The 72,089-nt window shown below is 39.5% G+C and overlaps 1 protein-coding gene across 1 annotated transcript; it reads right to left on the reverse strand.

Annotated features, from left to right (window-relative positions):
- Window positions 1-4,091: 4,091 nt before the first annotated feature.
- Window positions 4,092-48,126, reverse strand: SNX30 (sorting nexin family member 30). Its single transcript, XM_075208502.1, has 9 exons — window positions 47,402-48,126; window positions 25,969-26,157; window positions 24,380-24,490; window positions 22,485-22,643; window positions 20,160-20,355; window positions 18,033-18,232; window positions 14,735-14,821; window positions 13,117-13,269; window positions 4,092-4,959 (listed from the first exon to the last, which is right to left on the reverse strand). The coding sequence occupies exons 1-9, from the start codon at window positions 47,582-47,584 to the stop codon at window positions 4,900-4,902; spliced, it is 1,338 nt and encodes a 445-aa protein (XP_075064603.1). The 5' UTR covers window positions 47,585-48,126; the 3' UTR covers window positions 4,092-4,899.
- Between the last annotated feature and the right edge of the window lie 23,963 nt (window positions 48,127-72,089).

A 72,089-nucleotide genomic window follows, 5' to 3' on the forward strand; every position in this document is an offset into this window, starting at 1 on the left:
TTGTGCTACGTATGAACTTCTGGAACAACTGTTCCAGGGTGCATAATGCTGTGCATGATTTAAGCAAGTAGTTCATCTAGAAGCCCAGATTTTGCATCCAAAGAAGCAACTGGAAACACTGAGGCACATTGACAACATGAAGAGGCGTTTGAGGCTTGCTGAGCAGGCACAGATTGGCACCAGTGTAGAAGGGGTGATAGAGAGTGGAACCTTGATGTAGGTAACAAGGTTATTATTAGAAGACTGTGTAGAGAGAAGAGTGATCGGGAGATTGGTCCTGATCCCATACAACCAAAGTCAAATTGACTGCTATTGGGCATGTCAGTTCAGAAAGTGCTTTGTTGCACCAATATACTTCCACTAGCAACCGATCGAATGACTTAGGATGGGAAAAGGAGTGTAGTAAAGAGCAAACAGGTGCTGGCAATAGAGAATTTAATTATTAGGATGACAGATAGGGTAATCTTTTGCCAGGACTGTGAATGTCAAGAAAGATTGAGGTCTCCCAGTTCCCTGGATTCGGCATAATGTAATAAATTATCTGGTGGGGCTAGGACCTACCATCTACAGGTAGATGGAAGGTTCTCAAAAATCAATTTTAGAGACTTTGGCTACCCACTTAAAACAAGGACCTCCAAGCTAGTATTTTCTGAAATACTATCTGTGCCACCTGCTACACCTGAAAGATAGCAGGAGCTTAGAGAGATAAACTGGCTGAGAAGTCAGTGTTGGATGAAGTTACTTGGAGAAACGGGGGGAGGCGGAGTTATCTGTCAGTGAGGGCATGTAGCTCAATGGGGATGGGGCAGCTGGGCTGGAAAAGAAAGTGATTAGCAATTCTGCTAGAGATTTTAAACTGGGGCAGTGGGGGGATGCAGAAATAAGCAGTGTGCAAGATGGTGGAAACAGGAAACAGGACTTATTCAAGTGAAAAATGGGAGAAATGGCAAGAGGGGTTAGAAAAGATGTGGTGTATAAAGTGAAAGCAGAAATATCAAATGGTTGATAACAAATGCTAGGAGTCTTCCAAACAAAATAGGTGAACTAGAATGAATTGTTAAAATAGAATTATGATATGGTGGGTATAACGGAGACTGCACTGGATGAATTTCATAACTGGCTATTGGATTTGGAAGACTATAATATGTTTAGGAAGGGGAGGTGTTTTTTTTTACATTATACATAAAGACCCATCCAGTTGAAGATTATGACAATATATAGTTCTGATGGGTATTATATATGCTGAAAAATATCAGTATAGCACAGACTGAGTTTTATTATGGCCACCTAGCTTTATTGTACTGAAATCCAATTCTCTAGGAATGTCGCAGTTATCAGCTTGCTCCCCAGGGTTTTGGTCATTTGACAGGGCTGCCCACAGGCTATGGCATTATTTGTTATAGCAATCAAACCCTTAGTAGGTGCCATGTAGATGGCTTCTGTATTGACGTTACTATGAAAAAAACTTTGCTCCGTCTTTCTGTTATCATGCTCTTTCCTATATTGCCATCTACGACTGTTTGAATTATATGCTAAATGAGATAAATCAGTTATATCCAGTGCAGAAGACGACTGGCTATAAATTAAGGTGCTCATATTCTTCTTCTGAAGAATATGAGCACCTTAATTTATAGCCAATTCTCCTTGGATTTCAAACCAAAATTGGACAATGGTCCCATCTTCTTCGAACATTACTTGGCAAGGTTAATCGAATTGTTTTACCCAAACCTTATATTTTTAATTTCTCCTCTATATGGAACCCAGATATGTACTTCAGCATACCAAGTCATTAACTGTATATGTTCTAACATGGAAATAAACCACCCAGTCTAATGTTTTGGCCCTCCTTAAATCTTATATTTTTCAGCATTGCAACTTCCCCACCTTATGGTTGGCTTACAGTAAATTCAAATCATGCCCTGATTGATTTGGAAGTTGCTATAGTCCCTAGGAGAGTAAACCTAAAAGAATAATTGCTTTTACCTCCTCCCAACTCTAAGGGCTGTGGGTCCAAGTAGTCTTCTGCCAATGTCTAGGATAAGGCTAGTTAAATTAGCATGTGTACTTCTGTTAGTCTCCTACACCCCCTTAACAGAATTATCCTCTGTACCTGATGCAGCATGGTAGTGCAGTTATAACAGAAAAACACTTGCTAATGTCAAAGGGGACTTTACTTACTTAAGCAATTGTGGTGGAAAACAGATTTCACAGAGTTGCAGGTATTTTTTTTAATACCTGCAATTATATCATGCATTATAACTCAATCACTAGCTTGCATATTTTGTACTATGCTCTTTGCTTTGACAGTCCATTGCAATACTTTGGTGTAAGTAACAAAGTAAGGTTAAGCACTCTATTTAATTCAGCGACACCAGATAGTTATTAGAATCGCTGCAAATGTCTGGGTTTGGTGTGTGTGTCCCTGCTAGTGTGCAGTGGTTTAGGGAAAAATACACCAAACTCAGATAATTGAATATTTTCTAACAATTATCTGGTGTCCCTAATTTAAAAATAGCGCTGAACTGGCTGCACCAACAGAAGACATTTTCAGGTAAAAACACTTATGCATTCTAGTAAATGTTGTCAATACGGTCAGTAATATTCCCTCTTTAATCAGGGTCCTGGATGACATCACCCAGAGACAAGGCTAAGTGATATAATTTCCTGAAGCATTATCACACAACAGAGTTGGGCGAGACAGAATGGTGTTTGCATAGAAGTGAAAACTTCATAGATATAATTAATTTACATTCTACAAATGTAAATGTTTTACATATACATGTACTGACAGGTGTCCCTACAAACATTTTCACTTGTGCAAATACTAGCAATATCAAAGATCAGCAGAGGGATACCTGAGAGTTCCTGTGTCAGGAAAAAGAGCTCGCTATCTACTTGTCATTCTGCACTTGTACTGCTTAGCCAAGCTGCCTATCACCATATGTCAAAAACGGCACTCCAGTATTTTAGATACTTAATATAGTATTCACGTTTACGAATTCAACCTCATGTAAACTAGAAAATAAATGGTAAGACAGTTCAATGCAGAACATTACATAGAAATTGATAGCAGAAAAAAAATCTACATGTCCATTTGTTTATGTGTATTTATTTTATTTTTGGTGTGAGGGTGAGGGCAGTGTTTTGTTTTTAAAAAAAATTCTTTAAGACTCAACAGCAGCAATGTTTGGCACATGCCTTCCGAAAAGCTGTTCCATTAATCAATCACCCTTTTTCTAAAAAGTTCTTCTTTGTTATCATTGTCTTCTTCACTACAATGTCACTGTATTTAAGACTACCAGACAACCTTCCTGAACTCTTAGTGCTTTTGATACATTTGAATATTTCCATCAAATTACCTCTGTCCCTTCTCTCCTCTAAGCTGTATATTTTAAGCGCTTCAAGTTTTCCTGACAAGTTCTGTTGTGCAGCTCATGTACCATTTAGTAGTTTTTCTCTAATTCTTTTCTATTTTTACTAATGTCTTTTTGGAGATCGGGCCTCCAGAACCATACACAGTTGTATAGGAGGAGTTAATAATAGCTGAGTACTAAGTATCTTACTGGCCTTTCCCCACTCCTTGATTACACTGCTAGGTGACATTCATATAATTTGCTCTGTAGTTGTTGACAATAAATCACCATTCATTCTTTCAGATTTTAGCATCCAACAAGAAATATTACTAATATATTACACAAAACAGGGCCCATGAACAATACACCATTAACTACAGCACTGTCCCCTGCCCTTTACCCAAAGCTTTATCCATTACACTACTTTTCAGTCCAATCCAGGGATTTTTCGCTTCTGAAATTAAATTATGGGATTCCGGCTAAAATGTCTAAAATCTAAATAAGGTATATCCACTAGATTTGACATGACCTTCCAGCATAAGTTCAATGTTGCCTTCGATCTCTAAACAGTCAGTAATTCTTGATTGCAATAATTTTCCTTTTGTGTAGTTGTAGAGAAGTTTTCTATGGCAGACGGTATGTAACAATGCTGCAGGCTTATTTCTGTCCTGGGTTGATTATGAATATGCTACTAAATGCTGAAGGCTATTCAAAGCTTATGACAGTAACACATACAAATCACTTTCAAAAGGTTTTTATTATTTAAAAAATTCAAACATTTATTTAAATTTTCTTTTGCACAGACATTCAAAAACAAACAAAAAAATAAGGGTCTGTTTCAGTTGTTCCCTTTGTACACTTCAGATAAGGCCCCAGTGTAAACAAATTTCCCACTCTAACCTGGCTCCATGTGCAGAGATAACAACAAGTTGCGGTTTTTAATTTTCTCAGGGGGGATAACATTGAAGAGGAACTACTTCATGCCAACAATACAATACAGTTCATGCAAACTTTAGGATCCTTCTCTGAGGAAGAAAAGAAGAAGAAAAAAAGTTTGGACAGTACACAAAACTCTTAGTATTGTCAGTCTTCCTTTGCAAGGTACTTAGAAAAAGAGGAAGTAAACTTTATAGTAACAAAGTTTCTCTGGAAATACACTCGGTGGAAAAATCAGTGGAAAGCTGCATTGTGGGGAGATTTTAATTGCACTCAGCAAGTTAGTTGTTGAAGTCTTTTACGCTTAGTGTTATGAAAGTGAAAAGATCCTTCAGAATGGAGGGCTGAATGCACTTTTCTCAACAAGATGTGTTCAGGCCTCTTCTCACTTCAGTTAAAACAGCTGTCCTTTTTGTAATCGTCTATGAGAGCAGTCAACATAGACAATAATGTTAGAAATGAATCAAGGAGGGATGTGGGAATGATGAAGAGTAAAAGTTTGGTATTTTTGCTTTGTAACATAAATGTAAGTGAAGGTCCTTCAGCCACACAGCATTGTGAATTGTGCAGTGTGATATTTAGTAAATTCAAACATAGTGCAAGCCAATCTTCACTTAGGTTCTGGTTTGTCTTGCAGCAGCGGTATAATGGACTCCCACGCTGTAAGGCACTATCGAGGAAAAATAAAGGATAAAAAAAGTTTAACATAAACAAGACTGCCCAGATAACACTCAAAAGAGATGCAGGTTTTATTCACAAGCCTTCTAACCAGACAGATGTATCAATCTAAACTTACATACCTATCTTTATAATCTCTCTAAATAATGTGACATTGCTGTTGTATACCCTTCAAAAGTGTGACTCAATATCGGTTTCATTGCCAAACTATACGAGACCAGCAACATGTCTTTAATGCATCTTATTTCTAGCAGTCATGCACTGATTAATTTGTAAATCTCTGCGGCCAATAGCAACATGATGACAGGGGCACTAAGTGTGGCCAACATAGAAACTTGCTGCTGCCTACTGAGAATGGGGTCCCCTTTTGCGGGAGGAGTTGTTAGAGTTTACAATTTTCGACTCAAAAGAAGTCAAAATGAAAGCTTGGGCACTATGTAAGATTTAAATGTATAATTTCAAGTTATAATTCTATTATTATAACATTTTAAGTTCTGTAAAATGTTAAGGAATTGAGCTATCAAGTTTCCACACAACCTTAACTGGCCCACCACAAAGGTTTTTCCTGAGGACACCATCCATTAAATCACATGACAAATGACATCATTAATGATATCATTAATGAGATAGAACATTTCAAATTACATAATGAGGACATAACATCCCCTATGATATCACATATCATATAAAACACGCGCAAAGATTATGACAAAAAAAATGCAAGCATAAAAAAAAAAAAACTTGCAATGCAATTCTGCACATTATTCAGAAGGAGCCTCTTGCAATGACACTTTGCTGTGATGTTTGGGTTGAAATCTCCTCTCAATTTTGTGCACCCAAATGAGTGCAGCTTTATCTACTGTAATAACCAGTAGTGTGCACAGCTGCACATCTCGCGAGGCTCCTATGTGACTTCATACTAAATTGAATTCCCCACTACATGTCCCTGCGACCAGGGCCGTCTTTCCCATTGGGCACAATGGGCAGGTTCCCGGGGGCCCTGCAGCCCAGAGGGGACCATCGAAGGCAGCAAAAAAAACCCAAAAAAAAAACCTGAAGAAAATACCTACCTTGCGATCAGCTGGCGATCCGGCTCCCTCCATGGTCTCCTCCTCCGTCATGCTCGCAGTGCATGTCGGGCGTGACGTCATCACGCCCGCCCGACATCCATTGCGGAGCGCGACGGAGGAGGAGACCATGGAGGGAGCCGGATCGCCAGCTGATCGCAAGGAAAGTATTTTCTTCTTTTTTTTCAGTTTTTGGTTTTTTTTGCTGCCTCCGACGGGCCCCCCTGGGCTGCATGGCCCATATATATAATCTTTTTTTTTTTGTATATATAGAGGCCCTGGTGCACTGCTGTGCCCGGGTGCCCAAGATGTTCTTAAGAGGGCCCTGCCTGCGACCATTCTAAAATAGGGCATAAGACCAATGTAGGTGCGATAAGGTTTTCTTAAAAGCTGATTTGCACCTACTATGCGTAATACAACTCCTTTGCAACTCTATGATGATGCATAACTAAGCAGCTTTGTTGTTTAGCATGTGGTGTATTATTTACTAAAACGGCTAAAAGTGTCACATTTTGCATAAACAAAAGCAACCAGACATTTGCCTTTATTGATTATAGTGTACTGGCTGTATGTACACTGTAATTTCCTTAATATTTTATTAGCGTGACCTGTTCGAACAAGATCATTGCTGTGTGCAATCTTTACAGCCCAATGCTCTGTGTTTTTTAGCTTTGTACAGTACATGTGCTTTCAACAGTTTTTTTTTAAATTAATTTCTTGCTTTTACTGCACACTTAAAATATAGAAAAAATTTCACACTTAACATAATCAGTTCCTTTATTAAAAAGACATAGAATCACTTGGACTACTGGCAATCAAACCAGCGTTGTCTTTTACAGATGCTTTAAGTACACTGTGTGCAATGGATGACTTTTGTGCAACACTGGGTCACCAATTATTATACCAGCCACACCCAAGGTTAGTCCGAGTGGCATTTGTTACTTTTAGAGGAGAAAATAACGCAACTTGAGCAGCACATCTGTACGTGATTTGGGAGACGGAGCCTGCCAACCTAGTGTTCTAGGACGTCTGTGCTGTTCATCTGATAGTTTTGGCACAATGAATTAAAATAATGTTAGTCAGTAGCTCAGCAACTCAGGGTTTCTGAGGCACAGTTTGCTGATCTTCCTTCTTCAATTTAAACTGTTGAATCACAGCATGGAGTCATTGATTTCACTCCTCTACATCAGTCTGCATTTTGTATGATGTATTGCACTTGCCCCTCCAGGTGGTCTGACCAGGTACTTAGACTAGTTTATCAGAGAGGCCGCTCCTCCAAAAGATGAACTGTAACAGACTGCTTACTTCTTTTGTGGTTTGAGTGGCTGGTATGAATGTTTCTGGAGTGAAGCAACGCCACCTACCTGCATGGTAGGGTTTATTCAAATTATCTGTTAGTGTGGGATGAAAACACTAATTCTATGTTATCTTTCCAAACCAATAAGATGAATGCTCACAAAATTCCTACACTAGAACAAAATCACAGATAGTTTCCTAAGAGAACAGTGAGCATTCTCCTGGCAGTACATGGGATGCTTCAATCCATCAATATTCATTGTCTTCCTCCAGCATTTTTTTTTATATATATATGCATTTATTTCTGTGTAAACTCCACCTAGTGGCCAGCCTAGTGCCAGCTTAACTGAACAACTCAGGCCTCCGTAGTTAGTACTCAATGCACCCTGGGTAGATGATAGGAGGGCTCCATCTTAGATCTCACATGGTCAGTTATACCACTTTCACATTGCCTCCCCGGCAATATCCCAGGTATATGAACCCAGGATATTGCCAGGGAACAGAGCCTCTACCCCGGGTCTGCAAAAAAAATAATAATAATAAAAAAAAAAAATGAATAAAAAATGTCTACTTACCAGTAGACAGGTAGTATTTTCTCCCCTCTGATTTCCGGCAGCTGTAAAATCAGATGTTCAGACATGTGTATAGAAACAAATGACATCACTTCTAATGGCTAGCTGAAAATTATGCTTTCTCTTTCATCCAGTCTGGGGGACACTGCTTACCATGGGTTGTGGAGGGGAGCACGGCAGTTGGCACCTAGCTAGTTAATCTTTAGCACTGCTGACAGACCCCTCCCCTCTACAATCCCCCCGCCCATAGAGCGCCGGTTATCGGAGATTACAAATGCCAGTGGCCATCTTGGATCCGCGGAGGAGACGAGGAGAAGAAGGGGGCCATACCAAGATCCCCCCTCATACATAGGAGGGGGCATCGGGGTGCTAACCGCTGCGGAGACCTCAACTCTTGAGGTCTCCACTACTCTGCCACATACCATTTTTATTTTAAATCAAAGAAACGGAGCAAGCTGCAGAGACAGCATTATCAGAGGGGGGGAGCTAAGACATAGAGCTCCCCCGCCTTCCAGTGAGAAGTGGTTTAGCCCGGCCTTCTGGCGCCAATGAGAAGCCCGGGAAAGGACACAGATCAGAGGGAGCAGGCACCAGGACACCGCTGTTGGACTTCTCCCCTGTTTGGCGTATGGGCTAAGTATCTGACTTATTTAAACACATATTACTGTATTGCTGTGTACAAAGTGGGCTAGTAGGGGTTATATTGTAGTTCTCCTACTTGCCTAAATATTATATTGTGTTTAAAAAAATTACAAGTACAACTTTTATGACAAGATTAGTTGATTACTTGTTTTTTCCCACTATTCTCTTCACATTCTCTCTCTCTCTCTACTCAGCTAAATTTAACAATTTAAGTCTGTGTGTTTGGTGTGCCTTCCTTTATAAAAATGACAGATAAGGGAAAGGGCCCTATGGCAAAATATTTCACATGTTCAAGATGTAATGTAAAATTACCTTGTGGGCAGAAGAATCCCAGCTGAAATCTATATTTGTGGCTGCGGGTTCTTCTTTTAGACCCACATTTGCTTCAGCTTGGGTTGCTAGAGCCATGGAAGCATGGGCAGACCAACTGGCAGAGGCCTTACAGGACTCTGATTTACTTCCCCTGGCTTTGCATTTGAAAGAAGCAGAGGGGTACCTTTATGAGGCGGCCCAGAACACAGCGTCTGTGTCCTCCTCTATTCAGGCTGCATCTATTTCAGCAAGAAGAACGTTATGGCTGAAATCCTGGGAAGGAGATGCGGAATCAAAAAAGTCAGTTGAAACCATTCCTTTTTCAGCAGCAGGTTTGTTTTGCCCGGAACTGGATACTATGATTTCCCAGGCAACAGGGGGCAAAAGCACTTCTTTGCGGTATTCTCAAGTAGGGGCCGGACTCCTTGGGTAAGCTCCTTTCGTCAGCCCTTTAGGGGGATCTCCTCATCTAGAGGACAATCATTTAGAGGTAGACAACCAAATGCTCGAGGCTCCTCTGTCAGGGGTATATCCTCGTTTGCAGCTAGGCGCCAGGCCTCCAAGACACAGGAGAAGCCTGCGTCCTGACGACCACTCTACTCTGCCGGAAGTGGCGCCAGTGGGGGGACGTCTGTCTCTGTTTCGGGAACAATGGGCAGCGTCATCCCAAAACCCTTGGATTCGGGGCATTATATCAAGGGGGTACATGATAGACCTGCTGGGTTCTGTACCACATCGTTTCTTTGTAACCCCGCTACCCCGAGATCCAACAAGAAGACAGGCAATACAGGCTTGTGTCGCCTCTCTTCTTTCGCAAAGAGTCATCTGCATCCCAGACAACCAGAAGGGAAAGGGGTTTTATTCAAATCATGTCGGTCATGGTGGCGCGTCTTCACTTAAAGGGAGTTCAGGTCGTTCCTTATTTGGACAAACTACTCATCAAATCCTCCTCAGAGATTTGCTTACGTCAGCACTTATCCCTCACCTTGGCAGTCCTCGAGAGCCATGGATGGCTGATAAACTTAAAGAAATCCCAGATGGTTCCATGTCAACGCATGGTCTTCCTGGGGCTTATCCTGCCTACGGAGAAGATCAGTTCAATCCGGGCTATAACAACTCAGGTCTTGTCCTCTCCCAATCCCTCAATTCATTTGTGCATGCGGCTGCTTGGGAAGATGGTGGCCTCCTTCGAAACGATCCCCTTCGGCCGGGCTCATTCTCGATGCTTCCAGTGGGATCTGTTACGGAAATGGTCAGGATCCCACATACACTTGGATCTCCAGAGGATTTTGCTGTCTCCGGGGGCGAGAGAATCGCTCCAGTGGTGGCTGAATCAGGATCACATGTTGGTGGGCAGGTCTTTCGCTCCATGGTCATGGATCATAGCCACGACAGATGTCAGCCTGAGAGGTTGGGGGGCGGTAATCCTGCACCTCCGGCTCCAGGGACTTTGGTCGGTTCAGGAATCAGCCTTATCAATAAACGTGTTGGAGTTGAAGGCAATTCTTTTAGCCCTTCGGGGGGCCCAGTCCCTCCTCCAGGGCCACCCTGTCAGAGTTCAGTCCGACAATGCCACGGCTGTGGCATATGTCAACAGGCAGGGAGGAACCAGGAGTGTAGCTGCAATGGAAATTGCAGCTCAGATTTTTGTTTGGGCAGAACAATATGTTCCAGCAATATCGGCAGTATTCATTCCAGGAATAAAGAATTGGGATGCCGACTATCTAAGTCGAAATCAAATGATGCCGGGGGAGTGGTCACTCCATCCGGAAGTATTTCAGTCTCTAGTTCAGAGGTGGGGTCTTCCGGATATAGATCTCATGGCCTCCAGACACAACAGAAAAGTTCACAGGTATTGCGCAAGGGCAAGAGACCCCTTAGCGGTGGCAGTGGACGTAATGACGATGTCATGGGAGTTCAGGTTGGGATAGCTGTTTCCTCCGATTCCCATGCTTCCTCACGTGCTCAGGCGAGTAAGGCAAGGCGGTCTGCCGGTAATTCTAATAGCTCCCTCATGGCCACGCCGAGTGTGGTACATGGACATAATCTCTATGGCGGAAGGACAAGGATTTTGTCTTCCGTCACGAGACGACCTTCTTCTTCAAGGTCCCTTCAGTCACCAGAATTTACCTCAGCTCAGTTTAACGGCATGGCTGTTGAAGCCAGCCTCTGGAGGGCTAGGGGTTTTTCCTCCAGTGTAGTGATCACTATGATGCGAGCTAGAAAGCCAGTTTCAGCTCGCATCTATCACCGGATTTGGCGAGCCTATATCAGATGGTGCGAAAATAGGACATGTCACACGTCTTCCTTTCGTCTCTCTGGCTTATTGGCTTTCCTTCAGGATGGGCTGGAAGCAGGGCTTCGTTTAGGTTCCCTAAAAGTTCAGGTATCGGCACTTTCAGTCTTTTTTCACCTTCAGGGAGTCTTACATATTCAGCCTCCCTATGTTCCGCCTACAGCACCATGGGATCTTAACCTGGTACTGGATATGCTTAAAGGACCTCCTTTTGAGCCTTTACTTGTGGCAGATTTTAGGTGTTTGACCTGGAAGGTCGTCTTTCTTTTGGCAATTGCATCGGCATAGGGTGTCGGAATTGGGAGCTCTGTCTTGCCGGGAACCATATCTGTTTTTTCACGAGGACAGAGCGGTTTTGAGAACACTCCCCTCTTTTGTTCCAAAAGTGGTGTCCTCCTTTCATTTGAAACAGGAAATTTTAGTTCCGGTTTTTTCATCTACTTCTCTGTCTGATCTGCAGTCTATGGAAAAGTTAGATGTGGTTAGGGCTCTCCGTATTTATGTCAAAAGAACATCTCAAATTAGACGAACAGATTCCCTGTTTGTTCTCTATGATTCTAACAAAAGAGGCTGGCCAGCCTCTTAACAGTCCATTGCAAGATGGATTATGGCAACTATTAAGCAGGCTTACATAAGAGCTAACCTTCCTGTACCTGAGAGACTTACGGCCCATTCCACCAGATCGGTAGGGGCGTCATGGGCAGCAAGAAATGGGGCTTCTGCTGACCAGCTTTGCAGGGCAGCCACCTGGTCTTCTGTCCACACATTTACCATCTATCAGAGCGGTCCCACCCTTGGGGGGCTGCTTTAGAACACCCCCATGGTAAGCAGTGTCCCCCAGACTGGATGAAAGAGAAAAGAGGATTTATATACTTTATTAAATCCGTTTCTCTGATTCCGTCTGGGGGACACTGCGATCCCTCCCTTCTGCCTTTTCTCTGTATGCTCTTGGTTGATTGACCTATTTCCTTGGGGCTTTTTAAATTAACTGAGGAGGAAGAGGCGGGGGGATTGTAGAGGGGAGGGGTCTGTCAGCAGTGCTAAAGATTAACTAGCTAGGTGCCAACTCCCGTGCTCCCCTCCACAACCCATGGTAAGCAGTGTCCCCCAGACGGAATCAGAGAAACGGATTTAACGTAAGTATATAAATCCTCTTTTTAAAGCGGTAATAGGCGGACCATACGCCTGTATAATGTAATCCAGGTATAGGGTGCGCTTACTGCCTCTTTAAAAGCATCATTTTCAGCTGCCCATTAGAAGTGATGTCATTTGTTTCTATACACACGTCTGAACGTCTGATTTTACAGCTGCCGGACATCAGAGGGCAGAAAATACTAACTGTCTACTGGTAAGTAGACATTTTTTATTATTTTCTTTTTCTTTTTAACTCTTTCGGTGAGACCCGGGTTTTTCAACCAGAGTCTTATCATTCAGACTGGAGGCTACCCGGGTCGGACCCGGAAATACCTCTCCAAAAAACCTGTTCACACTCAGCCTCAACCCAAGTCGTTAGGGCTCGACCAGGGAAAAAAAAATGGGATTTAGAGGCATTGTGAACGAGGTATAAAAGGTGCAGGATGTTTTTCACTTCAGCATCGCTTCAGGTTATGCAGTTATGTCATGTTTTTATGTTTGCATTCCATAACATCTGTTTATATTGAAATTGCATTCCATTTGTTTGTTACAGTTTTATCACTTGAAGTCACTTTTTACTATAATAAACTCCATTCCCCAGATCTTCACATTTAGATTGAATAATTAAAAGTAGTTGTGGTTATGCTGTCTGATTATATTCAGACCAAAGGTAAGTTTATACTGAGAACAGAACACTCATAAATATTTATATCTGCCAAGACAACTGATAACTTCATGCAGGTATGTAAAGGTGAATTTAGAAAAAAAATACCCTGTATGTAACACATGGTTATATATAGGTCTTTTAATCAGATATATTTCTCTTTTACCTTCTCATAGTACTGGATGTTTTTGTCAGCCATTCCCATAAGCAGTTGGCGGAAATCTTGTGTCTTGTTATTCTGCCACCTTTCCATGTCTGCCTTCAAATCTGCATTGAAGCATTCTACTTTGTCTTGGCACTTCTCTACCTCTGTTGGCACCTGAGAGATTGAAAAGGTGATGAATGAATGTAAAAAACTAACAGGAGCTTTACATAGGAAATGCTCAAATCCAGACCTTTTTATAAAGACCAACATTTTATAATTATTTTAGCTTTGTGTGTTTCCAATAGGCTTAACTAGAAATCCAGCCAGGATACAGCAATCATCCAGCCGGGACACGCACATGCCAATCATCCAGCCGGGACACGCACATGCCAATCATCCAGCCAGGAAAACAAGCACCAGCATGCCCAAACGGTTAATGGCAGCCTGGGATTGCTGTGACCTCTAGTGCACCAAGCCAAAATGGTGTGTTTACTATAAAATATTTTATTACCCCACACCCAATGCCCAGGGTTGTGCTAAGAGCCCTATTGCTTTCAGTATGGGGCTGGATATACCTAGGGGAGGGATTATATTTTTGCAGACCAATCTCCATAGGGAATCCAGCCCCATGCTGACCATCGTGGGGCTGGTTGTCATTATGACACGTTGCAGGTTATCCTGGTATAATGTCACCAGCCCTGACTGGCAAAACCTAGTGTTGGTGCTAGCTTTTTGTCCCCAGATTTTGTTATTTTTTATTTATGTACTTTTGTCTGTATTGTGCCAGCAACATTAGGGTTTGTGTACTCGGGGAGGGGGGTGCACGCTGCATTTCTCTTTTTCTTTAGTATTAACTATTTTGCGCGACGTTGACATTGTTGTTTTAATATTGACATTGTCACAATCAACATAACATTTTAACCATGTCAAGATACTGAATAAGTTGACATACTGTCGACAGATTCAGCATTGCCAGATCGCACCAAGTCCATCAGGACACACACGCAGTGATCATTTAGCCAGGAGACACACACACGTGATGGTCATTCAGCCTGGACACACAGACACACAGTGAGCATTCAGCCTGGACACACATATGCGGTGATCATCCAGCCTGTCTCCTCTGTATACATATAAAGAGGAGTCCCTCGGTAACAATGTGTCACTCAGCATACCACAACAGAGCTTAATAGTGCAATCTACACTCTACTATTTTACAGGATGAGAGGAGAGCCTACGTTGAATCAATTCAGCAAACCGTGCCCTCTATGCACAATGAGATCACTCTACTGCCAAACTACAATTCATGGCTACTAAATTGTATCTGAGGGGTATCAAGAAATATTTTCACATACCAATCGTTTCATTATTAGCACAGAACTCTGCAACACTAGAAATACGCAGTCTTTATTTATTGGTTTTGAAACACCATTCGTTCAATTACACCTATTCAATGATTTTATTTGCAGTTGTAACAATGATGCAGTATTTGACTTTAAACAAAAGTTATCAATATGTTTACAAGGTCACATATTTCTAAATCTAATGTAAATGAAAACAGGAGGAAATCAAATTGAAACAATGAAATATATAACCCACTGTGTTATTGAGACTTCAGAAGTGAAATACAAAAACTCACTCCAGTTTTCTCTTCTCTTTTCAAAGCTGCAGCTTCCAGTTTGACTTCATATTCTGCGTGTACTTGATCCCTTTTTTTCAGGACACTCTAGAAATATATGTATAGAGTTATTAGTAATTTACTTGGGGCTGACAGTTCTACTTAAGTGGATGTTATAAGAGCAGCAACAAATGTATTGACACCCTAGTCATAAAAGTAAAATGGATGAGCTAGCAAAAATATTTAAAACAGAAGTATAAGGAATACTTTTTTTTAAAAAAAATAAAAATAAAAAAAATGAACACCCCAATAGGTAGCATTAATTCAGGAAAAATATGATTTATTTTTTTTTAAACAAAAAGGTGTAAAATCTATTTATGAATACAGACAGTGGCTACCTGGCAGACCTCCCACTTTCACGCAGGGACATGTATCTCTTAGACAAACTGATATCTTCATTAAGAATAGGCCAAGAGAAATAAAATTTACTGACATACACTCCTAGAAAAATTACGTTATACAGCTTCATTACCATACTGTATACTGAAGTGCAAAAGCAAGCATTTTGAATCTGTGAAGTCAGGGACATATTATTTTATCTTTGTGGAATTATTATACTAATGATTTATTTTCTATAGAGCTCTCATTCATCAAAATAGAAAAGGAAATGTGTGCACTGCAGAATGCTAAAATATGAAATGTCTTTCAAAATGTGCACCTCATTTAGAAAAAAGTCACATGGGTGCTTTTTGTGCCCATATGTTTTGCGCTTGGAACCTGGTGATTAACACATTTCATGCACATAGCACTCAGTGTAAACACTGACATCCTGTTACACGAATGTGGACAAATAACTATATGAATGCTGCTCTTTGCATTCATAGAACGTATCTGTGAAGTGTGCCAAGAGATTAGCACTTACACTCACTTTCTGTGCAAGCAAATAGTGTGGAAACAGTTCCGCGGTGAAAACATACAGGCGCTTAAAGCATCTATGTGTCCTTAGCTTTAGGCTGTTTGCAGGGGATGGAGTGAAAAAGATATCTCTGAAGAGGGCAACGCACAATATATTTGGGGTAAGAATTAGATTTAAAGTGAAAATATACTCTATTTCTAGGTCCGAATTATTTTTGCTTTAGTTTTTGAGTTCTAATTGAAGCATTGGCTTTAGATCTTATAAAATAGTATGCATTATTAAATATAATTAATTTGATTCTTTGCTTTCATAAATGAGTGCAATATGTTGCTTGCACACCAGTGTAAAATTAAATATCAGCCATAGCTCCTCCAGGTAACTGATCATGCAGAATGTTCCAATACATGACTCTCTATCCTAAAAATAATATATGTGTGAAACATCTCTCAGACACTTTGTTTTATGGAGCATAAATAGTTCTAGCAATCAGACAACTGGTGCCCTAATACACACTCAATTGCCACTTTATTAGATACCCTTTCTAGTGGTAAGCAGGACCCCCCCTTCATAACAACCTGAATTTCTTTGTGGTGTGGATACAACAAGGTGCTGTAAACATTCCTTAGAGATTTTGGTCCATGTTGACATGATAGTATCACGTAGTTGCTGCAGATTTTTAAATTCATGCTTTAAATCACCTGTTCCACCATATCTCAAACGTGCCCTATTGGATTGAGATCCGGTGACAGTGAATGCCATTGGAGTACTGAACTCCATGTCATGTTTGTGGAACCAGTATGAGAGGACATGGTGCGTTATCCTGCTGCAAGTAGTCATTAGAAAGTTGGTAGACTGTGCCCATAAAGAAATGCACATGGTTAGGAACAATACTCAGGTAGTCTGTGGAATTGAAACAATGCTCAACTGCTTCTAAGGGGCTTAATGAGTGGGAAGAAAACATTCTCTATACCATTAGACCACCACCACCCTGTACTGTTGACAGAAGGTAAATGCCAAATTCTGACCCTACTATATGCATGTCATATCAGAACTCAAAATTTGTCAGACCAGGAGACATTTTTCCAATCTTACGTTGTCCAACTTTGGTGTGCATGTGCCCACTGTAGCTTCAGTTTCCTGTCCTGACAGGAGTGAAACCCAGTGTGGTATTCTGCTGCTGCAACCCATCCACTTCAAGGTTCAACGTGCTGTGTATTTAGAGATGCTCTTCTGCATGCCACGGTTATAACGCATGGTTATTTAAACTAAATTGTCAGCTTTAACCAATCTGGCCACTCTCATCTGTCCTCTCTCATTAACAAGGCATTTCTGCCCACAGAACTGCTGTTCACCGTTTCTGAGATTTCAATTCTCCCAGTCAGGTACTAACAATCATTTCACGGTCAAAGTCACTTAGATCACATTTGTTCCCCATTCTGGTGTTTGGCCTGAACAACACTAAGGGCTAGATTTACTAAGCTGCGGGTTTGAAAAATTGGGGATGTTGCCTATAGCAACCAATCAGATTCTAGCTTTCATTTATTTAGTATCTTCCACAAAATGACAGCTAGAATCTGATTGGTTGCTATAGGCAACATCCCCCCTTTTTTAAACCCGCAGCTTAGTAAATCTAGCCCTAAACCTCTTGATCATATCTACATGCTTTTAAGCTTTGAGTTGATGCCATATGACTGGCTGATTAGATATTTAATTAAGTGGCACCAAGTGTATATATCAATATAAAGCAGCACACCAGACTTTTTGTTTCACTCCTTTTCATTTTGTTAGTGGAGCAGATGGAATGCGATTTCCAGGCTGTATGCAACAAATGTCATTTCTAAGAAGCAGGTGGTGTACTGTGCATTTATATTGTATTTATTTATAAATGATAGATAGACGGAGAGACAGATAGATAAAGGATTATAAATTTAACCCTTAAAGAAAAAGACACTTCACAAAAGTGGCGTTTACCTTTAAGTTCCTCTATTTATGAAGCTGCATCAGATTTATCTGAGAATTTTCAGTAGTTCTAGAACACATTAATAAAATGCAGAATGGACACAAAGAGTATCTGCTGTTTCTGATAAAGTCAGTTTGGCGATTGCAAGGTAGGGGTGGGAGGCAGATTTACTAAAACTAAAAAGTCGAGATGTTGCCTATAGAAACAAATCAGAATCTGGCTATAATTTATCCAGTACATTATAAACAAGGACAGCTAGAATCGGATTGGTTGTTATGGGTAACATCTCCGCTATAACCTTTTTAGGAGTTTTAGTAAATCTATCCCAGGGTCTTTGTTCTTTTCTAGGTCATATAATGTGAGGAAGGCACCACCCAAGAAGGACTTTATCTCAGATGTTACAGATTTTCCTTAAAAGTGCATATATGCTCAATTCAAGTCACCTTCATTGATTCAGAGTACAGGATATATTCTCTTAGTACTGGCAGGAAGTCCTCTGTCATGTCTTCTGTCAGCTCCTCTAGTGCTGTGCTGCAGTTTCCAATGCAGGCAGAAACTCCTTCCAGGGGCTCACGTAGCTCTCCTTCTAGAGCACTCCAGGTGGAATAGACCGGCCCGTACTCTCGAAGTTCCACCAGGTATTCTAATATAGAATATGCAGTTTTTTTTAGACAATGAGCACTGCCATCATTGTTCCAAGCATAGGATGTACTATTCTCATGCATGTATTTAAACGCTAAAGAGCATCTTTAACCTATATGGGACAGTATAGAACTTCAAATGTAAGGCCTATGGCATTTTACTTGCTGGGATCAATGGTAAAATATAATACGGCTTCAAGCCATTTTATGCCTATGCCTTACCATACATGGTAAAGGATGGTGAACCATACTATTTAGCTTTCTTAAATGACAACTCAGTTGCTCATTTCTATGCAATAGCATCACATGCCAAAATCCACTTACTTTGATCAATATAGTGTTATGTTCACAATGTAAACTACACAGTATTTTCTTTACTAGCACCACCTTAACAACTTAACTTTAAACTATAAATATGAGGTTGGCTATGGCTTATCACAGCAGAATATACATTATTGAATAGACACAACTATACAGACTTTTGTCAGCAAAAGCAAATATTAAATAGTAACCTAATTGTTTGGCTACAATACACAAGTGTTAAAAAAAAAATACCTCTGACATGGAACTGAGGAAAGATGACATAATATACAACATTTGGGTTAAGCTCTATGTTAATAGAGATTGCAATAAACAAAAAAACTAGATATTTGTCTACACTTAAAGGTATTCTAATTCCTTTTTTTGTCATGTAATCCTCCTTCAAACTACAGTAGCCCCAGTATTTTTGGATATATTCTTAAAACACACTTAGGATTACATTCATTAGTTCCAACGCGTTTTTGGCCTTCATTTTTACCAAAAATCAATAGTAGTAGTAGAGTGGCATATGAACATCCTAGGTGCAGGAGATAAATCAATAGTAGTAGTAGAGTGGCATATGAACATCCTAGGTGCAGGAGATAAATCAATAGTAGTAGTAGAGTGGCATATGAACATCCTAGGTGCAGGAGATAAATCAATAGTAGTAGTAGAGTGGCATATAAACATCCTAGGTGCAGGAGATAAATCAATAGTAGTAGTAGAGTGGCATATAAACATCCTAGGTGCAGGAGATAAATCAAGCACATGATGTAGTGCAACTAGGCGAAACGCCATTGACGGCAAAGCCCAAGTGATTCCGTAACATACCACAAAATTAATTTATAAACGAGCTTACCCTACAGAAGCGAGAGCCCCTGAGTTTCAACAAGACTCAGTTACACTCGAGTACAGTGGTGGACAACAGGCAGCCCTTCAAGTTTTCACTTACCTCCTGCTTTATTTGCAGATTTGTATGTTATAGCCTGTAAAACTACTTTTAAATGGCTTCTGATATGTTATTACAGATAAGTATCTCTTTCTTTGATTACATGTATTATTTTAACTTATTACTGAGATTAAGGGTAACGTGTGGCCCTTTTGAAGGTTAGAGGGCCACAACATGCGCACCCCAGAAGTGTATTGGGTTGCCCATCACTGTCAATTGCCAAACTTTTACAGCAAGTTTTATCTAACATGAGCTTAGGAAGAAATGACATCTAATCATAAATTTAAAAAAAAAGTCATTATCTTAAACAAAAATAAAAAACAAGACAAAGTAAAAACACAAACACAAAACTATATTATGATCAACACAATAAGACCAAACCTCCCATAAAGTACTCATATGTGTTAGCAATATACATGTTACAATACGCAGTATACATTTAAGGGCATATTTGTAGGATGCATTAATCACATGAAAACAACATTTGTTGTTGTTCTTTCTTCTCCGTTAACATTACATACATTTTTGTCAATAAAATAAAATTATACTTATTTTGAAAATGAATTGGTTAAATAAATGTGGTCACAAAAGGATTACCAATTATTGTTTAATCAGGAAAAACATTTCAATGCAGTTCATGAACATGGCATTAATAGCTCTATAAAGCACACAGAACATACCTACTTCCTCTTTGATAATGCGTTGTGCTATCCTGTCAATCGTTCCAAGTTTCAGTGCAAATGTGTCCAAGTATTCTCCAATTGCTGAAAATTCCACTGGGCGATTTCTCAATTTGTAACCACTTGTCACATATCGTACAGACTCTCCCATTTTGGACAGCAGAGTAATACCTTGCTTTTTGTGGCTGTACAGATCCTGTCAAATGCACAAATAAAACCAGGTTAATTTACAGATTTACGGTCAAGTGTTAAAAAATACAAATACATCTATTTGTGCTCCTGACAAGTTATTTGAGCCGAGGCTTTAAATTCAGTGACCTGTAACTGGAAAAGTAAAGTAGTTATGTTTAGGTTTCTAGTTAATCAAATGCTTCACAGCTTCCATAGGATTATGAAATCATTTATTATGCAACAAAAGCAGAACACAGAAGGTCCTATTTAGACTTAAGTGTAAAATGCATAATTTAAGTGTGAGCAAAGATGCAACTTGCATTTCCATGTCTGCATTTTAACTTGAACACATCTTTAGATATGTGCAAACTTAGATCTAGTATAGATACGCCTATCATCATCATCAACTTCAAAACTTGCACCTGGTTTTTGTAGGTACAGAATTTATATCCTGTGGACAACGTATTTTAAGATCCATTTAATTGAAAATAAGACACATATGAAAGGGGTGCTGTCCTGATTACGGCATAAAAAAATTATTAATGTGGTCATCATCCCTCCCAAAGACAAGGGGAAGTAAACAAGGAGTATATGTTGGAGCATAATGTATGTTAGTGGATGCTTCAGAATTTTTTTTTGTCACCTAGCTGGAGTGTTTAAGCAGTGTTTATATGGTCTACGGCCCAGCCAGAGCTGCTAAAAGACTGGGACATATCTTTGACTAGAATGTACTGTTCAGAGTCATTCAATGTGCTTTATGTATTCATATAGGAAACACAATACATGAAAGCACTACCTTCCATCAATGTTTGAGATAACCTTTGCATGAACTTTAACCAGTGGAACTAGTCAACTGACATGTGTCAGTGATAGATACCAGACCCATAAAAAAGTTATGCATTGTATATCCCAATGTGTGGCAAAATCATACAGGGATTATTGGAAATCTCTGCTATGATCTAGAAAAACATTATACATTTTAAAGAAAGTTTTAATAGTAGTGCTTTTGAAAAAAATGCAATAATACCATTATAAAACAAATTGGCAAACAAAAAACATTTCTTTCAGTGAGGTCACAAAGGAAATGGAGGGGGTGGGCAAAGAAGTCTATTTAAAAGTAAATTATTTCAGAAATTGACAATTATTGTGGCTCACTCTTTCTATTGAGGATTTGTCCATACCTTCTAGCCTTTCCCAGACGGCAGAATTATGCCGGTGTACTATAATGGTTTCTATTTTTATTCTTGTTTTATTTTAAGAAAACCGTTTTGCATATATATTTTCTGTATGTGACTTTGTTATAACCCTTTTTAATTCTATAATATTTGTGAAATTTTGTCCATTATGTTATGCCATCTTTGTGTTCTTAAAAAATGTAAGTGTCAGATAGGCTTGACTGCAATAATGCTACATTTTGACGGGACATTGTTTGGTATAGAGTATGTCTAATGAAAATAGGGCGCAATTTCAGGTTAGGATCAGTCAGGGTGTATCTGAAGACTTCCTAAGAGTGTCAGACCTTGAACGAAACCTTAGAAACAGGGCCGTGCGTTTAAAAGTGAATGTGAGATATTGTTTTGGGGGATTTTAGACAGAACAGGTGGCTTTGTTTAGATTAACCCTTTAACGCCGAATGTTCTGGTGGGTCAAGCCGAGAAAGATACCTTTAACTTGTGTCTGTTTGCCCTTTACTGTACTGCACTTGCACATTAATGTCCCTGACCTACAAGTAGTGCACCTCTAAACATGTATGCAGGTTGTGCACATGTGTAATGCGCTACCTTTGCAACAAGATGCATCTTTACATCGCGCAAACGCACTTTTGTGACATTCTAGATCAGGCCCACAATGTTTTGTTATACAAATATCACTTCATTTATCAGGAATATGGAATCAAAACCCAAAAGATAATGCAAATCCCCATGTTCTTTTCTTGAATTGCCCAAGTTTGGTATAAGTGATGATGCCTGCAAGACCTCACCATGGAACATAGCTTATTCACTTCTTTTTAAGTAAAGAGTGTTTTTACCATAAACAAAGTAACAACATCCCACACATACCACCACCACCATTTAGCCATAAGAGGTGCTGCACTGAAGCTCGTCCAATATGCTTAACAGCTATTTTATATACTTTTATTTTGAGAATACTAACCTTGGCAGTGAGAAAGACTTTGAAGTGCTCATTGAAGGAGAGAACTGGATGATCTGCAATCCTTTTGAGAAACTTGTCCAAAGCCCTTCTCCTGGTCTCTACAAACTCTTCTGAAAAACGATCAACTACACCCTTTACCACAAATTTCTCTGGGAGAGGCTGAAATAAAAACAGAAGAGCATAGTTGTGTGGAACAATAGACAGACATATGATGTTCCCGGTGGTAATCGTTATTACAATGTGGATTACCCCAACTAATATGTTGACAAAATAATTCCGACATAAATAAAATATAGACTTAATATTACAAAGACAAAGAAGATCTCCAACCTGGCTGACATTAAATCAGAATACAGAAAATCACTTGCATTTCCACGTCTGTGGAAGAAACTTCACAGTGACGTCACTTAATACAGCAACATAGGCATTTCTGGATTTAAAGTGGCAACGCCAGGACCTATTCTACAATGTCTTCTAAGGGATAGGGTTAGGCGCTGTCACCTGCTATTGCCGCTTTAAATACTAATGTCACTGTATTACCTTACGTCATTGTGAACTGACAGGATTTTCTGTATTTGGATCTAATGACAGCCACGACGGAGATCTTCTGTATCTTTGTAATAGTAAATCTATATTTTATTTATGTCGGAATCATAGTATTCTGAATTATTTTGCCAATATATTAGTTGTCAGAGTTATCAGCATCATAATAGCGTACAGCACCCGATGTTCCATAGTAATGAACAAACACTGGAATATATCTTTTATATCAAGACAACAAGCACTTTAACATAATATTACTAAGAATATAGTGTACAACTGTTGTTAAGTCCCAAAAGCAAAGTAACTATATTGAGAGAAATAAAGACAACATATGCATTGTCTGGATTAAAAGAAATGTCTACCTTTGTGGACTATATATAAGTCAAGTAGACCAAAGCCGTAATGTTTGTCTAACAAAGAACCCCAGATTAGCTTCTAAAAGTGTACATAATCCTTGCTTTATATTAAAATCGATTTTCTGTCCTGTTAACCCGTGCATGATACTCATGCATTCTATTCAAATCAAGCTACTTAAGGTGTTAAAAAGGTTCTTGTCATGCATTTGGGCCATAGCCCAGGCCTCCTCAGGGGGAAGAGCGTTACTTCCCGACGCAAGCGCCCTTTTTTAACGTGGTTTTATTCACATGTCACCACCTCATCATTCTTCTCCATCACCTCATCCTTCATTTTCATCGCCACATCTATCCAGATGTCTATCCAGACACAGGGATCTCTCTCAGCGGTCCTGAGTATCACACTCCTCTCACTCTGTCACCCCCGGCAACCATCAACCAATCCCCACTGTCACCCCCGGCAACCACCAACCACTCCCCACTGTCACCCCCGGCAACCACCAACCACTCCCAACTGTCACTTCTCCTTCAAGAAATATATATATATTTTTTTTAAATCTTTATAAACACTTTTAACAATTAACAAATTAAATTAACAAATTAAAAACATCTTAGTATACCAAATTTCAGCCCTTTCTGAATTTTTTTTTACACACACACTAAGAAGTTAGTAGGTCACTTTCTAATGACATCCCCAATAATTGTTTATATAGTGTGCAGAGAGGTCTTGACATTTACTGCTTACATTTATATCTTCATCTCGGAATCAAATAATGTTTTCAGATCTGTCCTAACACAGGTCCCAATTCAATACACAGGTGATTGAGTTGATTAAACACCATTACATTCATAAATCTAATGTTACACCTACAACTGGGCCTATATTCACACTCACAGTGGCCAATACAGACTTTATTAGTACTAGTAGTAAATGCATACTCAGATCTCCAAGGTTACTACTTCTGTATCTCATGCGAACACCAGTAATATAGTACCTACGGGAATGAAGTGAGTAGGCTGGGTGTCTTCAAGTTTAATCCTCAACCAATCAAAGTCCTGGTACCTTCGACGTATGGAATACTCAGGGAGTTCAAATTCTGCACGTGTTGTCTGGAAAATGAAAAAGGAAAAGTGTAAAAATGTATTAAAGCACCAAAAACTAATCCTTATTTCTCGGATTACAAAAAAAAATAATTTGTAACTTCCAATGAAAGAAAATCAAGAAAACTGTATAACATAATAAATCAAACAAATAGGGTTAAAAACAGTATAAATCACAATGTGAAAACCAATTTACTCATTGTTTTTAATTTACATTTTCTGCACCACTTAGTGGTAATGGAGTTTCAGAATCTCAGAAAGTACTGACTATCTTAACCGGAATTAATCTTGTGTTAGAGCTGTGGTACATTAGCAACAGTGCACTGTGATCTTCCGCATGCTCAGTAAAAATCTGTCAGCTCTTCTAAAGTTCTTTTGTAACAGCTGGCTCACAGTGTGCCTGTCTACATGCATCTCATTGTTTTCAAACAGTTTGAGAAAGACACAGCAACACTTTCCACCTATCAAGCAGACCGTGTGATAAATCATAAGGACTGACAGATTATAATGCATTGTCAATAGTGTAGCCCAGCCCTTACGTATGAGTTTCTGATTCATTTTTAGATGGAAAAACTGGTATAGCTAGCATGATCGCCAGGTACAGTATATAGTGCTTTCTGCTCTTTTACTTCCCTCAACTGTTTCTCACAAACCTAGCCTAAAGGTTCCTACACACAGGTGGTTTTTCTGCGTATATTCATTGGAAAGGCTAACAAAGCACAATACAAATTGAACATATTCATAGTTTTTGATGATCTTTACTGCACTTTCTGATGTCATGGAGATCAAACCAAAAACATTGTTGGGATGTTTTTAGCTGTCGAACACCTTTACTGAAGATAATATGCATGTCTCATTGTCGAACATCTGGATCAGTGTCTATCTGCCTATACAGGTAGATGCCCAAACTGAGAAGCCTATATTTGTTATATCTACTCAGATGCCACATAAAGTCTGGACTATGCCTCTTTATATAACAATCTCAGCACAGCAGTTTACATTTTAGTTGTTATTTAACTATGCAGCCACAGAAGCTGTATATACAATAATCAAATTATGGTTACATAATAATTTATTAGATTTCTTTTTCCTTTCACAATATCCAAGTCAATGCAAATTCTATTTCTTTTCTGTTACCTGTCAAGGTTTATTCCACACAACACTTTTCTCTTTTTGAGTTCCAGACATAACACACCTCAAGAAAATTCCGAGGTTAATAGCTTAACAATGAAATACATTCATTCCTATACTGTTTTTTTTAGAAGTCAGTCAGAGTTCTGGTACACCTAACTCCTTTGTGCCTTCTAATATCCGTATATACACAGTACAGATACATTTAACCCTATATATTTAATGTAGTATACCTATCTGAAGGGAAAAAGAGAGGGGTCAAAAACACATTTTGGATGCATTTACAGACACGTATACTTCTATATCCACTAAAAAATCCACAAAAGGCACATCAGTTCTTTCATTCAGTAGTTTACCTTGGTCATAACACGGTAAGTTATGTAGGTTTCCATAGTGCACACATGTTTCTTTGGGTCATCAACAGTAACAAAGAGGTCCCTTGTCTCCCCATCCATATCATCATCCAGCTGAAGCCTGTTCAGAAGGGAGGATGAAGATGCTGGACTTGAAGTATCTGCAGGGGTACCATTTGGCAAACTAAGGTCCTACAGCAGCAATAAAAATAATATGCAATATAAGATACAGTACAAACTAAGTAACACAAATAACAATTAATGTTTCACATAGTGTTAAAAAAAACACTACACCAATGAGGTGCTTTGAAAAAATCAATAACAACATTTTTAAAGTACAAGAGTTTCCTCTGTGTTATTGATGGGATAACTGGTCTGCTCACAAGAGAAAGTTATAATCGCCTAGCAATACGAGGGTTTTACTTCTCACATTGCATGTAAGTATCAAAAAATATATGAAACACTTCAGTAAAAAATATTAATCATATTGCAAGTAAATCATGTCCTATTATACTTCTACATACTATTTCCAGGATCGTATTTACAAATGCTGGCCAGGCCCAGTTTTACACCATACCTTAAGATGGTCACTTAATGAAGAAGCATTTGACTTTGACAAATGGGGAATTGTTGAAGCAAGATTGTGAGGAGCTACAGTGATGAAGATTGCACAATTAGGGGGTAGGAAGAATTGCAGTCTCCAATATATTATGCCTTCCAGCTAGTTTAACCCTTTGGGGATTCCAGGAGCCTTTTCACGATATTTAATCCCAGTTCCCCCTCTGCTAAGTGTATTATCAAGGTCATTAAGCCTAGAGAATATTTATAGTGAATGGGCTGATAATGTGCTATCAGCTAACCTATCTAATCATCCGAGACTGGATTCACACTGGCATTAGTGCAATTCAACTAGGTCATTATTTAGGAGAGGGAGTGTTTTAATATTGGAGGCTAGTATTCTTATTTAAGTTACAAACCTAAAGTACCTCACTGACAGAAACACATAGTATATGTTTATACCAGTTCCACTAATAAGCACTAAAATTACATTTTTCTCTTTCCAGTCTGGTTAATACATGATAAAGTGTTTCATCAAAAGTTAACTCACATCACTATAAGTACATACAGATCAGAAGTAAGATTAGGTTCTTGGAAATTTCTGTTTACAACAATTTTATTTGTGGCATTTCAACATGTCTGCCATATCAAACTCATTTGAAAGCTACAAACACTACAGGAAAATATTACATTATTTAGACTTAGAATAAGGTTTTGTGGATCATCATGAATTAACATTCACATTTGCAGTAAACCCTTTTTCTTGGATTTGACCAGAAAATAAAAAAAGCAAAATAATAAACAATTGCAATCACTCATTAGGCTTAACTAAATGCTAATTGTGGATTCTCAGTTCAGAACTTTGAGGTGGATATTTTACAAGTGATTCAAAAAAACATTCAATTTAGAACCTATATGTACCCTACATAAAAAAAGGAATTATTTCAATTGATATGCTCAGCAATTTCCCTAAATTATTCAAAATCAATCTACATTGCTACAGAAACCTACGTGTATTAATATCAGTGGCTCCTGCTATATTCTTTATCTGCCAAACAATACATTTGACATTTCCCTTTTTCCTAGTGTTTCTGATGTCACAGACTGAATGCAGAGAATTCACACAACCTATAGGACAGGTAAGTGATTGGATGGGGAGGTCTTCTACCCAGCCAGAGCTGAGAATTTTTTTCGGTACTGCAACATCGCAGATTTCTCCTCACACCCCTAGGGGGGAGGGGCAGGGCAAAGAGAAATCCACAATGTTGCGGTACCGCAGAGTGATTTTGCGACCGTTCCGGAGGCACTCAATGCATAAGTTCCCCCATAGAATTTCCCACCTAGGAACGGACTGGCATAGGCCTCACTGGGAGTTTAAAGGATGTTCTCAGTTTTCTATAGTGCCCACTAGAAAGCTCTCTGTATTAAATGGTTGTCACTAGGATGCACTGGAATGCTCTCCGCATTGGACGGCGAACACCACGGCACTCCCAATTCTATGGCGGACACCACGTTACACTGCGCGTTCTATGGCGTGCACTACGATGTTCACTATTTTGTATAGCGGTCACTAGGACACCCCCCGTTTTGTTTGGCTGTCACTTGGATGGTATGGTGGACACTATGGTCCTCTCTGAATTGTGCATAAGACCCTAGAATGCTTGCTGCATTGTATATTGGTCATTAGGATCATGTTGTGGGTACAAGTAGGGAGATTCAATGCAAATTTATTTATTTATTTATTTTACACTGCTAGGGAAAATGTAAGTTGATTCCACCTACCAATTTCCCAATTTTTTTCCAGGGCTGCTATATGTTCACAGCTATCACCTATCTCTCTAATTGATAAGCCAGGTGAGCTAAATGTAACAATTAAGATGTCTTCCTCACTGACTTCATCCCACTACAGAACACTGTAAAACAAAACAAAGATCTGATGCAAATGGTACAGCTTATTTAATACATTTAATAAACAGACACACCTACCCTGAGTCACAAGGGAGAAAGAAAAGCTGCATATAAATATTATCTTTATAGAGATATAGGGCCTGAGTCATTAAGGTGAGCAAAGCAAAAAAACAAGGAGTAAGTTTGTTCCTGGACAAACCATGTTTCAATAAAAAGGGTGCAAATTAGTTTTTTATTTCACACAAAGAAAATACTGGCTGCTTTTTCATGTAGCACACAAATACTTGATAGCTTTATGTTTACACTGAAAGTTAAACTTGATCTAGGACATGCCCTACCCAAACTATAAATCTGTCACCACATTTTAAATTTACCTCCCCCTCCAATGCAACATGGTTTTGCCAAGGTGCAAAGTTACTCCTTTTTATGCTTTACTTTCCTTAATAACTCAGGCCTATAGTTTGTGAATTGATAAATTGTCAGAAGATGATGAATTGATTTTACTACATAAATGCTTATGATGTATCACAATAATGAATAAGTAGAATTCTATTTTTAAAATAAATATTATATAAGTAAAACACTAATAGTTATGTCTTAACTACTTGACAGGACTCATGCAGGCAAGTGTCATTTAGACACGTCAGTCCTGCATCCCTGTTCACATTTATATGTATGCGGGACTGTGTTGGCCCCTTTTCCATCTGGCTCATGTTCAAGTCATAGCTAGATACTTAAAGACCCAGTAACCTACAAAATTGTAAATCATAAGGTAAGAAAAAAATCCTGGCTAGAAAAAGACCTGCGTCTACTAGATACATTTCAGGCTGGTAATGTCAAATCTAAGGGCAGCAACAATAATTAATATTGCAACATATTTAGAAATGAACAGCACATTTCCAGGCTCTGTAAAAAATCATCAAAACCCTTTGGGCTAGGTTTGCTTGTACACCCATTTTAATGGTATTTGAGCTGTTGTAGGTGAGATGCCAGATCTTCCAAAAATAGACTAAACACCCACTTATTTAAATATAACCTTTGTCAATTATTCAGTCCATTAAACAGGAGAAACATAAAAATATGTGTTAATTGTTAAGAATAATTAATGTATCAATGTTAGGGAGTGGAATCCACTATTAAAAGTGTTCCACTTTAAATACAATTTATAACAAATTACCTCTAGTCTGCATAATATTACTTTGATGGGGGTACCTAGCTTTAGACCCTCACCCTTTTCTGAATTTAGCATGGTCCCCACACTCATAGCAGCGTCTTGTTGTAATTACCTTACAAGCAGATTATTTAAAGTAGAAAACCACTTCAATTAAATGGGACAGATTGTGAAGCCTCCCTTAGGTTAGAGGAGAACCATTACAATTTCCAGCTCTATCTAGCTATTGTGTCATACATTTGGCAAAAAAACACCCATTTATATCACCTTAGTAAACCTCTATTCTCAAACTCAGGGAAAATAAATGTACATCATTGGTTAGACATTTTCAAACTCTGTGAAAGTCAGTAATGTTATGCTTAGGATGCAGACTGAATTGACCATTAAAAAACATTGCTACAGCCAAGAAATTATGGTCATTTTATGTATGTTCTACTATGTTTATTTTTAACTTTCATTTGAGAAAACAAATAGGTAGATATTTACAAATGTTTTATCAGACAATAAGGAGTATAAAAAAATAATAAAAAATTGAACCACTGACTTACTCTGTCTTTTACACATAATTGTAAGACTAACTACCTAGTTTAGCAAGACACAAGAAACACATTATTATTTGACAACATTTAAAATCTCTGATAGTTTACTTTTCTCATTGTGTGAGTAAAGAGAAATCGAGTACATTTTGAAGTGTAAAAAGACTATTAACCATCATCAGTGCCGCTTGGTTCTCTCCACAGCCTGGTGTAAGATTTAAAAAGGTACAAAAAAATATCAAACAATTCTGTGTTTACAGTATGTAGACTGGTCTTTCATTCAGAGACTCAACCTGATTTTACCAGGTCATGAATGACCCTGAAGTACTTTTATTTTACCAAAACCACGTCTGTATATCAAAGGAAAGGAAAGCTGTGAATATGTTCCTGGGTAAGTACACTGAAGTTTCTGGATGCTAGTTTCTCAATCATTCATAACCCATTTAAAATATCAAATAGAAGGAAAGAGATACCAGGACCACGAGTGAGGCAAAAGGAACCACATGGGAGAGCAGACCCAGGGAAAAAGCTAACCAGATGCCCGGGACAGATCCTGCAGTAAGACGCATTGGGTCCGATTCATTAACGTAAATCCCGATACGCAACATAGTTTGCGTAAAATTGCTATGCGCATGCTCAGAGAAGGATTATATGCCAGTGAACACAGGTGCATTCAATTCCTCTTCGAACGCAACCTTACAACAGCCTATGATTTGAAGGGCGGAACAGGGGAGAGAAGGGACGTATGCAAGTAGGCAATAATTGGTAAGGGCATACCAAGGCTGAGAGAGAGCCCACACATCCATCTGATTCTAGTTCTGAGCGTCTCTGAGGTAAGTTATTTTCATCTGTACCACTTGCACCAGCTACAGGGCAGGTGTAAGTGCAGATTGATAGCAGGGCCGGTGCTAGGGTCCTCGGCGCCCTAGGCACAATTTCAAAATCCCCCCCCCCCCCCAGCACACTGGGTGTAAATGTTCCCCTCCCCTCTCTTTCCTTGCCTTAAAGGCGACTCCATAAAGATGCTCCTCGCTGCTGGGTCCCGTCCCTCACTGACACTGTCGGGCCGTGATGATGATGTCACGCCCGACAGTCAGTAAGGGGAGTGGGAGTGGAGGAGAGGAGTCGGAGGGACGGTCCGCTCAATCAGCTGTTGGAGGGGAGGGCGGCGGTCGCCATCCATGGCCCCTTGCTCCTTCCCCCTCCCTGTGGATTCATCTGAAGCTGTGCGGCAGCCGCAGAAGGTATGCTCAGCAGTCGCCGCACAGTATTAAAGTACAACAGTAATTAAGTACCATACTTCTGTGGCGACCACCAGAGCCCTAATGGGAGTGCCGGGCCTGATTGATAGTGATAACGGTCGAGTATGTATGCTAGAACATGTGTTTGCAATTAAAAGTAACAGTAAAAATGCATATTATGTACAGCAGACATTAAGGGCCAGAATCAATTGACCGCGATGTTCATAAGCACATTGCGGATATGCATTTTTACCAACATTACGGTAAAAAGTAACGCAGATTTTTGCTCGCACCTCTATGGGACACAAGCAGAAATCAGCATTACTTCAGTAAAAGAAAAAGGTGTCTCGCAGCCGTTCCGGATGCACCTTGCATATATATTTAGGGAATTGAATCTGCCCTTAATAACATCCTGATAAATGTATTTCAATAAAAAAAAAAAATCCCCCCAAAATTTATTTTTATGAATGATTATATTATTAACCTGTGTTAATGTATTTTCATCTGTGCGTTCTGATGGGACTTTATATTACACATACACATTATGTATCCTGCAGTGTTTTGTGTCTGTCTGCATAAGATAAGTGCCATATAGGCAGAGCGTACTTATACCCGTATTCTACTAGAAACGTTTCTACAGATTCGCTTGTACTTGAAAATGGACGAACTTGAATGCAATTTCCGTCCAATTTTTAAAAAAATGCAAATTGCATTAATTTTGCGCTTCTTAATGAATCAGGCCCAGTGTATCTGAAAAGGATTTCTTATCTATCACATATAAATATGCTATATTAATCATAGAAAGTGATTTATACTTATACTTGTGTTGGGCATTTCAAACCTCCTCTGTAATCTACAGCTAAAAATATTATACAAATGAACAATCTGACATCTCCGCTACATAGAGAGGTGAGCAAGTTTGAAGGTAAAATGCATAGCAAATAGTTTTAATAATTATGTAAGGATTTAGCAAAAAAAGGAGTTAATATGCTTTTTGGCCACTTAAACCAACAAGTCACAATCTAACCCACTAAGTGGCTGACAATGCAGCAGAACAAAACTCTGTACTGTTAGGTTTCTTTGTATCATAGGGAAACATGGACCTACATTGTCTTAAACAAGCTGTGCAAACCCAGTCACACAACATACAATATATTTTCACTGACTTCAGTATAAGCATCAACGGACAGCTGTGTAATAGGAAATGGCTGTTGACAAATTGATGCATGTAATCATAGCAAAAAAACTGTGGACGTTTTCTAATGTAAACTGTTGCAATGGACCTTGAAGTTACCACAACCAAACAAACTTTCTGGTCCTGTACCGAAGCAAACAGACACACGTTAAAAGTGTTAATAAAATTTCCATCTAAAATGACGTGCCATGGAAATTTAGAAAAGGCATGGAATAATTTTCTTACCGTGCATGCTATGTTTCTGATGCCAATCAGACTTGTAATTAGTAGAGAGCAAAGGATTTGTGGCACATTTATTTTTAGATATACTGCTCTCATGTGGGTGACATATTGTTTAGTTCCCAGCAGCTTTTATTTTTGCATACAGAGAGAAAATGCATGAAATATACTAAAGGCAGTCATTTCTCACAATCCCTACAAGTAATAACATAATTACACAGGAGAGCTGCACTGCTGCTCTAGGATTTATAAAGCGATATACGAAAAAAATAGTAGTATCAGTATTCATGATCATATTACAGTGTTGCAAATTATTGGAAAGGTGTAGTAATGAATTCAGACAGGGATAGCGGAATTGTATACACACTCAACTTAGGCCCAGTAGAAAAAATTACCTGAGGAGATTAAGGCTAATTCAGTTATTTTATTATTTTTATATTGGTGTCCAGTTACCTTTTATATAAGGAAAAAAGTAGATACCCTATCCTTTAAGGTGCAACACTGCTCTATTAACTTAGTGTGAATGCAGAGATTATTTTTGTTTCAGCCTAGCCAGCAGTGTCAGAACATAGAAACATAGAATTTGACAGTACATAAGAACCACTTGGCCCAACTAGTCTGCCCATTTTTAGCCTATGCTAATCTCCAAACCTATAAATACTGCTTTTTTTTTTTTTTTTTTCTTTTTTTTTTAAGGATAGCCTTAGGTCTATTGAAAACATGTTTAAAGTGCTCTGTCTGCTGTATTAGCTTCTACCACCTTTGATGGGAGGCTATTCTACTTATCCACTACCCTTTCTGTAAAAAACTTTTTCCTCAAATTGCCTCTGAACCTACTTCCTTCCAGTTTCAGTGCATGTCCCCGTGTTCTAGTACTTCTCTTCCTTTGCAGAATGTTTCCCTCATAGATCTGGTCAAAACACTTGATATATTTGAAATATTCAATCATGCCCCTCCTTTCCCTTCTCTGCTCCAAACTATATATATTAAGATATTTTAGTATTTCTGGGTAAGTTTTGTGATGTAGGCCATGCACCATTTTAGTTGCCCTTCTTTGTACAGTATTATCTAATGTATTTATGTCCTTCTGGAGATATGGTCTCCAGTAATGAACACAGTATTCTAGATGAGGCTGTACCAATGACCTATACAGTGGCATTATTACTTCTTTCTGCTACTGATTATTCTCTATGCAACCAAGCATGTGTCTTGCCTTTCTCATTGCATTGTTACATTGCTTAGCTGCCTTTAAGTCACCTGAAATAGTGACTCCTAGAACCCTTTCCGCCTCAGTAGTTTCCATTAAAGTGCTGTGAATACTATATATAGCCTTTTACTAACCAAGTGCAAGAGTTTGCATTAAACTGTAGATATCACACTTTAGACCAATAATTCTGTTAATGGTGTTACCAGCACCCCCTTTAAGCTCTTTTAGTATCCTTGAATGTTTCCGACCTGGCCCCATTGATTTATCCCCTTGCAATTTTAAGAGTTCCGCTAGGACCTTCTCCTTTGTAAATATACTTGTATATACCTCATTATTATGAATATACATGCAACTGAACTCTGGTCCTTCCACTCTCTTTCGGTAATGAATACTGATAACTATGAAGATTATTTGCTTTTTCTTTGTCTCCCTCAACAAGACTCTCACACTCTGTCCGATTGATACTCGTGGCTTTGTTAAACATAAGCAATTGATGGAACCTTAAAAAGGAGTATTTTGCCTCCTCCACCATGGGACATAAGGGTCAGGCCTCATCACAAAGTGAAGGCTGGCAGCAATGGGGCCTGTAGAAATAAAGGATAATCAGAGGCTCCCAGATACTAGTGTTCTCCCTAGAAAATATTGCCAGCCAGGTGGCATTAAGTAGTAGCCGGGTGGGAGCAGTTATGATACGTTGGTCAGACTAGTGGTCAGTGGTCTAACACACACTGCTGGCTGTAGTGCTCACATAGTGCCTGTTATAATAGGAGAAACAATGGTTTATTCTATCATAATACAACTCTGTAAAAACAGCCAGGTGGAGCTCCCGGAAAATAGGTGCTGGGGAGAACACTGCATATTTAAAGCAGCATTATTTGCCATAAGATGTTAGGTCAGGTGAATGGGTCTACAATTTTGGAGTGATGGAATGATTGAGTGGCAGTAGTTGACAGAAACTGTTTACTAAATTTACTAAATAAAATACGAACTTGTAAGTAGTAATAAAGAAATTGTGCAATTACACTTTAAATTAATAATCACAAAACTGGTTAATGAAGCAATAAAATTAAAAATATTTATGTAAACCAAAACTGCACAATTGTTATATGTTCACCTTAAATTAAAGCCCATTTCAGATACAATGGTGCTAGAAATTTTGCAAACTCTTTCTGTATAAATATGACCTTAAGGGGCATATTCAATTGTCCGGATTCCCCGCCGCGTTAAAACTACTACCATTATTACGGTAATAGTTAGCTGGATTTCAGCTCGCGGCTCAGGGAGCTGCGAGCTGAAATCCAGCGAGAAAACTACCGTAAAGACGGTTTTTCGGCAAGATTTTTGGCGTTTCCGCCGACAATTGAATATGCCCCTAAGTGTGTTAAGATCTTAAAAATTGATACTAAGGGGAGCTATATCTATTACCATTAATACGGTAATTTTAACCCTGATTTCTGCTCGCGGCAAAAAGTCGGCATGTAAATTACCGTATTAACGGTAAATCTGTGCACAATTACCGTAACATCGGTAATAGAGAGCAGGCTGCGTTACTGTAAAAAGTAACGCGCCCAATAGAATTACCCCCATAGAATCCAATAAATCATATAACACACAAATTATATACTTTTTCATGCATGTATTGATCAAAATGATCCAACATTCTTTGTCACAAAAAGCATTTGAATCTATGTAACCCCACTGAGCAGCAATGACTTTAATCAACTTCAAAAGGTAACTGTTGTGTCAGTCGCACACTTGGAGTTGGAGGAATTTTGGCCCATTCTTCCTTACAGAACTGCTTCAACTCAATAATGTTGGGGGCTTTCTTACACGAACACCCCAAATCATGTCCTGTGCAACAATTTGTTTGCATTAAAAGGTCTGAGCTTTGAATAGCCATTCCAAAGAGCAAAAATGATTCTGTTTCAACCACTTTTGTTTTAGACTTCTGTGTGTTTAGGGTTGTTGTCTTGATGCAAGACCCACCTTCAGTTCACGGTTGGAAACCCTGACATTCATTCATAGCTCCATCAGTGATGGCAAGCAGTCCTCAACCTGATACATTGACATTACAATGGGGTTCTTTGTGATCTCCCGGATGTTTATATGCCTGGAATGAGTATGTGTGTTGAAGACCAGTCTTTGGTAGTGTAGACTCAGGTTTATGTTTTTTAAATAGGGGAGGGCACCCAATATCACACCTGGTTGTCATCCCATTGTTTGACACTCGTTACTCTAACTATTCTCTAATTAAACTGATGATCCTAGAGCAGTGTTCCCCAAACCTGGTCCACAGGGACCCCTAGGTACATGTTTTCCATATCTCTTTGTTGGAGCACAGGTGTAGTCATTACTGACTGATACATTCTGAAAGATCCACAGGTAGTATAATTATTTCACTTGTCACCTGGAAAACTGCACTGTTACTGGTCCCTGAGGACTGCATTTGGGAAACACCGTCCTAGAGGTTCACACACTTTTTTCAACAAAAATTTAAGGTTCAAGTATTTTATTCAATGAATAAATGAAAAAGTACATCCTTTTGTGTGTTATTTGATTTATTGGGTTCTGTTTTTATGACTTAGATGTAAGACAGATTTAAGGTTACATTTATGCAGAAATTCAGAAAAATCTAAAGGGTTCAAAAACTTTCTAACACCAGTGTAAATGGGGCAATGAGACACTTGTCACCCCAAGCTAACATTCACACCACATGCTATTAAGTGAGCAGGACTGAAATAGCACAGTGAAGCAGGTTTCCTTTACACTTAAGGTTCTCAAAAAAAGTGCTACATCTGTATCTTTGCTAATGCAATTTAGCTGCATTAAAACACTTACAATTATGTAACTATCTGCCAGCCAAACAATTGTTAAACCACAACAGGGTTTCTACTTTCAGCAGAATTCATATTCAATTCCCATTCAATTATATTATAACATACTATTTACAGACAGGCTATGAACATCAATAGACAAAATGATAGAGAAATAGAAATGGGGAATGATAAAAGTAACTATAAACAATCTATTTTTAGAAGAGGGGAATTTGTCAGTGTTAAGTCAGCTAAAAAGTGAACTTGTGTCTGGGAGACTTGTCATGTGATTGAAACTTTTCTTGCAAGGATGCACCTTGGAAAAAGGGAAGTTGAATAGATGAATATTTTTAGCAGACTGCACAAGATTATACGTTATCAGAACAGAAGGCTGTCAACGCCTGACCATGTAACAGATAAATGAAAAAATATAGGCTAGCACTCTGTGCAAAATGTGAAATTAAAGAATTGCACCAATGAACTGTAAAAAAAAGCAAAAAAAAAAAAAACACCTAATAAAAACCAAAAACTTTTCTTAAACAAATACCGACTTCAATGTCTAACCACTATTAACTGTTTTTTTGTAACTTCGCTCTAAACACACACACACACGCTCGCTAATCATTAATAAAATTATAAGGTACTTTAGAAATTCAACACCTCTCATAGAAGTATGAGCCGTGCTGGGAAAGTGGTATCTCACATAGGATCATGCTCATATTCCACAGGTCTTACATAAATAAATACAAAGAGGAGAGTTACAACTGCAAAAGAAGTTAATTACATTCCCCAATTTGTTTTGTATGCAGTCAATGATTTCCTTTTCCTCTCTTACACAATTTGTTTAAACTCATGTAATTGAGTCATGGTTTAATGCATTCACATGTGAGCTTTTCTGATGTAATTTTTTACTTGTAAATACACTGAAATGTAGTTTAAGACCAACAGGATTATTTGTTCATATGCATTTAAAGTGTTCCTAAACAATTATTGGTAGGATTTTTTTCACTATTAAAGTGGGTGTCAATTAAGATTTTAATTGTAACAGTTGTATTTATTGGTACCAACAAAATGTTTATTTTCTACCTTAGTGACATTTTTTTTTGTCTGTATTAAGCTACTCAATATTTAGCTTATTTGAGCCAGATGACAACTGATCTGAGCTGTCCATAAAGGAGTGGTTCCCGAAACTAGACTTTTACATGTCCATGGATTATTTGATTTTGTCCTCAGCAGACAAGTTTTGTGAATACTGTGCCGTCTGGGGTGGTTGGCTTGAATTCAAACATTCTTCATTATATGGCCATTGGAATGCTTGAGGTTCTACTCACCCACACCTCACCTGATTACCATCTGGTTAGAACTGCACATATGATAACCCTTCAGGGATCATGCCCCGGCTCTCCCCCCCCCCCCCCCCCTCACCTCCCTGACCATCCATCCCCTCTTCTCCTTCCCCCATACCTATCCCTCTACTCAGCCTAAGAATTGATTGAGCTAGGTCAGGGGTAGGACACCTGCGGCTCTCCAGGTGTTGTGAAACTACAAATCCCAGCATGCCTTGCCACCTATCTGCTGCTTATATACTGGCAAAGCATGCTGGGACTTGTAGTTTCACAACACCTGGAGAGCCGCAGGTTGCCTACCCCTGAGCTAGGTCTTTGGCGACCTACAGATAACCACTCCATGACCTGCGTTTACAGTTAAATTGCTTTGAGTTGTATCATGGTAGTATGTTATTGTTGGTGGACGTCCACCAGAAGCATTTGTACCTCTTTGTTTCTGCAACCTGCCTAAGGTTTTCAATAAAAACTGATTGTACAAAAAAAAAAAAGTATTTCCCCCATCTTATTTTCTATATTGTTGCATATTATTCGCAGTAAATGTTATTTTTTATTCAAAACCCAGTATTATTTCAAAGGGCTTGTGAAAAATATGCAATAAAGCAGGGGGCAATTATGTCTTCACAACACTGTAGAGGGACATGGACAGGTAGTGGAGAGAGCACAGCATTGCTCTTTCGGACTCAAAAGTCCAGACACAAATAACTTGGGTGTGCTCTACTGCATACGAAAATTGGAGGAATAAAAGCAACGCACATATAGTTGAGCAATTGCTTTAGCTTAAATTAAAAAAAAACTGATGACATGACTGAAGTCCAGTTTCAGTTCAATGTGTCAAATTAAGATTTGTTTTTGTCTGGTTATAGCCTTTAAAACAGGTATAAAATAATTCATGAGATCAGTATAGAAAAGACTAAAAAAAACCAAAACATAAACACCCCTTTTCAGGCACTCGCAAAATACAAATATCACAAAAAAGTAGCTAGTTGAAAGGGCAGTGCCAACTCCTTCTAAAAAAACCAAACAGTACTAAATTGTGATGTTAAATCATTATATACTTATATGCCAGAATTTATATAAAAAAAAACCCCCGAAAGAATTAGCTTATTTCAAAATATTACTTTAATAACTTAATATATCAATAATGATAACATAATAAACCATATATTTTGAAAACAGTATTTACCAATCTTAGATTAAGATACAAATGTAAAATACATCGTCCTGTATATAAATAAAGCTGACCATGCTGAAATACTCAAGCAGTCCACTGTTTAATATTTCAATATAAAATTTGCCATATACAAATTATAATGATTTGACCACACAATTTAGCACTGTTAGTTAGGATATGTTTATTATTAGAATAAACAAGTACATTTCTCATGTAATTACTAAAAGTATAACTTGATGAACCTGTTCTAACATACAAAGTGAATAGTGTGTGGAAAATGGTAGTATGCCAAAGTTGTTTGTTTTTTGAAATATTAGTTGACAGTGAACTTTTAGACATGTTGGAGAGAATTCTTGTTAAATATTTGTTTACCTTCTTAGTTACTGGGAAACAAAATAACCCTGTACAAAGTTTACAAGTACAGTCATCAAGTAGACATTAGGTTATAAATAGATGTTAAAAGTAATGAAACTGAAACCCTGGGTCTGCAGGTGAGACTTCACACATTCATGTGTTATGTGATAGATATTAAAAATTGGAGATATGGGAACAGTTTAGTAAAGTACAAAACTCTCTAGTGGGTTGTATCAATTCTATTAACACTTGCTTTAGGCTCATTATGTAGAATGTGCTTTTGATCAGCCCCATTTTTACCAATAGAATCTATTGTAATAGTAGTATGCATTAAAACACGAGAAAAAGAGCATGCCACATTAGAAAAGTTTAAATGAAGCGTTCACATTTTAGAATGCAATGGTAAGAATACATGAGACTGACCATCTGGCAGAAAAGAAAAAAAAGAAAAAAGAAAAGCCCCATATTATTTCGTTACTATAGAACAGTGAAGGCGGCCCCAGCATGCCTTTTTGCCTGCATCCCCTGGTGTCTGCATCACATGAACTCTTCTGAGGTCACGTAGCTCATCTAAATAGAGCAGGGTGTGCAGTAAATGTGGGAGCATTTTATGGGGAAAGTTTGGAGCAAGTGGGGGCATCTGATGGTCATTTTGGTATAAGCATAACTCCCAACACTTGGGCCTGGGGAGTGTTCAGCATTTTTTTGAAGCGGTAGACTGCCCTGTTCTCTCCTCCCCTCGAAGCACCTTCATTGCTATGCATATGCCACCTGTTCATCGCTGCTCTGCCATGCAGTGCAGCAGTGAACAGACAATACCTCCCTAATTTTCTACTGATCGGGACAAAGCTGGGATAGTGGGACAGAGCACTCAAATCGAGGCTGTCCTACTTAAATCTGGATGGCTTGGAAGGTATGGTGTAAGTGATGTTGGGGTACAGAGGTAATTTTGGGGCTTTTTGATTATTGAGATTAAAGGTATTGGATGCATGTATATTGCATCAGCATAAATCAATTTACCATTATGTGGAATTTACGATATAATACTATACTCATACACTACATAGAAATACCACTTAAAAATATCAAGAGGAGCAATGTTACTCTAGAAAATAAAAATGTAGTGCAACCACTTATATGGACTGGCCCAGCTGGTACAAGGGAAATTCCCAATGGGCTCTATGATTTGATGCCCCGCCCCTTAACAAGAAACCAGGGCCTCCACAACTTACAATCCACGCCAGTTTGAGTGCGGGTGGGGTGGTACACTGCACCACCCCAGCAGTCGTTAACTATGTGTGAAGAGCTCCTCCAATTGTGGCTCAACGTACACTGTGCTGACACTAGCCTTAGTCACGTGAAGCCGAGTGTCAGAAGAGGGTGTGCTCAGCCTCATGTTTCATCCAAATGGCTCAAAAACAAAAAAAATAATATTGCAATTACTGCTTTACTAAAAATGTTGATTGTACACAAATGAATAAAAAGATGTACTCTACACATATCAGAAGTTTTATATAGAATACAAACAAATATAATGTAAAATACATACGCAATACTAACATGGTATTGAATACATCTCAATCTCCTGCCTGGCAGGATTGCTTTCAATTACAAAGATAAATGTTTAGGTCACTTATATATATTTAAATTAAAATACAAATACCTCTTACTAGGTAGAACCTCCAATATGCTTTTAAAAATATTTGCAAAACAACATGTTTAGAAAAAAATGCATTATCTATAATATAAAAGCCTAGTGGCGTGTGTTAGTCTGTGTGTGGGAAAAAAACAAAACCAAGCTGCAGCGCCACCTGCTGGGCAGAGTTATACACTGATCTACTAAATTCTTAGGGGCATATTCAATTGTTAGCGAGACGGGTGAAAATCCCGCGCTCAAAAAAAAAAAAAACCCGCGCTCGTTTTTCCCCACGCTCAATTCAATTGTTAATATTGCATTCACCCCCTCGCGCTCTATTATTGGTCCTAGCGAGTTTGAAATGAGGAGTGGTTAAGGCAGTCATTTTAGTATAAAAAATGAATGCAAATTAATTTAATCAAGAATGGCCCCAGCACTGCACAAGAGAATGGGCCCCCACACTGCAATCAAGAATGGCCCCAGCACTGCACAAGAGAATGGGCCCCCACACTGCAATCAAGAAGGGCCCCAGCACTGCAAGCAACAATGCCCCCCCCCCCCCAACTGGACAGCAGATTAAAAGATTTTACAAGGAGGTAATTTTTTTGCCATTTACAAACATTTCTTGAACACTGGCCAAGCATGGACATTTGTAAGGTACAAATATTTGTGGCACAGTGGGCAAGCCGGACATTTCTTCGAAGGTACAATAATTTTTTGGACTTTGCGTAAATGAGTGTGTGTAGGTAAAGCATCATAAAACTGAGGATTTCGTCCATGGTGAGTATTTTGTTTTGGGGTTTTTTCAATAAAAATCTATGGTGTACATGAGGGTGTTTACTGTATTTCTTGGGGTTTTATTATTTTTAATAAAGATTTGTGGTTGGAATGAGGGTGTTGTGCTTTTTTTTAACATTTTACTTTGTGGAACTACAGATCACAGCCAGCCGTGGGTGTAAGAGCATGTTGGTACTTGTGGTTCTACAAGTGCAAACATGCCCTGGGTGCCATGGGTACGCTGGTGCTTGTAGTTAGACAAGTAGCAGCATGCCCACACTATTTAGGCCAACATGGCTGGCTGGGACATGTAGTTGCACAAATCAAAATTTGTTTTTTACATACAAAATCCCCATTTATTACCCTACTACCCACAGCCCAGGGGTAGTAGGAAGAGCCCTAGTGCTATCGGCACTGGGCTGGGTGTCCCTAGGGGGGTGGCCCGCTTACATTTTTCAGCGGACCACACTCCTTCGGGAATCCAGGCCAGCGCTGAACAGTCTGTGGGTGTTTAGTCATTATGGCCGTGGGACCCAAACTGCGTCCCCGTCCCCCCCCCCTGCTATAGTGCCTATCACCCCGGCTGGTTTGCCTAGTGCTGGTTCAATTAAAATAGGGGGAACCCTACGCCAAATTTTTCAAAGATTTTAACTCACACATCAATAGCCTGCCAGCACTAGGGCTAAGACTAAATAGAGTGGGGAGCAAACGATTTTGGTTTTAATTTAAAAAAAAAATTATTAATTATTATTACACTTTTTTAAGTACTTCTCAGTTTTTAGGTTATTTTTATGAACTTTTACACCTATTTTTTCAGTTTAATGTATATTTTTCTTAACTTAATAAAAAAAAAATTTCTTTGAGCAGACCAAGGAGGTGCGAGATGAAACAGCAGATTTGCCTGTTTCACACTCAGCGTTAAAAAACAATTGAATAGCTTTTTCCGCTGAGGGTTCGCATCCAGCCTATACTTTAACATTGACAAACGGTTGGAGCGCGATAACACCGTTTCGGTAAAAAAAAAAAAAAGATTAGAATTGCGGGAGAAGTTTCCGCGCTCGAAAATAAGGAAAAATAGCCAAAAAAATTACTTAACGCGCTCGAACTTCGAAACTCGCTAACAATTGAATATGCCCCTTAGTGTGTGTGGGGAAAAAAAAACTCAGAAAGGGCTGAAATTTGGTATACTAAGATGTTTTAATTTGTTAATTTAATTTGTTAATTGTTAAAAGTGTTTATAAAGATTTAAAAAATATATATATATATTTCTTGAAGGAGAAGTGACAGTTGGGAGTGGTTGGTGGTTGCCGGGGGTGACAGTGGGGAGTGATTGGTGGTTGCCGGGGGTGACAGAGTGTAATACTCAGGACCGCTGAGAGAGATCCCTGTGTCTGGATAGACATCTGGATAGATGTGGCGATAAAGATGAAGGATGAGGTGATGGAGAAAAATGATGAGGTGGTGACATGTGGACAAAACCACGTTAATAAAGGGCGCTTGCGTCGGGAAGTAACGCTCTTCCCCTGAGGAGGCCTGGGCTATGGCCCAAATGCATGACAAGAACCTTTTTAACACCTTAAGTAGCTTGATTTGACTAGAATGCATGAGTATCATGCACGGGTTAACTTGTAAAATATAAGAGATTAATAATATAGCTTGCAGTTCCTTTGATTGATATAAAAATATATAAACCTATAAAAGTAGACCGAGGTTGCTGAATGGGACTTTTTACAAATAAAAGCGCTACAACTCTTACTAGTAAAATGTGTATTATAGACATAAAACAGGAAAAAATAGAAAATTTAAGATATTCAGGTGTAAATAGGTCAAAAAAGGGACAACAGAGAGGTAAATACTTATTGCTAACTAGCGTGATTTTATGTGAATGACATTAGGAATGTTAGTTCTGCAATCAAAGAGCAAAGCAAGCACATGATGAGACCAGGAAAGTCTGTGTAAATCACATGTTTAAAGAACAGATAATGTATTTTCTCATAGCTGACAAAGCACAAGATAAAACAGACTAGTATTATGAATAATTATTGTGGTCCAGGAAAAGGTTGCACCATGTAAAGATAAAACACAATAAAAAGATAAGCGTCCTGGTAAATAAAAAGTTGTGTTTATGGAAAAGACCTATTCATACATTTAAAGACCTACTCACTACACAAAACAGAAAATTATTTTTTTGGGTGAAAACCAATCAGCTAATACAATACTACTGAATTTTACTTTCCTGGTGTCCAGCAGGTTGCCCATTATCTGTAAGAGACCAGCAATGATTTTCTTTTAACAGACAGTGGGGCATATTCAATTAGGGTTCCGGTTTGCGGGATCGCGCCGGAACGGGCCGCGAACTTAATCCACGTTACCGCAATAACGTGGATTTTCGTTCGCAGCCCATAGGGTTGCGTACGAAAATCCGCGTTATTGCGGTACCGTAACACCGGCAATAACGTGCACTTTTCGCCGTAACGCGCGTTACCGCAAACCTAAACCCTAATTGAATATGCCCCAGTGTGTTGTCAATCCTCATCACATGAATAGGAAGTACATGAAGGGGGGCTTTAACTACAATATTGCATGTTTGAAACAAGCAAGCGGCATAAGAAGTGAGCAGAGCATCGCTGCACTATTACAGACATCTGGGAACCTGACATATGGGATGTGCGCAGGACTCCAGGAAAGTAATATTCAGTATTATTGTTTATTTAACAGACTCCAACTCCTCCTTAATAAATATATTCATATTTTCATACTTTGACAGAACTTAATTGTGGTTGAATGTGTTATAAACTATACAAGAAGCTATATTCATGCAACCACGCTAATATTTGTCATAAAGGAGAAAAATGAAAAAAAGCTTTGCAAAATATTCAAGCAACTGAGGGCCTAAAAATGTTTAAGTAAACAAGATTGAGAAAAACATAAAAACAAGTAAAGAGCCAAAGCCGGATTTATAATCTAAAAGGTTTGGGCAGCATGGTGGCCTAGTGGTTGGCAATGCTTACTCACAGCACGGGGGTCATGGGTCTGATTCCTGGCATGGCCCTATATGTATAGAATTTGTATGACTCCCCTTGTTTGTGTGGGTTTCCTCCAGGCGCTCCTGTTTCCTCTCACACAGTCCAAAAACATACTAGTAAGTTCATTGGCTTCCAACAAAAATGGACTACAGTGTGTGTGTTGCAGGAAAATTAGACTGTAAGCTCGATTGGGGCAGGGACAGATGTGAATGATTCCATAGAATAGCAGCTGATCATACCTAAAATGGTTTATGTCTTAACAATGACTGCCTGTTGGGATTTTAAAGATTTAGGGGGGAATTCAATCGTAAAATAATCTACGCCAGGTGCCCTTGGAACGGAAGACAACTTGCATTTTTTTGTTGTTGTTTTTTACAGAAGTAATGCTCATTTTTGCTCACGCCCCATAGTGGTGTGACCAAAAATAAGCGTTACTTTTTATTGCAGAAACGTTAAAAATGCTCCACAATTGAATCTGTCTCTTAGAGTTATCTGTGTACAGATTAATACAACAATGCATATGACATTTTATTCTATTGAATATCTATTCTGCTACAAAAAAAATTCATTTAATTACAATATTCTGCACCAGAGCATGTGGAGGAGCAATGAGGCCTCATTTGTTGATAAGGATAGCAGCATGTTGCATTTCCATTAAGACCTTAATTAGCAAGCAACTTTTTAAGGGAAGGGGAAGTACCTCATAGTGCAAAAAAGAAATTGCAGTATCTGAGTTTTATCTGGTTTGAATACACTAGTTAGGATTTTACAGGTTTGTTAGATATTTTCCTTAAAATGTTCAAACAGATATTCAGTATGAACCAATGTTGCTGTCAAGACACTTATAAATTATAGTCCCAAGTTTTCTGTTTTTCACAGGACAGTTCTGATTTAGAGGAATTCCTTCACCTGGATCACTATATATGGATGCCAACAATTTGACTGGATACATTATTATATCATATTTAAATAGAAAAAGAATGCACAGGTATTACTTATTTTAACTTTCCTTACTGAATATTGTATAATAAGAGCATCAGTTATTCAACATAATGAAGATTTTTGTCTTGCTTCTTTCATTCAGATAAACTGGAATAGTAGCTGTAAAATCCAATGGATCGTGTTCTTTGGGACCAAAATATTACAAAAGGAAAAAAACTTGTATGATATTCGGAAGAAATGAACTTTTAGCAATGCACTAAGACATCATTTTTTTAAAAAATATGTATGACTCACTATATGATTTCCCTAATGCCTGTTGGATTAAAAATGATCAGATTTTGGGCCTGGTTAGAAAAAAAAAAAAAAAAAGCACATGAAGCGTATTTGCTTTTCACAAAAACAGGAGTCCTAATTATAAGGTGCAAATTAAGTGAGCTGGGAGATCTATATTTTAGACCATTCCTCTTAAAAAAAAGTCTATCTTCCCAATTTTTCTTGGCTGAGAGTTTTAATATATTAAATTTAAATAAAACATATCAGTGCAATAGGAAAAAAAGAAATTAATCAAATTAATTAAATCAAGAATTAAGTGAGAAGTTCAGGTAGTGCTGTACAAAAGGCATATCAAACATATTGCATGACTAGTTTTATCAGTATTTCTTAATCTCTTGGCACAACACACTGCATAACAAGATATTTAGTAGTTTCAACTATAACACCCTTTAAATGCCATCATATTTATTTTCCAAAAAATTACTGAGAATCCTTATAGTATAGTTAGTCACCAATAGAACAGCTGTTACAAATGTAATGTATATTTTGTAACAAGATATGAAACACAAAAACAGCTTTTGGTCATCTAAAATAGATAGTTGTTACTAATGCAGTTTAAGAAAAATGTTCTGATCTCAAACAATGTAAATGTCAAATATATTTGACCTGTGCAGCAATAGAATATTTGTATGACCTAAATCAACAGAATTGGAGTGAGATACTTTGTATATTGCACATAAAGGTAAAGTATGTCTATTTTATTTGGATGTTGCTTTGACATGTGGAGAATTGCATTTGTATGTTAGAACACAGGTGCGTCAAATATAGATTTAGTGCATTTCATCAATACCTTAAACCCAATTAGTGTTTACATTAAATATGTTTGCACAACCATACACTATGGAACCTATTTGATGTTTTGTTTATGTAGCAGGAAACAGACAGAAAATATTGCTATGCACAGAATAAATAATTCAGAGGCAAGTGAAACTAAATCCTCTGTATATTACAGAGAGTGTCCTCACAGGCAACTGTTGCCACCTGAATAGATCCATTTTCTTACCTTGTCTGCTATGCTGCTGGGTTCAGTGTGAGGTAAATCTGGGCTAGGGGTGTCAATGACAATAAACCCATCACCAGCTGCATCTTCTTCAGTCCCAGGGGAGCAACTCAAAGGGTGCTTAATGTCATGTAGGGACTTCTGCCCAGAGGAGGGCAAAGATTTAGGAGTATTTGAGCCTGACATGACCAGGAGAGACTGATAAAAATGACAGTCTAATCTCAACACCCAGGAGCCATTGACACGGAGCCCGCTGGTTAGGGTGCTGACAAGGAGGCAGGGAAAGAAGACGGGGAGGGGGGAATAACAATAGGACCTTCAAATCTACCGATCCCTTTATTTTAGCACCTATATGGTAACATGCAAAACAAGCCTCCTCTACATTATTTAAACTCCTGCACCCCGTTCTCCCGCGTCCTTACATGTACTCCAGCCTCTTCTGTTCTGCACTCCTATCTCCTAAAACCCTGTCCCCAGTTTCCAGCCTCGCTGAGCTTTGTTGATCCCCAGGGATTGATCAGGAGGTAATGTACAATGTAAACACAATCCCTAATAGCTAAAGCCACTCTCCCCCGTTATAATGATAGTAATAACAACGATGGGCGCAGTCCATAGGAAAAGATAGTTGTAGCACTTCAAGCTTTCCAGAGACTCCTCCTTTTTCTCTTTCTCTCTCTTTTTTCCTCCATCCCGATTTTACCACCCTCCCACTCTCTGTGACTAAGAGGAAGTTAAACCTCAAGCTATGATTCCAGGAAGTGTTTTCTCTATCACTGCTCTTCTACAGGAAGCTCGCACTCGCAGTAACAACAGTGTACATCACATTAGCTTTCCTCAGACAACCGAGGTTGTACACTAATCACTGGTGATATACGTTTAAATGGTTTGTTCAGGTGGTCCCCTAATACTGTAAATGGAATATAATTACAGTATGTTTTTCTTTTGATCATGTATGAATGGTAGGTTAAATGTAGAAGCATAAATGATTCTGCCTTATATAGCCTTACTTTTATGTCTCATTTATCAATATGAGCATAAACTGAAATATTGTTTTGTCTGTTGCATCAAAATGAGGCATCAATGTAGAACTGCGTCACACAGCTAAGTTATTAAACATAGCACTGTACTGATTTAAAATAAAGTTGGACACGTTTCGGCTGAAATTCACTTGACTGTGGTGTGTCTTGAAAACAGTCCTCGGAGACACATTGTGGGGAATTCAATTCCCCCCGAAGTAGCGCAGCGTTAAACCTATTACCGTTATTATGGTAAATGTAACCTGTCTTTCTGCTCGCAGCTCCTTGAGCTGTGAACAAAAGGCCGGCGTTGAAACTACCGTAATAACGGTATTTAAGCGCAATATTACCGTAATAACGGTAATAGTGTGCAGGCCACATTACTTGAAAAAGTAATGCAGCCTGCGCACAATTGAATTCCCCCCATTGCGTCAGTTTTTACTAAAATCTCCACTCATTTTATCACGCGTCCCATAGAGATAAGAGGGAAAATTAGTACATTTCTGTACCGTATTGATCGGTAATATGTGCAGCTGACACGGAAGCGATGTCTGGCGACAACTAGCGGTCATTTGAATTCCCCCATTTAAGCAAAAAATGCAGTGTGCTGTTTCCTCCACAGGAGGTAAACACCTGAGCTCTCGCTCCATCCACTCATCTAGTGGACATAGGGGTCTAGGACTTATGCGTTACTTCTTCTACCAATCTACGATGTTACAGAACTTAACAAATTGCAGAAGAGAAGGCTGCTCATTTGCCTTGTGTTCTGGTTATCGAGCCGCTTGGAGCATACATATTCCTTTCTCCAAATGTTGAGTGATGGTTGGCAAGGAAGAATACAAAATATCACCTTTCACAGATGATCTTTTGTTGATTTCTCCCCACACTTTACTCCACAATTTATACAAAACCCTATATACTTATAGCTGTATATAAGATCAACTATTCCAAAATGGTGGCTCTCCCCCCTCCATACGTTACCCACCTCTACTAGTCTCTTAGCAATTGATTATAAGATTGCATGGAAACAAATATGAAATATCTTGTAATTAAAATATATTACTAGCAGCGACCCTCTATGAAGATAAATATCCACGAGTTCTAACTGCTATAAAGACTAGTTTGGTCTCCTGGAGAAGATTGTCAATATCTTGGCTAAGGAAAATAATAACAAATAAACTGACCCTGCTCCTGAGAATTCTGTATATTCTGTTCCTATTTCAAACACTAACTGTTCAATTACTTACTCCATCCTAGATCAATTCATAAATGGTTAGTGTGATTTGTTTGGAAGTATAAATCAACAAGAATTACTTTTTTCACTCTCTTGTCACCCAGAGAGGAGCCAATGGCTTCCCCGACATTGGACACTACCTGGCCTCCGATCTCAGTCAGGTGGTGGCTTGGATCTCCCCAACACAAGTGCTAAGGTGCGAGCACTTGGACTTTTATTACTTTGCAGGGTATCTTCAATGGTCCATTCTAGACATACCAGACAAAATGAGACCAATTACCTCTCATACACACCCAGTTGTTAACTTTTCATGCCGGATCTGGGTTTTAATTTGTCTATCTTCCTATGCCCATTTATGGAATGAACCTGACTTCATTCTTTTGCAAAATATGGGGGACTAAACAACTTACAACAAAGATATGACCTGGAGAAAGGAAGAGTACTTTTACATTAGACAGTTTATTATTTTTCTCCCAAGAAGATCTTTTATTGCAGCCTTTAAACAAAGGCATGTTAAGCCTCGCTGGCAACCAAGCAAATGCTAACCCCTAAACATGAATATTAATAGGAAGCCAACTTGGGCAAACCAGCAGATGAGGAGACTTGGACCATAATTAGCAAAAAGGTAGCTAGATCTTCAACCTTACCTCTAATAAAAGAGAATTTATATAAGATTGTCACAAGCGCACTGTGACGAAATGTAGTATATCTAATGACTGATTGTTATTTTCTGTTGAATCTGTGTATAACACTGTAAATATTTTATGTAACCTTTCAAAGTGTATTTTGTTAACGGACCTGAGTCTGACCTAGGCAAGTGTCAATGGTCTTTTGAAAGTAGTTAGGCCCAGAGACAGATATCTGAGTAGTTTGTGTATGCAGAGGAGTTGGCAGGCAGAAAGAGCAGAGCTGAGAGATTCTCTGAGGTGTCCAAACATATATCTAAGTGATAGATAATTTACTTCGGAAAGCTCTGTGACATTTGGGAGATCAATCTGTCTTTATTGACAAACTAAATTCCTAAGGTGGGTGGTGAAGAGTCAACAAGAAATGGTTTAAAAATCCCTTATTTCAGACATCAGATTGCCCATTTCTTTGAGGAGGGTCTACCACGACTGAAATGTGTCATACTTCTCAATGTGTACTCCTCACACTCCAATTCCTGAACTTGTAAGTAGGGATTCTGGATTTATTTCCTATTTTATTTTCTGAAACTCATTTGTGCAAACTATTGTATGTCTGTTAATTACCTTTTTGTAAATAAGCCTTGGAAACATTTTTCAGATTAAACATATTTTATCTAGCGTACTCTCCCTGATTCTTTATGAACTTATAAAGCCCAGGGAGGCTCATGCTACATATGTACGTGATTTAAGTGTGAAACATTAATAAGTGGTTCTGGTGAACAAAAGAACACCAGAATAAATTGTTTGTGGTGGCAGAAAAGGTGTATTCGTTGTTAATTAACTAAGGTAACACCAGTCATGGTCAGCTGTACAGATTGCTGTATCTGAGACAGGCTGGGCGTTCGTATCACGCACTCATAGCATCTGTGATTTGAATGTTACTGCCCTCACCTTTCACACAGCTTACAGATCTAGGTGAATCACCCCTAAAACAGTTCTCTCATATCTGTAGACACTTAATCACTGCCACTACCTATTGTATTATGGCAGTAGGTCCCCAAACTCTATTACACAAATGTACACACTATGCTCTTTGATAGTCAACAAGTTAACATTTCACACCCTTTTATTCAAAGGGTTAACATAGCCTAGCAATACTTTTCCAAAAAGGCTAATGGATTTGTTAGAGTAAAAAGGACAAAACTTATCAAATTTGATGCTTAATATACAAATATACAGGGCATTGGGTTTAGTAAAAACATATAATAAAAGATTTATAAAGTAAATGCAATAATAGAAATGACTGACCATTCCCCAGAACATACAGGGGGTAGTTTACCCATGTTCTCCTGGAGCAGTGTATGTGCTAATATGGGGAGGAAATTCACACCTGGATGTGAATCATCGTCTCTTCAGAAATAGTCCAAAATTCTTATACCCATCAACACAGAGACATAATTCCCCATTCAAAAAACAGATCATTTCCCACACAATTGCATTTTAAATATGAAATAATTAGGCAACATGTCCAGGACAATTGTGAGGACACCGGGGTTAGAACCAAAGCTCACTAGATACCCTGTCCTCTAGGTTCACAGGTCACACAGGTAAGGAGACAGGAAAGAAATAATAATCCCTTTTATTAAACAAAGCGTACACACTTAGTAAAATACAACAGTGCTCCCCAAGGAGAAACTTGTTCCCCCAAATATATCAAGTGTCAGAAAATCACCACTGCAAGTAAAAACTCCCCAACAAAGTCCCCAGCAGGTAACCTCCAAGCACAGAGTCCTAGCAGGCCCAAACTCCTGGTAATAAAATCCACAGCTGACAATCCAAGTGGGCCACGGTTTCTGATCCTTAAGGTGGGTCTGTGTATCTTGCTGATCCCAGCCGCTCGGCCAACTCTCCACCAGCTTGGTGGGACCCTGGGTATAGTCTCCCTACCGATGTAGGCTCACCAATTCCCCAGAATCTGCGAGTGTCTCCCGATGGAGTGGTAACAGAATCAGTCCTAGAGGTATACTGTCCGATGTCTGTCAAGAAGCTCCTGCCTTAAGCATTTCTTTAAGGCCCTGCGAGAATACGGTTACTCTCCAACAGTCCAAGTCCTCACTGTCTCAAGATTCTCCAACAACTCCCCCCCTCCCCCAGACAGCTCCCTTTTGTCCCTTCCACAACCCCCCACTCATTGTCCTCTTCTGATTGGTGGTGTGGAGAGTTTGGGTGGTAACAGGGGTGGAAATAGTGCATGACATCAGTGGTCTCCCCCCCTGCGGTGATGGTGCCATTCGGACTGTGTTGCAGACTTGCTAGAACAATAGTTAGCAAACAGGGAGAGACCCCCTCCTGATTTTAGATAAGGTCCTGACCCTCCTCTTTTTAACCCGTTCCACTACTTTTTGATGTCACAGGGTCCACATCTGATTCACACTTCCTGTGAGCTTCCGCTCCCCTCCCTCTCTGGACACCACAGCAATAACAGATCTGGCCACCGGGCGGCATTTAATAACAGAGTGGGCCATGGTTGTTCAGTTGGCCCACTGAGGACAGACCAGGTTGGCAGGATATTCTCAATATAAGGCCCGGGTCTGTCACAACAATATATGAGTACAATAATTTCCCTGTACTGCTGTTATATTTATAACTGGCACACCTTATGTAACTTCTGTCCCCGACTTTAGATTGGCACAGTGAGCTCTTAATACATGAAATTTGAAGAAGATTAATTTGAAGTTTTATATTTTCTATATAAATACAGATGAAGGAGAAAGATAGCAATGTTTTTGAAGCTGCCTGAAACTCCTCACACCTTCTCGTTATTTGACAATAAAATCTTAATTCAGAAGGTTATCAGATGGAATCTGGTTTTGAGACGTTCATATGCATTTCTAAGTAAAATTATTAAATGCCCAAACATAAAAGTTCCATAATCTCCTATGCCAGCAAATATAAATAGTCAACTAATGCAAACATAAATTGGCATCCCAGGTCCTAAAATGGCTAAATGTTTTGTTGCAAACCACTAGAAATAAACACATACACCTCCCTTGCCCCTACTTGATAGTAAAATATGTCTTTTAGCGGCCGTGGAAATTATTGTTGCTTACCTAAATAATAAGACTCTTTTCCAGATGTGGAGTCTCTAGTTTCTGTTGAACAGAAATACCTTTGAAGCTGGTTCCACACAAAGGCTTTCAGACCTATTTATAACATGCCAAATCTACTCTTCCTTTCTAACCCTCAATCCTCTCCTTCCCTCACTAACATCCAACACATACTATTTGTTTTTGGCTCATTTACACCAGAGCCGTAACTAGACATTTAAGTGGCCTGGGATAAAGAAAACACTGGTGACCCCCACTCCCCTATTTTGGTGGGAATGGATGCCGCCTTTCAGAGGTGATGCACCATCGGAGGAGGCTTAGCAATTCACCTGTGGGGGTGTGAATAAGGCTTTACAAGGGCTAGACCATTCTCCAACCCTATTCTGTATCTTAAGTTCTAGTTGCTGCTTGGACAAATCCTGGAATGTTTGAGGTTTGTTTGGAAAATAGAGTTTCTATTCACCTCCTAGTTAGCTGAACAATGAAAGAACACTGCAGGTCAGATGTGCTCAAACTCAGTCCTCAAGAGCTATCAACAGGTCATGTTTTCAGGATTTCTGTCTGTAGAAATTGTAGCTTAACTCACCTGTACATGATTAAAGAAATCCTGAAAAATATGAACTGTTGGTAGCTGTTGAGGACTGAGTTTGAGCAACTCTGTTCTAGGCCATCCTATTCCTAACAGGCCAATCATTAAATTAATAACTTTTTTTTAATAAACAGGCCTCTATTCACCCAATCACTTCCAGAATTTGATTAACATCATTCACATTTAATATATATGCCTATCTCCCCCATACAGCTCTGAAATAAATTAATAGCACCCACATTTAATAAATAAGCCTCCTCCCCACAAACCAGCCCTATATTAAATTAATAGCAATCTCATAATTTGTAGACCTATTTTCCCCATCCAGCCACAACATTAAATTAATAGCATTTTCATTTCATAAACAAACATACCGCCACCATCTGCCTTGACATTAAATTAATAGCATTCCCATTGAATAAGCAGACCTATTTCTCTCCCATTTCAGATACAAAATTTCAATTTAAATTCAGACCATTACGCAGACCTTTTTACATTATATAGCCAGGGACATCTGCACAACCAATTTTTTTGTACAAACTGTACGAACTGCAGTGCACATGCCGAATCTATGATTATACCAACGACTGAAAGTCCTGATCAGCATGCGATTTATGTGTACACACTATACATGTTTTACAAGATTTACCTTTAAATCTGTGCTCTTCCTCTGTCATAACCATTGTTATAAAGATTGTGACTCTAAAACAAAGGAGAAAACAAGAGTTGAATATCAAAGCACTCCAGTCCTACTCAACTCTTGTCTTCCCCTTTTTTATAATGATAATTTACATGTTGAATGAAGCACCCCCTAATAATACAATAATATTAATATATTAACAGTGAGGAAGGTTCACAACCTGATGCGAATCTGACTTCTTTTCCCTTAACAAGATTGTGACTCTGTAAACTCTACGGAGATCTGGTCGTGAGTGCATACACACTGCAGAATTGGAACAACATTGTTTCATCGTTGAACGAGGTTTTCAGTCCATTTATAAAATCAAATCAAACGATACAATGTGCTTTGGAACGATAATTGTTCATCGTTGGAGCATATAAACTAATGTTAAATTGGGCCGAATGCTTGTTTATCGTGTGATTGGCTCGGTAATCAGTTGAAAAAGCTGTAGAGCCTGAGTAATTAAGGAGAGAAAGGCAGAAAGTAGTAAATTTGATCCTGGATAAACCATGGTACAATACAAAGGGTGCAAAATTGTTTATTATTTTGCACGTATGGAAAAATCAGGCTGCTTTTTCATGTAGCAGACAAATACTTGATAGCTTTACTTTTACACTGAAATTTAAAGTTGATCTAGGACATGCCGTATCCCAACTGTGTATCTGTCCCCACATTTTAAATTTACCTCCCCCTTCAATTCAACATGATTTTGCCAAGCTGCAAATTTACTCCTTTTTTGCCTTGCTCTCCTTAATGATTCAGGCCCATAGTGTAACCTAACTTTTAAGGATCCATGGCTATACTGCTGATAAAACCAGTCATAATCCAATTAAGCTAATGTATGCAACATCATGTGTAATTCCTCTTCATTCTTTTTTCATTAGCAAAACATGTTGTATATATTTTGCACATGGCAAAATGTATATTATTTTAAATGAAACATGTTTAAATCAAAGTTGTTATTTATTTAACACAAAATACTTACGTTAACTTGCTCTTTGCTGGCCTTAAGTCGTTTTAGGAGAAGCCCTCCTGCACAGGTCTTCAACAACAGGTCTGACAGCCGGGGCCATATTTTCCATTGGGCACAATGGGCAGCTGCCCGGGGGCCCCACGGGCAAGGGGGCCCCATAGGCACGGCTCTTAATGAGAATAAATAATCCTGCAAAAGAAAAAAACCTGCAAAAAAAACCTACAAGGGTCACTGAGCAAGTACATCTATCTATCTCTATCTCTATATATCTATATCTATATCTGTATCTGTATCTGTATACATCTATATATCTATATCTAGGGGCCCCAGTGCACTGCTTTGCCCGGGCCCGGGGGCCCATAATGTTGTTAAGATGGCCCTGCTGACAGCCACTAGTCAGGACAGCCAGGAGTTAAATTGTTCCTCTGCTGAGGCACTCTGTCTGTCTCTACATTGCCTGCCTGTTTTTCAACAAATCCAATATAAAACTCTTCTACTAACATACAAGGCCGTCAACAAAATTGCACCGACATACATCTCCTCACTTGTCTCAAAATATCTCCCAACTCGACACCTCCGTTCTGGACAAGATCTGCGTCTCTCTTCCACTCTCATCACATCCTCCCATTCCCGGTTACAGGACTTTTATCGGGCTGCATCCACTTTGTGGAATCCCCTCCCTTGCACAGTAAGACTTTCCTCTAGTCTTCCAACCTTCAAGCGTTCTCTGAAAACCCACCTCTTCAGACAAGCTTATAATATTCCTCAACCAGCATCTTAATCTCCCTACGTTACCCTATTACCACCCTCTACACAGCTAACACAAGCCAACAACCCTCTGACCAACATTGCTGTGTGACTGATCACACAGGCCACTCAATACTTTTTACCTTTGCATTCTAGCTGGTCCAATGTGCAATATGATGTAGCACATGCCCTTGTGTTTCAAACTCCGATTGTCCCATAAATTGTAAGCTTCCGAGCAGGGCCCTCTTACCTCTCTGTCTGTATGTATTACCCAGTATTGTTTTATTAATGTTTGTGTCCAATTCTAAAGCGCTGCGTAATTTGCTGGCGCTATATAAATAAATGTTGATGATGATGATGATGATAGGTGTATTGACAGCTGTTGGAGCATGCTGAACATCATTATTCAGTTCCTCTTTACAGTCCTCCCCTATGCACTGCAAGGCAGATCAGGATGGAAATTTCAATTGCAGGACTTCTGAAGGAGGATCCTGCCATGTCCACGTGCATTTATTTTCTTTATCGCCTGCATGTGTCTCCATGTCTAAAAATGCACTGTGAGCTGTGTGCGCTATCTTCTTCCTCAGTCATGGAGTCCCTGGCATTTAGAAATCGTGGGTAAGCTGGTGTCGGACTATTGACTGTGCAGAGAGCTGACTGCTACAGTGACAAGGGAGCATGGTGCCAGGTGCATTTCTTCATGAACATGGCTCTCAGTTTGGGAGCAGAGTAGTTGCTGCCCTGGGGTGGGGGTGAGGGGGCTGGGATGCAGCAAATGACAGGTAGCCATGGCGCCATCTCCCTAGGGGAACGCACCAGCCACACTTCCCTTATTACAGCCCTGATCTACACTAATACACAGATGCTATGGAATTTGCTGACGCTATATAAATAAATGTTGATGATGATGATGATATAACAATACAATAAACGGTTTTGTGGTTCTCTTACAGATATATGTACCACTTGCATATGTTTATTATTGAAATGTGCATGTGATGTCCCCTTGAACTGGAAAACATTTTTAATTGATTAAACAACTTCTATCTATTTATCCTTCAGCTAAACTAGCCATAGATTTTATATCTAACTTATTTATGTAATGATACCAGACAGAGGTGTCCAATACTCACTTTATTTTTGCACTTGTTAGAACCCCTGGCTGACCGGGTTAGTTAAAATCTGAATATTAAGGGAATATCAGCAGGAGGAGATAGGGACTATACACTATCTCTGTTTGCTGATGATATTCTCCTCACCCTATTCCCTCCCCATACCTCCCTCCCAACTTTATATCACGTCCTAAATTCAAATTCTGATATATCTGGATATAACATATAGCAAAGACAGGAAGGTATTAACACAAAATGACAATTTTAATAGGAGAATTCAAAATATAAAATATTTGGGGAAATATATTACCAACAATTATTATTTCCAGAAGTTCCCCATCTTCTTTTCTGATGTTAAATAAGATAAGCACGCGTGTAGTCATCATACAATCTCCTGCTTTGGGTACTTTGCCTCCACCAATATGAACATTATTCCTTGAATTTTGTATTTGTTCCAGACAATAACAGTTCAAACTCCAAGTGATCTTCTTAAACAGGTCCAGAAATCCTTTTTTCTAAAGTCATCCAGGTTAAAACTGTCCATAACAGTTAGAGCCACAAGTAATGGGGCAGGGAACTTCTAGATATTACTAAATATTATTACACCTCTCACATAAGCCAGTGGTTTCCCCTTCTTTTACCACTTGTTGATTCCAAATTGAAACAGCTAGTGTTGTTTTAATTTCCCTGGTATAAATATTGGGTTCTCTTAGCTACAAAAGGACTGAGGTCGTAATGAAAGACCCATTAATCAAATTTTTGCGTCACCTTTAGAAATACTGTATTAGGAGATTTAAATTGACCATGTTTCTTTCTCCTCTTATTGTTATTTTCCCCATGGCTCTTCTTTACATACTCACCCTTGGAGAAAACTTGAGCATGGGCCTGTTTTTTTATTTTTTAAAATATATATTCTTTATTTATTGCACAGTATTCACAATTAATCAGATACTTTGTTAAATAACTGTTTGTGTGCATTTTTCTTTATATAATTGCATAAAGGAAGAACAATATCATAATACATCTTAAACATGAATTGGAGCATTGTTGAGGAAGAGGGGACAGGGTTAGGATGGGGGAAGGAGGGAAGTGAGAGAGACACTATGATTAATGCCTTATTTGGTTGGTATCAGTGACAGTGGGTCTTATTTATTATGGAACGTAAATGGCGTATTTTGCGTAAAGACGTTCTGCTCAAGCCCAGAAACATGCCATATTCCAGTGAACGCAAGAACATACAATTGATCTTCGGACGCTAAGGACACTTACAACAGCCTACTATTTCATTGGCGGAACAAGGGAGGGAAGGAGCGGATGCAAGTAGGCAATGTACAGTAAAGGCGTTCCCAAGCAAATAAGAGCGATTCAAGCAGAAGTACGCTGCTTTTCAGATGGAAGGTTTGCACCTGCTCAAGGTCAAGTGTAACTGATGGATGATAGTGATGACCTAACACAGCATTCACAACCTCGTCATCTAATGGGGTGATTGACTATTCACCTGCTCACCTCACACCACTCATCTCAGTATACAATACTTTGTAAGACCAATGGACCAAGATTACTATAGTGTCATTACGTTTAGAAAACTTTGCAAAGAAGGAGACAGTTTAAGAGGTAGGTGCATTCTTTAATATTTTAAAAGCATTGCATACTTTAAACATGTACGAATGTTTCAATTTGTCTCACTGACCTTTTCAAATCATTTACATACATTTGCAACATAGAGTACGCTTTGAAATGGTATTTTACATATTAGTATTACTGATGTCTATGTTAAAATGTTATGTGCATGTTGTCTAGTTCCTACTCAGTTGTATACATTTGCATTGCAGTTGTGTGTTTTAAAAGCTTGTGAATGTATTGCCTATGTATGTAGTAGCTTACATTTGTCATGTGGTTCTCTGTGTAAAATTTGTTTTTTTTTTATAAATTGTGTTGTTTAATACATTTCATGTCATGCTTTTTTTTTAACAGAAATGTTGTGAATTAAGACTAGATTCTTGTTAGTTGGAAGTATGTCTAAAATGTAGAATGTCCAAGAAGACCCAAAATTCTGCAAGGTATTAGGTAATATATATATTGTTTAATCCATCCATCTTTCTCACTTATAGCCAACCCTCTTACATGGGTCAAGCCCAGAATCTGAAGGACGACAAGCATCATTGTAGACTGGCTGCAAGCCAGTGATGGCTGCATAGTTAGTGTGTTTAGCTCTAAGTGTATAGATACAAGTGTAAAACAAAAAATTTAAACAGCATAATTCAGAGTTATACCGTAGTTAAACAGGAGGAAATAGGAGAAGAACACTCTGCCTATTATCACAGGAACACAAGGAGAACAGTCAGTATTCACTTGAAAACCCATATTCTACCCCTGATATTTCCATCTCTCTCTGGCTACAAGCTTCACAACATGACGACTGTTATGGACTCTGATCTTATTGTCTACAAAGCTTATGAACGTTTGTTTTATTTGTCAGTTTATTTGACCTGCAACATTGCCTCTGTTTAATCAGCCTGCTGTACTACTTGCTCAGCCAATCCCTACCCATGCTAGAGCTATGTCAGTCCCCTATCTCATCACTTTACTTTCAATTCTACTTAATGCTTTTTCTGCCATCACAAGTAGGAAGAAATTATACTGATTTTTAACTAATCTCCTCTCTCATCTCCAAAAACTCAGCTACTCAATCACCTGCTCTTTATTTCTCTACATTCAAAACTTCCACCCCACATGGCTCCCACATCATTACACTATACTATCCAGACATCCATGAATAAGCCACATTTGCTGCAGCCTCACTCTGCACTAATTCTCTACACAGGATATTGTAATTAGATAATTCTTTTAATTCCCTAAGTTTTGCAATTTTACTCATAAATCCCAATGCTTGCCAAAATATTTTTCTTTCTCTCTTTTCATGGCATTATCTTTAGGACTATATCATCCCTCACTCATCCTGCAACACACACCTCTGTCCACGTTGCCCCATCATTACTTCACTCACCTCTAGTGAACACTCATGAACTCTTTTCCTATTTAAATTTAATAACTTTAACAGCCTCACCCTGTCGCCAGAAACTAAAAAGACACACATCTTACAATCATATTTCCCACCTTTCTTCCTCCCTGCTTCTATTAGCTGGTGATATATCACCTAATCCAGGTCCTCCTCACTTCTGACACACTCATATATCTGAACACTATAGAAATCCAGCAAATCTCAAACGCATCACCTGTCTCCTCTCTCTTCCAAAGTCCTTTAAATGTGCCCTTTGGAATGCACGCTCTGTTTGTAACAAACTTACCTCTGTACACGATCTCTTCCTCTCAAACAACCTAAACCTTCTAGCAATAACAGAAACATGGCTCACGCATTCAGACACTGCCTCACCTGCAGCCCTTTCACATGGTGGTCTCCATTTCACCCACACGCCCAGACCGGGAGGCAGACAAGGAGGGGGGGTTGGACTACTTCTCTCCCCACAGTGCACGTTCACAGTTCTACCAAATGTCCCATCACTCACGTTCACATCTTTTGAAGTACATGCTGTTAGGATTTTTAACCTGTTCTCTATTCGTGTTGCTGTCATCTATCGCCTTCCTGGTCCACACCAACAATTTCTTGAACACTTCTCTGCGTGGCTCCCTCACTTCTTATCCTCTGACACTATCATCATGGGTGATTTCAACATCCCTATTTCTAATCCATGTTCCAATGCTGCTTCCAAATTACTCTCTCTAACCTCCACACTTGACCTCTCCCAGTGGATTGAATCCGCTACTCATCAGGATGGCCACTGTCTTGATCTTGTTTTCTCTAGACTATGCTCAGTTTCTGATTTCCTAAACACTCCTTTCCCCCTCTCTGATCATCACATTTATTAGATACTCACTCACCCCCAGTTCTTTACCCTCCCTAGTGTCAAACTCTTCCAAGCCTCACAACCGCAGGAATATCAACTCTATTGATCTTCAACAGTTTTACACCTCTCTCCAACACCTTCTCTCCCCAATTCTATATTCTCCTCCCCTGATCGGGCAGTACCCCATTTTCACCAAACCCTAGCAGCAACTGCCCTTGATAACGTGGGTCCAGCGCCACTACATGCTCCGTGTAGACTTCGTTGCCAACCGTGACACACTAAAGTAACACAAAAACTTTCTCGTAAAGCAGAACGTCACTGGCGTAAGTCTTCTACCTCTAATGATTTCATCACATATACTGGTATCTACCACTCCTATAGAAATGCCCTGGACACTGCAAAACAAACACACTTCCAATTTCTCATCTATGCTCAGGCTTCTAACCCCAAACGTCTTTTTAACACATTTAAATCTCTTCTGAATTATCCCACCCCAAATCCTCCAACTACCATCCGTGCCCAGGATCTTGCTTCCTATTTCAAGGACAAAATAGATAAGATCAGACTTGAAATGGTATCATCTCCCTCGACAAGCAATCAGCTCAATTCCTTTATAGCACCCTCTAACACTCTCTCTTCATTTGATCCCACAAATAAAGAGGAAGTTTCTACTCTCTTCTCATCTTCCTACTCTACCTCCTGTCCTCTTGATCGCATTCCCTCACAAATTAGTAGGTCCCTGTCTCCTGTGCTCATTCCCCCTTTAACTAAAATCTGTAATCTATCTCTTTCTACTGGTATTTTTCCATCACTATTTAAGCATGCAGTGATTACTCCCATTTTAAAAAAACAAAATTCTGACCTAAACTCTCTCGCAAATTACCACCACATCTCTCAGCTCCCGTGCCCCTCCAAGCTTTTCGAGAGAGTTGCCTACGCTCGCCTCACACACTTTCTTACAGCAAACAACCTATTGGATCCTCTTCAGTCAGGCTTTTGCTCTCAACACTCCACAGAGACTGCACTGACCAAGGTTGTCAATGATTTGATCACAGCAAAAAGTAAAAACCATTACTCTCTTCTAATTCTCCTGGATCTCTCTGCTGCATTTGACACTGTTGACCACACTCTCCTCATACAATCGCTACAATCCCTAGGTCTTGAAGGCACTGTCCTATCCTTGTTCTCATCCTACCTATCTAATCGCTCTTTCAGTGTGAATTACTCTGGATCCACCTCTGCTCTGCCTTCTTTATCAGTTGGAGTACCGCAAGGCTCAGTCCTAGGTCCTCTGCTATTCACTATCTACACCACTTCTCTTTGAAAACTAATAAGTTCCTTTGGATTTCAGTATTATCTCTATGCGGATGATACACAAATCTATCTATCCTCTCCTGATCTTTTACCATCTGTGTTGTCTCGCGTTACTGACTGTCTTTCTGACATTTCATCTTGGATTTCTTCTCGCCAACTCAAACTCAATCTTTCAAAAACTGAATTAATAATATTCCCACCCAAAAACAGAAGCTTCCTGCCTGACATTTCTATTTCTGTTGATAACATGACCATAAATCCCACCACGCAAGCTCGCTGCCTAGGTGTTATCCTTGACTCACAACTATCATTTATTCCCCACATCAAATCATATCTAAATCATGTTACATACATCTAAATAACATTCCAGAATACGCACATATCTCACACAAGACACCGCAAAAACCTTAATTCATGCACTCATTATCTCCCGCCTCGACTATTGCAATTCCCTCCTTACTGGTCTTCCCAAAGTCAGATTTGAACCCCTGCAATCTATTATGTACGCAGCAGCTAGATTGATTTTCCTTGCAAACCGTTCTTCCTCTGCTGAGCCACTCTATCAGTCTCTACATTGGTTGCCTGTATTTCAACAAATCCAATATAAAATTCTTCTACTAACATACAAGGCCGTCAGCAAAATTGCACCGACATACATTTCCTAAATTGTCTCAAAATATCTCCCTACTTGACGCCTCCGTTCTGCGCAAGATCTGCGTCTCACTTCCACTGTCATCACATCCTCACATTCTCGGTTACAGGACTTTTTTCGGACTGCACCCACTTTGTGGAATTCCCTCCCTCACACAGTAAGACTTTCCTCTAGTCTCCAAACCTTCAAGCGTTCTCTGGAAACCCACCTCTTCAGACAAGTTTATGATATTCCTCAACCACTATCTTAATCTCCCCTATTACCACCCTCTACAAAGCTAACAGAAGACAACAACCCTCTGACCAACATTGGTACAAACACAGCCCACTCAGTACTTTTACCTTTGCATTCTAGCTGGTCCAATGTGCACATGCCCTTGTGTTTCAAACTCCCATTGTCCCATAGATTGTAAGCTTGCGAGCAGGGTTCTCTTACCTCTCTGTCTGTATGTATTACCCAGTATTGTTTTATTAATGTTTGTTCCCAATTGTAAAGCGGAATTTGCTGGCACTATATAAATAAATGATGATGATGATGATCATCCCCTCCGAAACCGGTACACCGGGAGCATGTCTTAAGGCAACATGTCAGATTTCTTTTGGATGTCTGATGCTGAGGTGGTCCATCACTTTCAGCTTCCACCTCATGTCATCATGGAAACCCTGCGCATTGTGCAGAGTGAAACACACATATATTGTGGCACAAATGGCAGTTTTGCGCTCCCTGCAGTAACTGCTTTGCCTAGGCTGATGAAGCTAAGGGGAGGGGTATGTGGCAAAAAGGGCAGTTTGCCACAAACCGTTAAGGGAGAGACTAATCATTTACAAACAGGGTTCAGCTCTCTGGTTCATATTACCATTAATCTTTGCCTTTGGATGCTCATTTGGGACTTCTATGTTCCTAATGAAGACTAACTGGAATTGAATTGTGTGTGAGATATTCTCAGACTGCCTTATTTTTTTAGTGAAACAGTTGTCAGTGTATATACATACTTCTGAAAGCATGTATAATTACTTTCCTTATAGCTTAATACAGATCAGTCTGTATGAACTTTAAATGACTGTATTTGTCTTTACATGTAACATTAATGATGTTTAATAGTGTTGATTTAAGTTATTGTTTATTTAGACAAGCCATTTCTTTGCTTTATTTATAAAGTCTGCCATATTAGTATTTTGAATATATTAATTATTTATACTACACAAATAGCGCTCTTCTTTAAGTGTTTTTGTGATTTTTTTGGGGGGAGGGTGGAGGGTTCTCTTACATGGCAGTTGGCAATCTCCCTTGAATTTGTGATTTTTGTGATATTTGTATTTTGGGAAGCCACTGATTAGTATTTTTCTCATTCAGAGTTATGTGCAGTGGTCAAAGTGGGGGTGTATACGGTGGTATGCTATACTGACACTTCATTGTAAAATTATCAAATTCCAATTACTTACATTCTACAAATTTCTACATTTTCACTTTGACCACTGGTTAGGAGTAAATTCAAATGGAAGGTGCAATTTTGCACTTTGGCAAAACCATGTTGTGTTGCAGAGAGGAAGTCAAATTTTAAATGTATGGACAAATTAAAGTTGGGTGTGGGCATGTCTTACCTCAACTCTAAAAGGCAATATACAAATAAAGCTGTCCAGTATATGTGTGCTACATGAAATATCAGAGAGCATTTTCCATGCATATAAAGAATACATTTGCATTACAATATCATTTGTCCAGGTGCAAATTTGTACTGTTTAGATGCATTTGCTCCTAAATCTAAATGATGCCCTGTGTCTCACCACCATGGCTCATTGTAGGGATGCTTAAACTAACTAATTCAGTTCGGAAAAAAAAATCAAACCGATTCACTGCAATGAACTTGTACCACGGTGTCTACTTTATAACTGCAAAGTCGTTGGCTTGAATTCAAAGTTCATATTCACAGATCGCAGTTAAAAACATTAAAACTTGAATGGCTATATTTTGCAGGGGTTTTTTTTATTTAAAGATTGCTGAAATTAAGATCCGTGTATGATGTGAACTTCTTTATGTTGCTAAAGGTTTATAAGCTGACTGGAAAGAATTCTGACTACTCTCAGAACTTAATAGTTCTTAATAGTGTATCAAACAGCACTCCAAATTATGGATATTTATGTGCATTAAGTCACATCTGTCCCAATAACCCTGAACTTTTCCATTTCTGTGTCAAAATAGTACTGTGCATTTAGCTAGTTTACAGTTACTTCGGTGACCTACAAGGAAAGGGCCAGATAATGTGCAGAGATTATGCTGCTTTGATGGGTATTTTGTAACTATTTAAGGGTACCAAGAATATAAATAATATTCTATAGTTTTCTTTGGTAGGGTACCTTAGCGCTGCATTTAATTCCCCCCTAAACTAAGTGTCAATTACAAAAGCGTAGTAGTTTTGTGATCATAGATCATAGATCTATTTCTTGCACAAACACACTTATTTGTTTGGGGAAGCACATAAATTTGTGGGCCAAGAAGAAGTCATCTGTGGAGGTGCAAAGGTTTTCACTGTCTGAGGAACGGGCAGATCAAGGACATTCATTGCTAAGCGCAGTTCTTACATTTTTTTTAAGAACAACCTGTTTTCTGGCTACTTACTAAAGATGTCACTGATACTGCCCCTTAACACAGCTGTATTCAGATTGAAACACTTGGGATTTTTAAGGAAATAACTTCTATTTTTTTGTGGGAGGAGGGGGGGGGGGTGGGTGTTGCTCCGAGTCAGAGAACACCCTGATTTATTTGGCTGCTTACTAAAGATGTCACTGATACTGCCCCCTCACACAGTTGCATTCAGATTGAAACACTTGGAATTTTAAAAGCAAGAAATAGATTCTTTTTTTTGTGGTGTGCTGCTTTGAGTCAAAGAACACCCTGTTTTTTGGCTGCTTACTGAAGCTGTCACTGATACTGCCCTTCACACAGTTGCAATCAGATTAAAACACTTGGGATTTTTAAAGAAATAAATCTTTTTGAGGTGTGCTGCTCAGAGTCATGCAGCACCCTGCTCTCCACTAACAAGTTCCGATGTCCACACTATATACTAGAATATACTTGTCATGAACAACACTCACCTGAGCCTGCGTGATGTGTGTGTGACACAGGGTTAACAAAAACAACCACCTGGTCTGTCTAAAATGATTAAATCCTTCCCTTTCTATGCCACACACTAGCTTTGCCGTATCAACTATGCCACCACCAAGGTTTTTTCTGAAGAGCTGACACTCTTATTTAGGAAGCCTTCGGTTCTCCCTTAGAACTAATCTATCACAATTTACTTTAATCAGAGTTAACATAGACCAAAATGTTCTCCTCGGTTTTCAATTATGTAGCGTTTTGACCAAACTTTCGCGTAAATTCGTAAGAACACAGAGACTTGAACTTATTAAGTGTAATTTAATATGGAAAATACATCCACAATGCTTAAGATAAAACAGTAAAATGACATACAAATATAATGCAATTGTTTCTTATAAAATAAAAAGGATAAAACACAGAATTGATAACTCACGTATAATCAAATTTCTGGTGCGGGGAGAAGCAAAATAATGGGACACTCTTCAATATCAGATTTACTCCCTAAAGTGAACAATTTCTTAGAGGTATACTAAAGTTTTAAAGACAGCAAGAGGGCCTACAGCCCCCCTGCCTGTGATGTCAGAACTGAAAGGTCTATGTAAATGCAAATTAGGGTTTTATGACTCCTGTTGACAAAAACCTTTTCTAGTTAGGCTTTAAATACCCTGTCCCAACTTTTTACCAGAACGGCTTACAAACATGATTTTACCTCCACACAACATGTCATAAGTTCTCCTTCATCTGCATACCACACATGCCACTAATAAGTATGATATTGGAGAAAATTATATGATATTTTCCTGCGACCCTATTCAGCTTGAATTTGTCATTAATATATAACCCTGTCTCTGCAGTCGGCATGTCTGAGGCTTCCCAGAGGTGTGCTAGATTTCACTGTCCTGAAAGAGATATTTTCAAAGGCTTTCACTTTTGCGACCTGCCATAAATGAAACAAGGTGCTACAATGGATCTAGGGTCTTATCTACCAGCACCTTCTGGGGAGTTTAACATAATCAAACACATTGATTTAAACAGCTCCTCTGAGCCATGTCACACCATTTTTAGGAATTCATTCACAAACACATATTTGCAGATTTATATGCCTAGAAATTAGCTTGCACATGACAATGCTATTACAACAACTAGTAGCCACTGCTTGTCTATGCTTCACTCTGTGACACCCAATTGATCAGCACACAATTCCAGCAGACTGATCACTAAATAAACTGCAGTAAAATCACAGCTATTGCAATATAAATTGCTTCTTTCACCCTGTCCAACTCATCTACAAGCGATTTTCTTTTCTTGGCGATACAGACCAGCAGTTTTTTGCATACACGCTTGTTAGCAGGCATAACCTTTGCGCTTACTACAGGGCATGTGTGTCAGACGCCGTCTCCGTGCTATGCCTGCCGCACAGAGACGGACGTCTGCTTCTGTGACTGAGCGCTCGGTTGCCAGGCAACCGAGCGTACTTCCGGGTCAGCGGTCGCGCGTTCCGTTGCTAGGCAACGGAACGCTTCCTAGTAACTCCGGCGGTGGTGTTTAGCGTCACCACCGCCAGTGATTGGTCTGCACCTGTATAAAAACCTCACTCTGGCACATGGAGAGTGCCAGAGTATTAGGTCTCATCCTAGCTCCAGCGTTCCTGTGTACCGTTTCCAGCGCTTCCTGTGTATTACCCGGCTTGTTACTGACTACCCCTGTTCTGTGCTCCCTGTGAACTTGACCTCGGCTTGATATTTGACTCTTCCTCCTGTGCTTCTGACCTCGACCCGGCTTCCCTGACAACGGCTTTGAACTATCCCTTGGACATCTCCTGAATTCACGGTTTGGACTGGGCCTGTACGACACCGCTTTCATCTACTGCTTCACTGATTACTCCCTTAGAGGACCGCGACCTGCGTGTTCCCGCAGCTAAGACCACACTTCCTTGCGGGGGTCCCTGGTGAAAACCAGGAACACGTTAGACTCCGCACCTCTTGGGTGAGTAGTGCAAAAATCAGTAAGCAAATACCCTAAATCTGTGACAGTATACTCTGGCCATGACGTCAGATGGAAAAGGTGAACCTACAACTCGGGACCTCATTATCCACCTGGGCCGCCGAGTGGAACAGCAGGAGGCGGACCAGGCTCGTTTACTCCAGTGTGTGCAGGGAATCCTATCTCGCCTGGACTCTCTACGGACAGGACAAACCCCTCCTACGGAACCATCTGCGGCTCCTTCTCGCTCTGCAGTGTCCCCTGCGGCTCCTGCTGCCCCTCCAGCCGCCACTACTGGACTAAGAATACCTTCCCCCGATAAGTTTGACGGGGATCCAAAAAGATGTAGAGGGTTCCTTAACCAGTGTGCCATTCACTTCGAGTGTAACTCTACAGCATTCTCCTCGGAACGTACCAAGGTAGCCTTCATAATTTCGCTACTTAGTGGGCAAGCCCTGGCCTGGGCATCCCCGTTATGGGAGCACAATGACCCTTTGCTGGAGGACTCCGCAGCCTTTATTGACATGTTCAGGAAGGTCTTCGACGAACCGGGCAGAGTCTCTTCTGCCGCATCTAGCCTATTGAACCTGCGACAAGGTTCTATGTCTGTCGGGCAGTATGCCGTACAATTTCGGACTCTCTCCTCTGAGCTTCGATGGAACAATGAAGCCCTCATTGCCTCCTTCTGGCAGGGTCTTACCGATCGAATTAAGGACGAATTGGCTACCCAATTGGACGCCCTCGTTTCATTATGTATCAGGATCGATCTGCGTTTCAGAGAGAGAAGTTCAGAAAGGTCCTCTACAAGACGGACTCCCCGTTTGGCTCCCCAATTTCAAAACCCAATATCTTCCACTGAAGAACCTATGCAGCTTGGCCGCTCTAAACTAACGTCTGAAGAACGCGAGAGACGGTTCAAGCAGAGATTATGTCTATATTGTGGGGAGTCTGGTCATGTTCTAAGTCTCTGTCCCAAGAGACCGGGAAACGCCTCCTCCTAGACGGTAAGAGGGAGGCCGCCTTAGGAGTCACCGTTTCCACTCCCTACTCCACCTCCAATCTCGAGTTTCTCATGCCTGTCCAGCTCTTGACTACTAAAGGACCCCAACTAATCTCTGCCTTCGTGGACTCCGGTGCCGCAGGAAATTTTATTTCGGCCTCTCTTGCTCCAGAGCTCCAGTTAACCATTCAAGATCTGCCCCAACCGCTTACCCTCACTGCCGTGGATGGTAACCGTGTCAGCAACGGTGTCATCTCCAGCATTACGAGTGCGGTTCAATTGTTGGTAGGAGCCTTACATCAAGAGTGGATCCAATTCCTAGTATTACCACAGTCTATTAACCCACTGATACTGGGCCTTCCTTGGCTCCGGAACCATTCTCCTCAATTTGACTGGATTCGTGCGGAGGTAATTTCCTGGGGCCCGCAGTGTCATAAGCAATGTATTCCCTTACACCGCTTTCAAGTCTGTCATACTCAGACGAATTCTAAAACCTGTACATTACCTTCGGTCTATTTAGCCTTTAAGGACGTCTTCTCCAAACAAAGATCAGAGATTCTTCCACCCCATCGCCCGTGGGACTGTCCGATTGAATTAATCCCGGGAAAACAAATTCCTCGCGGTAGGACGTATCTCCTGTCCTTACCGGAGACCCAAGCTATGTCACAATACATATCTGAAAACCTAGCCCGAGGGTTCATTAGAAAATCATCTTCTCCAGCCGGAGCAGGATTTTTCTTTGTTAAGAAGAAAGACGGATCCTTACGCCCGTGTATTGATTATCGGCATCTAAATAAAATTACTATCAAGAACCGTTATCCATTACCCCTTATTATGGACCTTTTCGACAAGATTAGTGGAGCCCGCATCTTTACCAAACTAGATCTCAGAGGGGCATACAATTTAGTACGGATACGTCAAGGAGACGAGTGGAAGACAGCGTTTAACACGCGGGACGGACATTTCGAATATCTAGTCATGCCATTCGGGCTTAGTAACGCCCCCGCAGTATTTCAATCCTTCGTTAATGAAATCTTCCAAGACTGTTTATATCACTTCGTCGTTGTCTATTTGGACGACATTCTAATCTTTTCCCAAGACATTGCCTCCCATCGACACCATGTGAAGGAAGTCTTACTCCGATTACGAGCTAATCAACTCTTCTGCAAATTAGAAAAATGTATCTTTGAAGTGGAACAAATCTCTTTCCTTGGGTACATTGTTTCCGGAGCAGGATTAAGCATGGACCCACTAAAGGTGTCTGCCATTACCAACTGGCCTCTTCCCCAGGGCACCAAGGCCATCCAAAGGTTTATTGGATTCGCCAATTATTACAGACAATTTGTTAAAGGGTTCTCCTCCATTATTGCACCTATAACAGCGCTGACACGAAAATCAGCCAATCCCAGGAATTGGTCTCCAGAAGCCCTAAAGGCATTTAATCTCCTGAAACAGGCCTTTTCATCCGCTCCAGCCCTGTCTCAACCGGATCAATCTGAACCCTTTTTTCTAGAGGTTGACGCCTCTGCTATAGGTGTGGGGGCAGTACTCTTCCAAAAATCCAAAAACGGTTCTCATTTACCTTGCGGGTTCTTTTCCAAAAATTTTTTATCCCACGAGAAGAATTATGGAATTGGTGACAAAGAGTTACTAGCTATCAAGGCTGCCCTAGAGGAGTGGCGACACTTACTTGAAGGTTCACGTCATCCTGTAACGGTTCTTACCGATCATAAAAACCTGCTTTATGTTAGCGAGGCTCGATGCCTTAATCCACGCCAAGCTCGATGGGCATCGTTCTTCGCACGTTTTGATATCATCCTGACCTACCACCCAGGATCCAAGAACATCCGAGCTGATGCTCTATCTCGATCTTTTGACAACACGGATCTCTGTACTTCCTCGGAACCTCTACCCATTCTAAATCCTACCAGGGTTATCGCCCTTACCAAAACCACGGCCAAGACACCCCCAAGGGGCTGTTCCTTCTTAGAGCCTAATTTGCAAATTAAAGCCCTCCGCTGGGCGCATTCCTCTAAATTGGCAGGACACGCTGGTGTTAAGAAAACTCTTGAATTTCTTCGTCAGAGATATTGGTGGCCGACACTACATTCAGATGTACGAAGTTTTGTGGCTTCTTGTGATACATGTGCCCGTTGTAAGAACCCCAGAATGGCCCCTTCTGGACTCCTTCAACCACTTCCCATTCCAGATTTCCCTTGGCAAAGCATATCCATGGATTTCATCACAGACCTTCCCCCCAGCAATGGATACACCACTATTTGGGTTGTTGTGGACAGATTTTCTAAAATGGCCCACTTTGTACCTTTGTCTGCTCTACCATCTGCTTCTCAGTTAGCTTCTATCTTCATTAAAGAAATATTTAGACTTCATGGATGTCCTCGTGAGATCATCTCTGACCGTGGAGTGCAATTCGTTTCCAAATTCTGGAGGGCCTTTTGTAAAATACTTGGGTCTGACCTCAAGTTTTCATCAGGTTATCATCCACAAACCAATGGTCAAACAGAGCGGGTTAACCAAGATCTCGAAGTCTTCTTACGATGTTTTTCTTCAGATAATCAAGCAGAATGGGCTAATCTCTTACCCTGGGCGGAGTTTTCTCACAATATCCATCATCACGAGTCTACTGGTGCCTCTCCATTTTTTATTGTTTATGGTTCCCAACCCACCCTCCCA

Source organism: Mixophyes fleayi, chromosome 1, assembly GCF_038048845.1.
Source record: "Mixophyes fleayi isolate aMixFle1 chromosome 1, aMixFle1.hap1, whole genome shotgun sequence".
Taxonomy (NCBI): Eukaryota; Metazoa; Chordata; class Amphibia; order Anura; family Limnodynastidae; genus Mixophyes; species Mixophyes fleayi.

Bases quoted from the DNA above. Each gene is read 5' to 3' on its own strand.
- SNX30 (XM_075208502.1), bottom strand. From the start codon at position 47,584: ATGTCAGGCTCAAATACTCCTAAATCTTTGCCCTCCTCTGGGCAGAAG. The intron at 22,644-24,379 runs GTAGGTACTATA...TTTTTATTTCAG, and splicing joins AGCCTACTCACTTCATTCCC to CCTCTCCCAGAGAAATTTGT. The intron at 13,270-14,734 runs GTGAGTTTTTGT...TCAATCTCTCAG, and splicing joins AAAGAGAAGAGAAAACTGGA to GTGCCAACAGAGGTAGAGAA.